At 36.9% G+C, this 72,089-nt stretch overlaps 5 protein-coding genes and 1 non-coding gene across 12 annotated transcripts; all 6 read left to right on the forward strand.

Moving 5' to 3' along the window:
• The first annotated feature begins 8,524 nt into the window (after positions 1 to 8,524).
• On the forward strand, positions 8,525 to 8,908 carry LOC138889226 (uncharacterized mitochondrial protein AtMg00810-like). Its single transcript, XM_070172499.1, has one exon. It carries the CDS (start codon positions 8,525 to 8,527, stop codon positions 8,906 to 8,908), a length of 384 nt encoding a protein of 127 aa, XP_070028600.1.
• A 1,161-nt stretch (positions 8,909 to 10,069) lies between these two features.
• On the forward strand, positions 10,070 to 10,438 carry LOC104223363 (protein PELPK2-like). The gene has a single exon (XM_009774791.1). The coding sequence runs from the start codon at positions 10,070 to 10,072 to the stop codon at positions 10,436 to 10,438; it is 369 nt and encodes a 122-aa protein (XP_009773093.1).
• Positions 10,439 to 16,347: 5,909 nt separating this feature from the next.
• Positions 16,348 to 16,710, forward strand: LOC104223364 (protein PELPK2-like). The gene has a single exon (XM_009774792.1). The coding sequence runs from the start codon at positions 16,348 to 16,350 to the stop codon at positions 16,708 to 16,710; it is 363 nt and encodes a 120-aa protein (XP_009773094.1).
• Positions 16,711 to 38,006: 21,296 nt separating this feature from the next.
• On the forward strand, positions 38,007 to 38,378 carry LOC104223366 (protein PELPK2-like). Its single transcript, XM_009774794.1, has one exon. The coding sequence runs from the start codon at positions 38,007 to 38,009 to the stop codon at positions 38,376 to 38,378; it is 372 nt and encodes a 123-aa protein (XP_009773096.1).
• A 1,075-nt stretch (positions 38,379 to 39,453) lies between these two features.
• Positions 39,454 to 39,535, forward strand: TRNAS-GCU (transfer RNA serine (anticodon GCU)). Its single transcript has one exon. It is a non-coding gene; the product is annotated as a tRNA-Ser (tRNA).
• A 10,463-nt stretch (positions 39,536 to 49,998) lies between these two features.
• On the forward strand, positions 49,999 to 53,667 carry LOC104223358 (uncharacterized). 7 transcript variants are annotated; one of them, XR_011406491.1, is made up of 4 exons: positions 49,999 to 50,415; positions 50,940 to 53,150; positions 53,222 to 53,312; positions 53,387 to 53,667. XR_011406491.1 is itself a non-coding variant. In XM_070171548.1 (4 exons), the coding sequence occupies exons 2-4, from the start codon at positions 52,689 to 52,691 to the stop codon at positions 53,398 to 53,400; spliced, it is 567 nt and encodes a 188-aa protein (XP_070027649.1). In that variant the 5' UTR covers positions 50,001 to 50,415; positions 50,940 to 52,688; the 3' UTR covers positions 53,401 to 53,667. The 7 variants fall into 7 exon arrangements, 2 of the variants coding, with proteins under 2 accessions (XP_070027649.1, XP_070027650.1); XR_011406493.1 differs by having other exon boundaries at positions 53,222 to 53,250; XM_070171548.1 differs by having other exon boundaries at positions 50,001 to 50,415.
• The last annotated feature ends 18,422 nt before the right edge of the window (positions 53,668 to 72,089 follow it).

Raw genomic sequence — 72,089 nt, forward strand, 5'->3', positions numbered from 1 at the left:
GCCTTGTTCGTGGCCTGTAATGCCTCAAAGTTTGTTACTATCCCGCTCTTGATGCATTCTTCGATCCTTTCACCAAGTTTGATGATATCAAAGTATTTATGGTTTTCAATAACCATCAACCTTTCATAGTATTACGGATCCTGTGCTCTGATGAAGAACTTGTTCATCTGTTCTTTGTCCAATGCTGGCTTGACCCTGGCCGCTTCTAACCTCCATTGAGTAGCATACTCACAGAAAGTCTCGGTGGGCTTCTTCTTGAGATTCTGAATGTAGAAAACATCTGGTGCATTTTCTGTATTGAACCTGAATCGGTCCATGAAATCAGATTCCATACTCACCCAGTTGGACCATTTCATAGGATCTTGGTTGATGTACCAGGACAAGGCATCTCCCATAAGACTTCTCATAAAAAGCTTCATCCGGATCTTTTCATCTTTTCTGACCTCGACAAGTTTGTCACAATAGGTCCTTAGATGAACCCTGGGATCGCCTGTACCGTCGAACATCTAGAACTTGGGAGGTTTGTAACCCTCCAACAGTTCTACATCCTGTTGTATGCATAAGTCTTCATAATTCAAACCCTCTACCCCTTTGTCTCCTTCGACACCCTGAACTCGACTTGTCAATTTCTTGAGTTCCTCAGCCATGTTTTTGATGAGCAGGTCCTTCTTAGTGGATTCTGGTGTATAGGAGATTGGTTGGGTAGAGTGAGGTACAGTTTCCATGTATATAGGTTTGTTTTGGTGAGTGCAAGGGACTTGGGTGTAGTGGTGGTTGTTGGTTGAGTTTTGAGGATCGGGAATGGGTTGTGGTGTGCTCTGAGGAGTATGATAGGTAGTGGTTTATGGGTACTGGATTGGTTGATGATGGTGTTGTGGTGGGGTTGGTATCGGTAAGGGATTAACATTTTGAGGTGGAGTTACATATTGATGCGATGCAGGAGGGTTTTGTGGATGCTGGTTTGGTGTGTTTTGGGGAGGCGCTAGGTTTTTGGTGTCTTGCTGGTTGATATCAGGGACGTTCAGGGTGAGGGATAAGTTTGCTAAGCTGCGGACCTGCTCAAGTTCTCCCTGTAGCTCCAATATCTTTTGTTCCAACAGTAAAACCAAATCATTTGGTGCCGGAGTACTCCGACCATTTGAAGTTTCTGCATTATTTGCATTTTCCTTTCGAATACCACTTAAGTTGTCCATTTTAGCCTTCCCTTTGCTTCTCGTATTACTTGGAGGAGGAGGAGGTGGAGGGCCTCTAGATCTGGTGTGATATGCTGATGATGCCAGTATGTGCGAACCAATCTTAGGGGATGGGAATAATAAAGAATAAAGAAAAGCAAAAAGGTAAATCAATCAGTAAGGATTCTGAAATGTTTGCAGTATTTAAACAAACATTGCAGGAATGTAAAATCGCATCCTAATTTGGGAGACTCATTGTGCCCAAGGTAGGCCTAGCAACAAATAGGTTTGGATAAATTCAGTGCCAATAATTGCCTTATTTCATTAATATAAAAATAAATGACCCAAAATGACACTAAATAAGATAGTGTTACTAATGGCACTTGGCCTTATTACATTTTAAGAAGAAAGCAAGTAAACCTAATCTACTTGGTCCCAGAAGGACCCTCTCCAGACTGGATGCTCTTGTCGATCAGTTTCCCCGGCTCGCGCAAGTTCAGCATTAAGAAAGCCCTTACCAAATGTCCTTCTTCATTTCCCTCAGTGTTCTGGCAATCGGTGACCCTTTTTCTCATCTTCCCTTCCAATTCCATCAGACTATACTCCAGATATTCCAGCCTTTCGTTGGATTTAGCAGCTCTCTCTTTCCACCCATTGGTCATTTTCATGTCGGCCTTATGCTGCTCCATATGCTCATCTTCAAACTCACGAACCTTTTTCCGCAACTTGTTATACTTCACCTCTGCTTTGGCAACTTCATCTATGACCCTGTTTCCTAGACCAACCCTTGGCTCAAAGATCTCGGCTATGTCAACGAGGGGTAAAAGCATGAGTGACCCGCATGATATCGGTCTGGTTCGATGGTGTCCTTTTCCATAATAATCTTCAAAGTCCACATATGTTATGCCTCATTCTTATATGGGATGGCATCGTCCTGAAAATCAGCTATGAAGTGACTCATATTAGCGACTCGTAGTATGACCTGTATCCTACCTGCCTATCTCATAACCCTGAGGGGAGCATAAGGGTATATGCCCCTCAATCCAATCAATACCAAGTATGGAACCTCTTTGGATCTGATGATGAATTTATCGGTAGGGAGCCACTCGAACATCCATTGAACCTAGATCTCGGTCAAATTTTTGAAAAGTTGTACCCATCCTACAACATCCTCCGATTGAGCAAACATGTCTGGGATATAGGTCATTCTTTTGGGATGATGGAAGGCTATGTGATCATTCCACGGCCTTCGCGGAAATTCTTGACGGTATTGTCCCTTTTAGAGATGTTCTAACAACCAAACATGTAACAACAAATTGCAACCCTCGAAGAATCTGAACCCCTTCTGACATCGTTCCAAAGCCCGGTACATGTCCGCAATGATCATAGGGACAATGGTGTCTGTCTGTCCCTCGATCCCATCCATTAAAGTTTTGGCCACCATGGCCAGCATGGTATGGATTCTGTCCCTTTAGACTAGGAATACTAGCATGCTCAAGAAACACACAATAAACACAAAGACCCTACGATGAATCCAACCTAGGGAGGTGATTGAGAACTCATCATCAAAAATACAGTAAAAGCGACTGTGACCGTATTATTCATAAAGGAAGTCGAAAGGTATGTAGGAGTCTTTCAAGCATTTCAAGTTGTCATTCTTTTTTAGTCCCATCATTTTCAGAATCCCCTAGCGGTGCAATTTTCAGGTGTTAATAAAATGGGGCTATCCCAATGCAACCCAGCAAATCATACTATTTCTTCTAGAAGAGGAGTCATGTTTATGTCCCCAAAGCGGAACATGGCTCTTTTCTTGTCCCAAAACATAGTGCCAGCCTCAATCAACATTTTGTTTGGATGAAGATCCAACAGAGAAGGCAAGTTTCCTAAGACTCGTTTCATATGATTTTGGTCACATGAAGGAAGATCCCTCCACCAATCTAGCAAAAGTGAGGGTATGCTACCGACCATACCAAATCTGGGGTCTTCGTGCCTCATTTTTCTGCAAAACAAAATATGGTTAGGCCCTTTCCCCCTCCAGGTTCGTCTATTTATACAGCAATAATTAGCATATTGGCACTTATTTCTCCAAATTAATGCATACAATCGTGGTTGCATCCGTTGGGATTATGGAAAACCCGATGGACTTTGGGGTGAGGTTTGTCTTAAAGGGTCATTATGTGGACAACATATTAACACAACTAGGTTTGATTGTAATGCATGTAAAATTAATCAGAGTAAGGATGCTATAGAGGTCCAGACTGGGACCCTCAAGCGGACAACTTGAGGGCACGAAACTGTCGAGCGCACCGTTGATCGGCTAGTTTTACCGCAAATACGCCTTTCCGAATTTAAAAGGGTGATATATAGGAAGAGCGCAAATACTCATCAAGCGTTGCTATATTATTGATTACGCACGAGTGGAATATGATATTGAGCATAATTTATGCAACAGTAAATAGCACGTTGTCAAGTATTTGCACGTAAAAATGATAAATATGGTACTTAAATAATTGAAAGACGGTTACAAAAAGAAAGCGAAGAGACAAATCAGTTTCAGGAAATAAAGAAAATCATAAGTAAGCAATTAAATCCAAATAAAGGGGAGGGTGCACGGGATAAAGAATGCCATTTTTCCTTCGCGGAGTCCGGGTTTCGACATTCATTGGGAACAACTCGTTTTCTTTTGGGAATTCGGTATTTGAAGAGTCGCCACCTAACGGACTAAGGTGAGTTAGGGTACCTAGAGCAATTAACACATGTAACCAGTTTTCATTACTAGAGATTAGGGTAAGGGCTCGAAATAACCTTGAGGGAAAGGTGTTAGGCATCCCCTGCAGTCCACAACGGTGGGTTCCGGCCAAACTTAATTATGTGAATTAGTCATTTAACAAGTAAGAGGTCTAAGCACGCATTTGCAAATAAAGTTAGTTTATGCAGTCTAAACATACATATAGAATCAAGAAAGTTTAGATGGTCTAAGCATACGAGAATTAAGGAAGTTTGAACAGTTCAAGCATACATACATAAACTAAGGAGGTTTAGGCAGTCTAATCACACATATGTGAATTAGGGAAGGGAGGTCCTAAGTTGATTAGCCTATAGGATCACATCTGTACAATACCCGATAAGCCTTCCTTAACTAAAGGGGTTACACATGGCATTAGCGCACAGGTCATCATATCCTTTTACTACCCATTACCCTCCCACTAGTGGTTATATAAACGAGTTTAGTTAACGAACTCTAAGCGTGTTTTACCCGTCCCTTCCTTATGGACCCGGAGGCATTTAGGACCTCTATACTTAGGCAGTTCTAGACACTCCTAAGGTATTTAAAAGGTAAAATCTAAGTGATAACAAAGAACACATATGACTGTCAAATACGGAAGCAATTAGGGGCTCATGTTTGCCTCCACACATAATCAGATACATAGCACGTCTCAAACAATTCATTTTTAAGAAATTTAGAAAGCCTTAGAACATGATATCTAGATGAACATCACAGATATAGAATATGCAGCATTTCGTATAAAAGCGAAGTGGCAGAACCCTAGTCAGCTTGCCTATTGATTTTATAGCCTATTAAACCTGGACAATTTCACACATAAACAGAACCTGATTTCACAGTTATAAGACCATTAATTACCTAAGGCTTGCCTAGGCGTGGGTCTGTATGCAATCATAATTCTGGGAATTGGTTAAGACAGCTTGAGGTCATTCAATCCTATAGGCACACTGAATTAGGTGATTAATATTACATAACTGATTTCATGCATGTTTTCACTAGAACATGATATCTATGTTTTGGACTATTCTTAAACCTTTTTATAGACAATTATTCATTCAAACAACGTAGAAATGGTTTAGAGCCAATGCAAATAGGGTCCTAAATTAGGATTTCTGATACACAGAGAGATGATCATTTTATTAAGCATGATTAAAGCAGTAGTTTAATAACATGATTTCCAGGTGATAATAACTTTATGCAGAGTCAGAGAAAGAAGTGATGAACTTATAACATGTTTCTAACATACAAAAATATAAACGTGAGTGTCCTAAGGCAGGTTTTCTAATGCAAATAATATAACCTTATGACATGTTTTGATGCAAGTAACATAGCAGATGGGCTGAAGCATGATTTCTATCATAATATAAACTCAAAGCAAGATTTCTATTGCAAATATATATATATATATATATATATATATATATATATATATATATATATATATATATATATTATATAAACTAACGACATGATTTCTACTATGCATCAACCTAAAGCATGATATCTACCCAGTTTCCCACAAACATCATATAGGAACCCTCCCTTCTTACTAATCACCCCAACATCTATTTACAAATAATATTATTACAGACCAGGATGAATTGAATTACATAAGTAAATAAAACTATACTATAGGGAGCCTAAATCAGGCCCAAAGCAAACCTGGGAATGCCAGGCCTTCAATAAAGTCTCAAAAGCCAAAGATCTCACAGCCAATAATGTATATCTTGGTGTGTCAGAGTTCCCTAAGGACATCAAGGATCCCGGGCAGTACTCACACCAAGACCCTTCTCAAATGAGGATTGGTTATGTGCAGTGTGGAAGTACCAACCCTGGTGTGACAAAGTTCAGAGGGATCGCAAGGATCCCTAAGCAGTACACACACCAGAGGGGCAGAACCTACTAGTCTAAGAGTAGGGTGAGAGTGCTTGATATAGTGTTGAAAGACTTAGTAAAATAGTTTAGAAGTGAAAAAATTCCGAAACGGTTTTTAAAGATACTGAGAGTGACTAGTTTTGAGAAGAATGCTAGGAGGAGGAGCAACAGTTTTGATCATAGAATACCCAAATTTACTTGACAAACAGACTTACAAACAGGGGATGAAGGGATTGGGAACATATAGGAAAACATTTGATACAACAAATGTATAGAACAGCTAAGAATCTACTGAACAAATCAGTCATGGTAACAAACAATTTAAACATAGGGAAAGAATGCAGCAGGATCATGTTGAAGATAAGAGTTTGTTGAACAAAATTTGGCATACAATTAGGACTAATTGAATACAATGGAAAACTAAGTGACTAATATAGTCACACCAATTAAAAAGAGGGGGTAAGGTAACTAAGTAAACATGCTGGACAAATATCAAAGAACTAAATGAAGTCGGACATGATGATTACACATAATGTAGGATTTAGACATACTTAAAAATAGCAAACAGAGAAACAAATAGAATAACTAGTACAGGAACAAACATATGTGTATAGACATGGAACACATAGAGTTGAGTTTCAAAATCTAACTAGAGATATACCAGTTAAACAAAAAAATGCAGAATGTGAAAAACAGTTGAAATTCCACTATCTAGCCTTGGCTTTTAGACAGCTAGACCCACAGTTAGCACAAGTAGCAAAGAGAGAAGAGAGAGTTTGAATGTATGTGTGTGTATTCTGAACTACTGTTCATGTGTTGACAGAGCAGAATGAGAGTAGTTATATAGTAGTTCAAGAGTAGAGCCAATAAGGTAAAAGAATCAGAAATCAGCAATTAAGGGCCATCAGAATCCAATCACATAAGGGGTTCAGAATAGACTCCTTAAATTAGGGGCAATTAGCCAAACGGTGATAATAGGGAGTCTAATTAAGGAAATAAGTTCAAATCAAACCAAAGAAAGGAGTTCGGAATAAAATAATCAGTGTTCTAATTAAGGGAAGAATCATGTAAATGAATCAGTAAATATACAGGTAATCAAATGAGGCAAGAGTGACTAATTAAGGTAGTAAACATGGAAACATGCAAGACTTAGGCATACAAATTTCTAAAATAGCAAATCAATCAGCCGAATTTCAAAGTAACAATGATTTTTGAAATAATAAATCAACTCCCATAAATAGAAAATAGACTAAGTAAAACTTCATAGAAACATAGAACTTAGTCAGGAAAAATTAGGTTCAAACCCTAACAGAAATTTATTAGGGCAAAACCACCAAAATATTGAATTTGACGAAGAAAAGCAAGCAAGTCAGAGGATACAGAGCAAACTAATACGATTAGTAACACGGAAAGACCCAAGTCGTAGCACGAATTCGAAAGATCAGTATATAACATAGAGTCAACTAGGGTTCGAGTACTCTTGCAAAAGATCAGTCAAAAAGATGAAAAATAAAATCGATTAAACATCCAGAAGTCAGAAAGCCTTTGAAAAACAACTTGTAATGAACCCTAGTTTTACGGAAAGCAAGAACAAGCGATTAAAACCAGAAATATTCGGAGAAACACATGTAATAGTGCTCGAATCGTCTCAGATCTGGAAATAATTGAAGGTAATAGACTAGGGTTTTGAAAACATAATAGAGATGAGAGAATAGGCTTAGAAACCATGGATTCGTAACAACATAAAGAGAAGTTCTCACTCACAGTCGATAAAATAGCCCTGAGACAGGCTAACAAGTAGAGCTTCAAACCAGAACCAACTAGGTTCTTCGAGATCCCCTCAAGGATCTAAGGAGTCGAAGAGCCATGGCGTGTAAGAGGCCAAGACTGGCCGGAGAAGACAAGAAAACATCACAGCGCTGAGATATACGCCGGTGATGGCGCCCAAGAAACTAGGGTTTAAGGGAGAGAGTTGAAAGAGAAAAGGAGATGAGGACGGCGTGTGAGGGAGTGAATGAGAGGTTTGGGGAGGGGGGTTCTAGGTTAATTAGGTAAGTTTTAATGTGGACCGTTGATCTAAAGGATCAACGGCCATGATTTGATGGAGGTTTGGGTCGGGTATGTGCAGATTGGGCTTAGGGTGAATTGGGCTGGTATTATTAAGGGGTTTGGGCTGGTATTAAAAGGGTTAGGTCCGAAAAATTAGAGAAATTAAAAAGGCTATTTATTAAATACCCAAATAATTGATAAAAAATAATTTTAAAAATAATTTTCAATAAGAAAAAAATAATTTTCATGCATAGAAATATTTAAAAATAGTTACTATATATTTAGAAAAACACAATGAGCTATTTTTTGTGAAAATAATGTAATAATGTACACATGGGCTATAATTGCAAAATTATTGCAATTGTAACCAAAAGGTATAAATCTGGTCATTTGTGAAATACCTTGAACCTAATATAACTATAAATAGCAATATTAAGTCATGAAATGCTATAAAGTCATTTGTGATGCAATTTGTAATTATTTATGTAGATAAAATACTAGGATAAAATTAATTTTAAAATATAGAAATTATGAAAAAATATCAATTGATGCATAGTTTTGAAGGTATATATGCACTTAAAAGCATTATAGGGAAAAATTGGGTATCAACATTGAGTTTTCTTGATCTTAGGAAGGAACTGTTATGTGCCAAAGGAAGTATGCTCTAGAACTAGTCTCTGAACTAGGGCTAGCAGGTGCAAAGCTAGCAGCAACACCTCTGAAGATCAATCACAAGCTCACATCCATTGAGTTTGACAAACAAATACCATTAGCTGGACCTACAGTGGATAGAGAACTTAAAGACAAGGGAGGCTATGAGAGACTAGTTGGAAGGTTGTTAACCATGACAAGGCCTGACATTGCCTTTGTGGTTCAAGTGCTAAGTCAGTATATGCATGCACCTAAGGTATCTCATATAAAAGATGCTCAAAGAATAGTGAGGTACATAAAAACTGCCCCAGGACTTGGACTGTTTATGTCTGCAAAAGCAAGCAAATCTTTGTATGCATACTGTGATTCTAATTAATTAACCAATTAATTCAAAATTTAAAATTCAAGAAAAAATTAGTTAGAAAAGCAGTTTATTTTGCCTTAACAATGCCACTTGGATTTTATTGGTTACGACACTTACTTTAATGTAGTGCTTTTGCTTATCCGATTCTATATAGATAGAAGATAGATAGATAGATTTTTATAAGTCAAATATATATATATATATATATATATATATATATATATATATATATATATATATGTTGTGTGTGTGTGTGTGTGTTCCTTGGTTATCTAATTGTATTATCCATTACTTAATATTGTTAAATTGATATGTGAGTTATTAATAAATTACTAATTTAGTAAAATAAATACTCCCATATATATACACACACACTACTACTACTATATTAGGAAGAAATTACTCTCCAATTTGAATTGATAGTTTTTTATTTTTTGTTATTTTTATTTTCTTGTTGTAAAATAATTTTAAAACTTCAATTTGAATGAGTAGAATATTTTTTTGTATTTTCATTTTTTATTTATAATTATAAGATATCTATATTTATTAATTCAAGAAGTATAACCAATTAATTCAAAATAAAAATTAGTTTGAAAAGTAGTTTATTTTGTCTTAATAATGCCACTTGGTTTTTTATGATTAAGACACTTATCTTAATGTAGTGCTTTTGCTTCTCCTATTCTATATAGATAGATTTTCGCTTTGTTGAGTGTGCTACTCAAGAGGACAAAAGTATGATTTCCTTAATTATTAAATATGCATGAAAACCGGTGCAAGAGAACCGTCCTAATCCCATTGTGCCAACAAAAGAGAATATTAATTTAAAAATATTTTTGAAAAAATGATTTCATCAATTAGTATTGTATAAATTGTCAACCAAATATGGTTGATCCAAATTTCATCTATACATAACTACTTTTTCAGAAAACTTCTTGACTTAAAAACTGGTGAATTTTTCTCAAACCAACACTCGAGAAGGTTAACTGACAATAGAATTTTAGAATTTAGAGCATAAGCATATGCTTCCTCACCCAACATCTCACCAAATCCTTGTAATCCTTCAAGAACTCTCCCTATATATACCTTTTGGTACTAATAATCAAACTCAAATCAACTCAAAACACAACTTAACTTCCTTTGAACACAAAACTTCAATCTTAAGCAAAATTAACAATGGCTGCTTCCAGCAATTGCTCAATCCTTTTCTTGATCATAGCATTATTGTCCTTATCAAGCATCAGCACAAGTAATGCTGCTCGAAGTCTAATGCAACTCCCTAACTTGCCTACAATCCCCTCATTACCTCAGCCAACAATGTCACAGTTGCCTAAAATTCCAAACATGCCAACTGCAGCTACATTGCCACCATTGCCAACACTTCCAACAACAACACCATTGCCTTCTTTGCCTACTTTGCCCTCTGTTCCGAAGATGACTCTGCCTCCAATGCCTACCATGAATCCTATTCCCAATATGCCTTCACTTCCTACCATTCCTACAATTCCAACCATTCCTACGCTTGCAACTCCTCCATCCAACTGATCATCTTGCGGTTTCTAATATTTTACCTGTTTAATCCTATATGGTGTCTACCATTTGATGTTCTTTTTTCCTTTTTCCTTTTGTCATTTTAATCTTTTGAGTGATTCTTAACGCTTAACGATATGTATCGTACTATCATTTATACTCTCCGAGTGTTATACATTCATTGCAGAGTAACCTTTGTATTAATCCCATACAGTTATCTATTATTGATTTGTGTTCAGTTCTCGAATCTCCAGTATATGTGAAGATAATTGAACTCCCGCAAAAAGCTATACTTTGACTCTACATTTTTAGTAAAACAGTGGTCATACCAATAATGCACTTTTGAGTTACACTCAGAAAGACATATAAAACAAAATAAAACACTGCTAAATATTCCTGTAACAGAGACAACCGGACAGGCAGTGCACTACTTCAATATCAGCCTGAATAAATTTACTACAACAACAATCCAGTGAAATCCTACAAGCGGGGTTTGGGGAAGGTAGTTTGTACGCAGACCTTACCCTATCCCGGAGGAGTAGAGAGGTTGTTTCCGATAGACCCTCGGCTCAAGAAGATAAAAAGAGACAATAAATGAAAAAACAATAACAAAAACCAGTAATAATGGCGTGGTACTATGAAAACCGAAAAATAGCCTGAATAAATTTAGAAATCATAAATTCTGATGCAATGGACAATTGTTTATGACTATTAATGAGCGACACATGTATAAATAGAACTCTATGTATGTACATGAAAATATACCAATTACCATAGCAACAAATCAATGCAAATTATCTTCATTTCAATCAAATACTTGGAATCTTTTCTTAACACTACATTCATTTATTTTCTTACAGCGTATGTGATTGTTGTTGTAAGGATGCTTTCAAGAAGTAAGCCGTTCTTGTTCAACATTTTGGAATGTACTATGCTAGAAATTCCAAATAAGACCATGACCAGTATAAAAGTAATTAATCAGCTGTAACTCTGTGTCACGACCCGAATTTCACACCCTCTGGAGTCGTGATTGTATGGGTCAAAATTAGATAAGAGAAATTCGGCACGCAGAGATATAAGGTCGAGGTCGGACAGTCCGAGATCGGATAGTCATCAATAAGGCCGAGGTCGGACATTAATCAATAGCCGAGGTCGGACAGTGATGAAATAACTAGTTTGTTTTCGAATCCTCAACCTCTAATTGTACTTTTTTATGATTTTCTATGGATATCTCTTATAAAAAAGAAGAGAGGACTTCCAAAATGGGAGCTCTCTTTCTCCCTCTCCCTCTCTCTGAAAAATATGTAAACACGCCTCTCTGGAGGATCTATGAGCCCATAACTTCCTCAGATCCAAAAAGGGTCCTAAGGTTCTTGTATTTGTCAGTCATTCATCTTTATCAAATGAAAGAGAATCTGTCCCACTCAAGATAGGGTGAACCCTTTCCTTTATCTACATTTTATTGACGTTTAATGTGACTTAATGCATCTTTCTTTATGCTATTAAATATTGTCATAATCACCGCCAACATTTATACTCAGCTATGTTTTCTTCTATTCAGATCATTCATCTCGGATCTAGAGTTAATTATCCTTAACTAGGATTTACCCTCCATCTTCTTTGATTGATTTGTTCAAAAAAGTTTTGATAACTTTTGAGCCAAACAGTGACGGCGCCTACTAGTGAAAGCTAGGCAAGCCAACCATTTGAATTATTTACCTTTTTTCCATTTTTAATCCTTAAACAATTAAGAGTCAAACATTATATAAATAGTGAAAATTAAAAGCGGAAGACTGAAACGTGATATATTAATAAAGATGTCAATACCAATCCATACGTAAACTACCCAAGACTGATGTCACAATTTCAAAGACTGTCTAGGAATACTACGAATAAAGGTCTGAAAGAGTTATTACAACACTGTCTCTAAAATACATAAAAGAAACAGAGTAAAAGGATAGAAGGAGACGTCAAGGCCTGCGGACGCCTGCAGGACTACCTCAGATCTTCGAATGGACTGAAGGCAGCAACCCAAAGCTATGATTCGTATGCTCCAGTACCAGGATATGTACACAGTGCAGAGTGTAGTATCAGCACAACCAATCACATGTGCTGGTAAGTGCCTAGCCTAACCTCGGCGAAGTAGTGACGAGGCTAGGACCAGACTACCAAATAAACCTTTGCAGTTAAATCATATACAGCTGAAAATAAAAGCAGGAATGTACAGTTAAGGATGAGAGGGGGAAACATGCTGTGGGGAAACATCAAATAATAACAGAAGAACAACATGTAAACATAAGGAACACCATAACTCAATTATCAACAAGAATCAGAAATCAAACAAGTGCACGACATCACCCTTCGTGCTTTTACTCTCGTCCTCACCATAAAATTAATGTAATCGACACGGAATTGTACATCGTGCGGCACGTCATCACCCTTTGTACTTTAACACTCTCTCACCAAAACAATGCACGGCATCACCCTTCGTGCTTTAACACTTTTCCTCACCCAAACAACAATCACAAAGCAATAAGGGCGAAACCAACAAATTTACAATTAAATCCCGGCAAGGGTACAATAGTACAACAGTCATATCCCGGCAAGGGAAAACAATATCAAAAATAACATCCCGGCAAGAGAAACAACATTAAGTAACAACATTCTGGCAAGGGAGACAATATCAAAATTCTCTTTTCTTTTTCACATTTACTTCACAACTCAATTCACAATTTGACCAATGCTATATAAGTTCAATTGCCAATTATACTTCCAAAAATCACTTTACAACTTGAGTCAACGCTCTTCAATGTTCAATTATAAATATCATTATTACAAGCCTTTCTCAATAATAGAAATCATCACATAAAGCATGAATAATACAAACGGAGTCACATTAATCATAATATAAGACTCACGGGCATGCTTGACACCAACATATAGATACTCGTCACCATGCCTATACTCGTACTCAACAACTAGCACATAGCAAATAGGACACAACTCCTAATCCCTCAAGCTAAGGTTAGACCAAACACTTACCTCGATACCACGAACACAATTCAAGCCTCAACTATCGCTTTACCTCTTGTTTCCACCACCAATTCGTTTGTATCTAGCCATAAGTTACTTAACTATATCAATAAATTCTAAATGAATCCAATCCAATGCATAAAAATAAGTTTTTAAAAAAAATTCCCAAAAAGTCAAAAATCGACCCCGGGCCCACATGGTCAAAACCCGAGGTTCGAACCAAAACCCGATTATCCATTCCCCCACGAACCCAAATATATAATTTGTTTTGAAATCGGACCTCAAATCGAGGTCCAAATCTCCAAAATTTGAAAAACATAGGTTCTACCCAAAACACCTAATTTTCCCCATGAAAGCCCTTGATTTTGAGTTAAAATCATGTTAAAAGATGTTAAAGATTGAAGAAAACGAGATAGAAATGACTTACAAACGATCTGGAGAAAAAGTTTTCTTTAAAAAATCGCTCAAAAGAGTTTATGTTTTGAAAGAGTTTGAAAAATGAAAGATTTTCGGCTAAGTCATGAATTTGCAAGTCGCAGATGTCGCAATTGCGACCAGGGTTCGCAATTGCGAACCCTTCAGAACCTGCTAATCTCGCATTTGCGAACATGGGTTCACATTTGTGAACCCTGAGGATTCCATCCCTCTTCGCATTTGCGATGCTGCTATTGCATTTGCGACCAAGGCAGCCCAGGCCATAGTTTGCATTTGCGACACATTGTTCAAATTTGGGAGCTCGTATTTGCGAACCAGGCTTCGCAATTGCAAGCCTGCAACACACCAACAAATTTCCTAAGTCCAAATCAACTCCATGCCCTATCCAAAACTCACCCGAGCCTTTAGGGCTCTAAACCAAACATGCACATTAACCTAAAAACATCATATGGACTTGTTCGTGTAATCAAATCATCAAAATAATATCAACAACTATGAATTTAGCATCAAAATCAAAGAAAATCTCAATAACTTTCAAAGTTTCAGATTTTACAACTAAGGCTCCGAATCACGTCATTTCAAGTCCGTTTCTTATCAAATTTTACAGGCTCAACTTAAATAACATATAAGACCTGTACTGGGCTCCGAAACCAAAATACGGGCCCGATACCATTAAATCCAAACATATTTCATTTCCAAAAACTCATATATATTCAAGAAAATAATTTTCTTCAAAAATTTATTTCTCGGACTTGGGACCTCGGAATTCGAAGGCATTCGCCCAAATCCCATATTTTCCTACGACCCTCCGGGACCGTCAAATCACGAGTTCGGGTCTGTTTACCCAAAATATTGACTGAAGTCAACTTAAATTCATTTTAAATGTAAAATTCATCATTTTCATTGATTTTCACATAATAGCTTTTTGGATACGCGCTCGGACTGCGCACGCAAATCAAGGTGGGACATAAGGAGGTTTTTAAAGCCTCGGTACACAGAATTTATTTCTAAAATAAATGATGACATTTTGGGTTATCACACTGTGCCTCTACATATTATATTGAAAAGCAGTTTATTTGCATTAGTTTGCAATTCCTCCAAAATGAAGTTTGAATCTATTGATTTTCTAATCTAATAATCTATCCATGTGAAAAAAGAATATGCATAGCCCTGCGAGCTTGCGTACATTGCATGTCCCAGGTCAGAATAAAGGAAGAGGATTATGATAGACTAAGTGACAGCCAGAGGCGGATTTAGGGAGCGGAAGGGGTTACCTGAACCCTCAAAAAATAAGATAAATCTATTTTTTACCTCTATATATTATATTTTGAATTTCCTTGACATATGCCAAAAGCATAGCTTAGTGATCGGGGGGTCAAAACATTTATGAGGACACTGGTTCAATTTCCACTAGCTATGATCTTTTTAAATTTTTTAACTTTTTTTCTTTTTTGAATCCCCTTAGCGGAAATCCTGCCTCCACCACTACTAACAACGTAAAACTAGTCAATTCGTAGTGACTCCTCCTAATACAGATATAGTTGAGACGTACTCAAATTTGTACTAATTGTTGTCAATAAATAGGAGTAAATCACCCCCTAAACTTGGTTCCCCTTGTTTAAAGAAAGGAATTAAATTGAGGAGATCACAGGAGCAGGATACGAATATCGAGCAGATGTTCAAATGTAATATATCTAAATTCATTAATTTTCATCATAATAATAATTTTTAAGAGATGGCTAGTTCAAGTTATGTTAAATAATAAAGTTTGATTTTGGAAAAACAACATCATTATGGGAATAGGCAATAGAATAAATATGTCGATGCATTAAAATATAATATGCTACAAGTGAATATTTGAGACGAGAAATAAATCCTAATTTTTACTTCTTCATAATAGGTAAAGAACACAGAGAAAATCTTAATCTAGTAGGAAGAATACTAAAGAGTTTAGTATTACTAGTTTTAACTTCCTAACAAGCATATTAATACTTCCAAGTTCAACATTACACGTGGAAAAGTGTTAGACTTCACAATATTGTTGAGCTGATTAGTCATTTGACCATCATTAGGCAAGCAAACATTTCCATAGTGCCAACCAATATATAAGTATTAGTTTAAACTTATAAATAAATGATTTCGTCAATTAGTATTGTATAAATTGTCAACGAAATATGGTTGATCCAAATTTCATCTATACATAACTAATTTTTCAGAAAACTTCTTGACTTGAAAGCTGGTGCATTTTTCTCAAACAAACATTTGAGAAGGTTAACTAACAATAGAATTTTAGAATTTAGAGCATATCCAACATCTCACCAAATCCTCATAGACCCTCAAGAACTTTCCCTATATATACCCTTTAGAGATGATCAAACAAAACACAGCTGAATTTGCTTGGAACACAAAGCAATCTAGCAAATTAAACTAAGTCAAAACACATACTCCTATTGGCAATGGCTTCCTCCAGCAACTACTCAATCCTTTTCTTGATCATAACATTACTGTCCTTATCAAGCAATGCTGCTCGCGGCCTACTTCAACTTCCCAACTTGCCTACAATCCCTTCATTGCCTCAGCCAACAATGCCACAATTGCCTAAAATTCCAAATTTGCCAACAGCAGCCACATTGCCACCATTGCCAAGTATTCCATCTTTGCCAACCCTTCCAACTGCTACACCTAATTTACCGTCTTTGCCTACATTGCCCTCTGTCGTCCCAAAGATGACTCTGCCACCAATGCCTGCCAATATTCCTCTTCCCAAAATGCCCTCACTTCCTACCATTTCTACACTTTCACCCCCTCCATCCAACTGATCATCTTGCGGCTTCTAATATTTTATTACCTGTCTTTTTTTATGGTCTCTGCCGTTTATTTTTATTTTTTTCCTTTTTTTCTGTTGTTGTTTTTATCTTTTGAGTGATTCTTAACGATATGTATTGTATCATTTATACTCTTTGAGTGTTATTCAATGATTTTGCAGTAGCAAGATTTTGTATCAACGTCATGCAGTTGTCTATTATTGATGTGCATGTATTTCTCCAGTATATGTGAAGGTAATTAAACTCCGCAAAAATACTATAATTTGACAAGCTAGGTCATTTTTAGTAGAACAGTAGCGTACAAATAATCCACATTTGAAGATTTAGGCAATAATACACGATTTAACATGACTTAAAAAGTTACACTCAGAAAGAGATACAGCAACAACAACAATCACACAGGATAATTCCACTAGTGGGATCTAAGGAGAATAGTGTGTACATAGTCCTTACCCCTACCTTGGGTAAAAAGGCTGTTTCCGATAGACCCCCGAACTAGCAGTACACTACTTCAACATCAGCTACATAAATCCTGATTAAATTTAGAAATCTTGAATTGTGATGCAATGGATAATGGTTGATGCCTAATAACGAGCAACATTATTATAGTATGCGAACAAAGTCTCACATTAGTAGCTGAAAAGAAAAAGAAGCTACATATAAATATATACGGATACTCTCTAATAATGCGAGGTCTTTTGAGGAAAACCATGCGAGTTTGTAAAGCGGACAAATATTGTAAAGAGTATCATCGGGATGGTCTGGCTTAATAACAGGCACGTATACAAAAAGAATTCTTTGTATCATTGTATATAGATAAAAATCAGCCAATTATCGCAGCAGCAAATCAATATTATCTGCACTTCAATCAAATACTCGGAATCTTTTCCCATACTACATCCTTTTGCTAACTTTCTTACAGGTATAATTTCGTCATTATTTGGTCACAAAGTTTCTGCACGTGATTGTTGTTATTAGGAAGATTTAAAGAAGAAAGTTTCTATGCTACAAAGTCCAAATAATCAGTAATTCTGCCTCTACATATTATATTAAAAAGCAGTATGTTTTCTCGTGCATTAGTTTACAATCCTCAAAAATGAAGTTTGAGGGATCATTATATACTGATTTTATAATTGGTCCATGTGTATTAAGAAAGAACATGCATAACCCTATGAGCTTGCTCATATTGCATGTCCCGATAAAAGAGGACTGTGATAGGTTGATAGTGAATATAAAATCGGTATGAATTGAATAGTGCTTATGAGTTTAATATTACTAGTTTTAACTTCCTAACAAGCATGTAATTTCTTCGAAAATCAACATATACACATGGAAATATTGTTGAGCAGATTATTTATTTAACCATCTTAGGTAGTTGAACAAAATCGGAAGGATCAATAGACAAACTCATGTCCAGTAGGAGAACTAATTAATAGCAACAAAAAAAGACAACAACAATAAACAATTGTTAGCAATTCATTCTGCTGTCTTCTTCATTTTTTAATAATTATTTTCGATTTGTTGAGCGTGCTACTCAAGAGGACAAAACTATGATTTCCTTAATTGTTAAACATGCATGAACACCGGTGCAAGAGAACCGTCCTAATCACATTGTGCCAACAAAAGAGAATATTAACTTAAAAATATTTTTGAAAAAATGATTTCATCAATTAGTATTGTATCAATTGTTCACCAAATATGGTTGATCCAAATTTCTATCTATCCATAACAACTCTCATAAAACTTCTTGATGACTTAAAAATTGGTGAAATTTTCTCAAACCAGCACTCGAGGAGGTTAACTAATTAACAATAGAATTTTAGAATTTAGAGCATAAGCATATGCTTCCTCACCCAACATCTCACCAAATCCTTGTAATCCCTCACGAACTCTCCCTATATATGCCCTTTGCTACTAATGATCAAACTCATCTTAAATCAAAACTCAACTTAACTTCCTTGGAAAACAAAGCATCAATCTAGAGCAAATTAACAATGGCTTCTTCTAGCAACTGCTCAATCCTTTTATTGATCATAGCATTATTGTCCTTATCAAGTATCACTACAAGCCATGCTGCTCGAAACCTACTGCAACTTCCAAACTTGCCAACAATCCCGTCATTACCTCAGCCAACAATTCCAAAATTGCCCACTATTCCCAACTTTCCAACAGCATCCACATTGCCACCATTGCCAGCACTTCCAACAGCAACACCATTGCCTTCTTTGCCTACTTTGCCCTCTGTTCCGAAGATGAATCTGCCACCAATGCCTGCTATGAATCCTCTTCCCAACATGCCCTCACTTCCGACCATTCCCACCATTCCTACATTTTCACCTCCTCCATCCAACTGATCATCTTGCGGATTCTAGTATTTTACCTGTTTTATCTTTTATGGTGTCTACCATTTGATGTTCTTTTTCCTTTTTCCTTTTGTCGTTTCAATCTTTTAGAGTGATTCTTAACAATATGTATCGTATTATTTATACTCTGAGCGTTATACATTCATTGCAGAGTAACCTTTGTATTAATGCCATGCAGTTATCTATTATTGATTTATGTTTAGTTCTCGAATCTCCTGTATATGTGAAGACAATTAAACTCCGCACCAAAATTGAACTTTGACGAGGTCATCTTTAGTAGAACAGTGGCCATACCAATAATGCACTTTTGAAGTTACACTCAGAAACAGAAAGAGACATAATACAAAATAAAACACTTCTAAATCCTGTAACAGAAACACCCGGACAGGCAGTGCACTGCTTCAATATCAGCCTGAATAAATTTACAACAACAACAACTCAGAAAAATCTCACAAATGGAGTTTGGGGAGGGTAGTGTGTACGCAGACCTTATCCCTACCCCGGAGGAGAAGAGAAGCTATTTCCGATAGACCCTCAGCTCAAGAACACGAAAAGGGACAAATAGATCAGTAACAGCAACAAAAGCCACACAGATAATACTAGCATCGTTAGAACCAGAAAATAGATGAAAAAGCAATAATAAAAACCAGTAATAATGGCACGGTACTATCAAAAAGGAAAAATAGTTTGAATAAATTTAGAAATCATAAATTCTGAAGCAATGGAGAATGGTTTATGACTATTAATGAGCGACAAGTATATAAATAGATGTGATGACCCGATAGGTCATCTTATATTTTAGAACCAAATTCTACGCTCCGAAGCCTTAAAAGTCTCATTTTTACCCTCTTCGATTTGCGTGCGTACTCCGCACGTGTTTCCGGGAAACTTTTATGTTAAAACTGTGAAAAATATGAAATTTTGCTTTGAAAATCATTTGAGTTGACTTTGATCAACGTTTTAAGTAAACGGACCCGGATTCGTATTTTGACAGTCCCCGTGGATCGGTATCGTAATTTGGGACTTGAGCGTATTCCCGAAATCGAATTCGGAAGTCCCTAGCCCGAGATATCGGACTTTGTGGAAATTTGAAAGCTAAAAGCTTAATGAATTTGAAAAATTTGACCTATAGTTGACTTTTTGGATATCGGGTCCGTATTTTGGTTCCGAAATCCGATATAGGTCCAATACCATATTTATGACTTGTTTGTCAAATGTGGTGAAAAATGGAGTTGGTTTGACGTGATTCGGACGTCCGTTGTGAAAATAAAAGTTTCAAAGTTTTCTAGAAAATTTCATTTGATTTGGTATTCAATTCGTAGTTCTAGGTGTTATTTTGGCGATTTGATTGCGCGAGCAAATTCGTATGATATTTTTAGACTTGTGTGCATAGTTGTTTTAGAGCCTCAATGGCTCGGGTGAATTTCGGATAGGCTACGGAGTGAATTGGACTTAGAACATTTGCTGGTGTCTATAATTTCTGGGAACTGGCCTTTGATCTCTCATTTGCGAACATTCCCAACTTCTGTTAGTCTCGCATTTGCGAGCCATTTCTTCGCATTTGTGACAAGTGCCTGGGTCAGCCTACGTTCGCATTTGCGATCATGAGGTCGCATTTGCAGAAGATCAGTGTCCGCATTTGCGAGCAAAGCTTCGCTTTTGCGACGGGAGCTGGGGAGGGAGATTCTTCGCAATTGCGATCATTGGGTTGCATTTGCGGTCTAGTTAGTGTTCGCATTTGCGAACTTTTCATCATAAATGCGATGATTGTAGAGATGTGGGAGTCTTTGCAAATGCGATGGATTTCTCGCATTTGCGAAGCGCCCAGATCGCAAATATGACATCTGCAGCTGAACAAAATATGATTTAGACGGGATTTTTTGTTCATTCTTCAAATTTTCAAACTCAAGAACCCTGGAGGTGATTTTCCAAAGAATTTTTCTTCCCCAAATCATTGGTAAATGATTCTAAACTAGTTTCTTTTAATCTTTCACTACTTTTTCTAAGATTTCAACCTAAAATCTAGAGTTTTCATGGTGGAAATTAGGATTTTTTTGGTAAAAATTAGGGATTTGGTAAATTGGGAATTTAGGCCTCAAATTGAGGTCGGATTCCAAAATAAATTACATAACCGGACTCGGGGGTGAATGGGTAATCTAGTCTTGGTCCAAATTTCGAGTTTGGACCAAGCGGGCCCGGGTGTTAACTTTTGTTGACTTTTTCAATAATGACCTAAATTGAATTCTTTACAATTGTGGGTAGTTCCTAAGGCTTATTTTGAATCGTTTAGTTGGTAATTTGCTAGATATTGTTGGTTAGGAGGCTTGTTTGAAAAGCAAAGCTGTGGTTGAGATTTGAGTGGTCTTTGGAGTAAGGTAAGTATTGTGTCTAACTTTGACTTGAGGGAATTAGGAACCCTCGGACTATGTGCTATGTGAATTTCATGTGAGCAGCGTATCTGCGAGGTGACGAGTGCTTATACGCCACCGAATTATCTGTTTTCCCTGAATTTCCACTTTTCCTTAATTATTTTCTTTCATGTCTTAACTGTTATATGCTCTAAATGATTTCTATGCTTAACTACTACTTGTTAGTCAATATCTTCTCCTGTTAAAGATGTTAGTTCTTCCATAGTTTCATGATTCCCTGCTATTGCTAAATTGACTTACTTGCACCTTCTAATTGTCAATTGCCGGATTGGTCTCACTATGTAGTATTACCCGTATAGATTTCTTTATTGTACAAGTTTCTTTTTGTCCAGTTTGGTATTTATTGATTGTAAAGGCTTTGTGGTTTAACTATTGATTTGGTTGTGCTTTGAGTATTTGGTACTGATATGGTGGGATCGGGCTGCATGCCACAACAGGTGTAATAAGGGTGGATTGATATGGTGGAATAAGGGTGAATATGTTCTATGCGGTGGGATCGGATTGCATGCCGCAATAGGTGGAATAAGAGTGGATTGACATAGCGAAATAAGGGTGAACTATGACTCTCATAATGACATATGATGGGATCGGGTTGCGCGGCGCAACATATGCATATATATTATTATCTATGTTGTTGATGCTATTACGATGAAATAAGGGAGGATTCTGTGTTGTCTGGTGTGATCGGGTTGCCCGCCGCAACAACCTATATGTTTCCATTTCCTGAGTTGCGTTGGTTTCCGGTTTTGAACTGTTAAGGATTGGTAAATTCTGGATGACAACGGTTTATTCTAGAGGTTGTGGTTATTATTCTCAGTTGATTGTTTAATTTTGTTCAGTATTTCTATTTCTCTGTCATTATTATATACTGCGTGCAGGTTGTAGTGTAAGTGACTCGCCTTAGCCTCGTCACTACTTCATCGAGGTTAGGCTTGACACTTACCAGTACATGGGGTCGGTTATACTGATACTACACTCTGCACATCTGTGCAGATTTTGGAGTTGGTCCCAGCAGCGGCTACTAGAGAGCTCGGATCGGACAGTTGCGGCTGCTCAGCGCCCGCAACCCCTGGAGTCTCCTTTCCCTTTCTATTTAGCTATGTATTTTCATTCAGACAGCTTTGTATTTATTTCAGACCCTTGTATGTACTATTTTAGTAGCTCGTGCACTCTTGACACCAGGTTCAGGGATTTTGTAGTAGATGTTTGACAGTTTTTGCTTCCGCATTCAGATTTCAGTTATTTCAGTATTTATCATTATTCAATTAAACTGTTACAAATGGACAATATGTTCTAATGTTGGCTTGCCTAACAAGTGGTAGGCGCCATCACGATTTCGACGGCGAAAATTTCGGATCGTGGCAACAGAACTCTCTGTATATACAGTACATGAAATCAGCCAATTACCATAGCAACAAATCAAAGCAAATTATCTTCATTTCAATCAAGTACTTGGAATCTTTTCTTACACTGCATTTATTTACTAACTTTCTTACAGCGTATGTGATTGTTGTTATAAGGATGCTTTCAAGAATTAAGTCGTTCTTGTTCCACATTTTTGGAATGTACTATGCCAGAAATTCCAAATAAGACCATGACCAGTATAAAACTAATTAATCAGCCCTAACTCTGCCTCTTTATATTATTTTGAAAACAGTATATCTGTATTAAGGCCATGTGTGTTCATAAAAAAAAATTCAAAATATTTTTTTAAAAATGTGTTTGTCCATGAAATTTTGTAAGTTTTTGAAAAAAAAAATCGAAAATGAGTTTTTCAATCAAAATTTTCAGGAAAAACTTTTTCCCCACTCACAAAACTGCAACATTTTTTTAGTGAAATGCATGTTCAAACATAATTTTAAATTCTAAATATAATTTTTTTAATTTAACTCCAAATACTTTTTTTTTTTCAAAAATTACATTTTTTTTTATGTCCAAACGCCTACTTAGTTTATATTCCTCAAAAATGAAGTTTGAATGATCAGTACGTATTGATTTTGTAATCTAACGATCGGTCCATGTGAAAAAAGAAGATGCATACCCCTATGAGCTTGCTTATACTGCCTGTTCCGAGTCAAAATAAAGGAAAAGGATATGATAAATTGATTGTCAAGCTAGTCAATTCGTAGTGACTCCTCCTAATACAGATATCGTTGAGACGTACTCAAACTTGTACTAATTGTTGTCAATAAATAGGAGTAAATAACCCCCTAAAATTGGTTCCCTTAGATTGTTTAAGGAATTAAAATGAGGAGATTACAGGAGCAGGATATCTATATTGAGAAAATGTTCAAATGTGATATATCTGCATACATTAATTTTCATAATAACACCTTCTAAGGGACGGCTAGTTCAAGATGTTGAACAACGAAGTTTGATTTTGAAAAAACACCATCATTATGCGATGTATACGCAGTAGAAAAAGTATGTCAATCCATTGAAATATGATATGCTACAAGTAAATATTTGCGACAAGAAATGAACCGTAATTTTTACTTCTTCCTAATAAGCAAAGAACACAGAGATTTGCTTAATCTAGCAGGAAGAGTACCTATCATGAGTTTAATATTACTTAACAAGCACATTAATTCTTCTAAGGTCAACATTACACATGGAAAAGTTTTAAACTTCACAATATTGTTGAGCTGATTAGTCATTTGACCATCATTAGGCAAGCAAACATTTCCATAGTGCCAACCAATATAGAAGTATTAGTTTAAAATTATAAATAAATGATTTCATCAATTAGTATTGTATAAATTGTCAACCAAATATGGATAATCCAAATTTCATCTATACATAACTACTTTTTCAGAAAATTAACTTCTTGACTTGAAAGGTGGTGAATTTTTCTCGAACCAACATTAGAGAAGGTTAACTAACAATAAAATTTTAGAATTTAGAGCATATGCAACATCTCACCAAATCCTCATAGACCCTCAAGAACTTTCCCTATATATACCCTTTAGAGATGATCAAACAAAACACAACTGAATTTGCTTGGAACACAAAGCAATCTAGCAAATTAAACTAAGTCAAAACACATACTCCTATTGACAATGGCTTCCTCCAGCAACTACTCAATCCTTTTCTTGATCATAGCATTACTGTCCTTATCAAGCATCACTACAACACATGCTGCTCGCAGCCTACTTCAACTTCCAAACTTGCCTACAATTCCTTCATTGCCTCAGCCAACAATGCCACAATTGCCTAAAATTCCAAATTTGCCAACAGCAGCCACATTTCCACCATTGCCAACTCTTCCAACAGCTATACCTAATTTACCATCTTTGCCTTCTGTCGTCCCGAAGATGACTCTGCCACCAATGCCTGCCAATATTCCTCTTCCCAAAATGCCGTCACTTCCTACCATTCCTACACTTGCAACTCCCCCATCCAACTGATCTTGCGGCTTCCACCATTTTCCTGTCTTGCCCTATGTTCTCTGCCGTTTACTTTTATTTTATTTTTCCTTTTTCTCTATTGCTGTTTTTATCTTTTGAGTGATTCTTAACGATATGTATCGTATCATTTATACTCTCTTGAGTGTTATACATTGATTATGCAGTAGCCTTTGTGTTAATTAATGCCATCCAGTTGTCTATTACTATTGATTTATTGATTTCTTGAATTTCTTGCAACTTTTCTTAGACATCTTATTAGACTAATCTTTGCTATAATTGATCATATTCACTCACAAAGTGTCAACTTGTGATTGCTGTTAGTAGGACGCTTTAGAAGTAAGCCGATCTTGTTCAACATTTTTGGGATGTATCTATATATATGCTAGAAAGTTCAAATAAGGCCATGGTGACAAATAAGAAACAAACCAGCTCAATTCCGCCTCTACCAATCATATGAAAAGCAGTATATTTCCACGTGCAGTAGTTTACATTCTTAACTCAAAAAATGAAGATTGAATGATCATTATTGATTTTGTAATTAATATAACGATAGCTTAGGTTCATGTGAAAAAGGACTATTTATAGATGTTTATCCGTAAAATGGTACAGTTGAATTTATATGTGGTTTATAGATAAGTGAATTAATTTGATCATGAAATAATAGATGAACTAGATAAAAATGTAATACTTAGCTTTGAGATGGAATAATAACAGAAATAGTAATTCCGAGAGCAGGGCTTCCGGACAGAATAGCAATGATATCAGTAAACAAGAAGATAAAATTATATTAAACTTTAAATACATTGTAGTGTATGTTTGCCAGAAAATTCGTATCCTTTACAATAATAATAGAGCTTACTATTTATAGTTGTACCTAGGGAGCAAGGTCCTAGGATCAAGCCTCTCTTTAATGTCAATTATGAGAGTCATTGAATAATGCGTAATGACAGGCAGTGAATGTCATATTCCTTGTAACAGGTTGTATACTTAATGTTGTAGAATATTCCTCGGTAAATACTACCGGGTGGCAAGCATTTACTTCATCTTTATGAGTATATATTGTTCTCTCTAGTAACAGACGGGATCGTTGCCTTCGGATTAAACTATCTTCTGTCCTCAGCTCCACGTGTCACTTCCTCATTCGATCATTTAATATAAACATATTGTACCCTATACAGATAGTCCCCCGGTTTTCCAGTGGCATAACTTTGTATCACCGAAAAGTTGGTAGAAACATCCTCTTTGGCGGAAAATTCACTGACCCCCTCTGAAAAGTTTCTGACAATTGATTAGGCGCACGTTTCTCCGCATTTAATACCCTGAAAATACGTCATCTCACGATTTAGCATCACTTTTGCCGGTTATCGAGGTAATTATGGTAACAAGTTTAGCCACTTATACCTTTACTTATATGCATCAACCTCCTTCATTTACACTTCATAATACTCTATATTTTCTCAAACTTTCTTTACTTAACTCATACTTCGTCCTTAACCTTTTTTTAACTTTCTTCTTTTGAGAGAAAACCTTCATTCTGATAAAAAATGGCATCTTCTTCCAGAAACCCTAGTTCTTCAAAGAACAAAGGTAAAGTTGATGATGCTCCTCCCCCTATGGTGAGTCCCATCATCCTAAAGAATCTAGTTACTACCAAAGATTTTAAAGAGAAGTATCCTTCTGCTCACCCTCATACGTTAGTTGTTAGCATATACTCCTCTTCCATTCATCCTTCCAGTATCCCTGTTGTGAAGGAAGACTGCCACTATCAAGATTTGGACATTATCGTTCCCAACCTGGCGGAGCAGATAACCTTACCCAAGAAGGGTTTTATGTACTTTTTCACGTATCTTTACTTTGGGAGCATTTTCTTTAAGTGGAGAGCTTGACTCCGTCATCATGGAGTTCTGCCTCCGCTACCAAGTATTCTTGGCACAAATAAGTCCTTCCGTCTGGAGGAAAATCGTTTGTCTTCGGCGCCTGTGCCAGGAGACGGGAGAAGAGTTATCCCTAGCTCAAGCTCTGAACCTCTATTCCCCCAAGATCTTCTGCGGGGGAATGATAAATTTCAGTAAGCATGGTCACCATTCTCTGCTATCCAGCATTGATGATGACAACGACCGTAGGTGGATGGAATGGTTCATTTCAGTCATCACCAGTGACATCATCCCGGCCATGGCTCCAGCCTTTCCAGAATTATGGAACCGTACTCGTAAGTCTACCATTAATTCTTTTCTTCCATTAACGATCATTTTACATTGTTATTGACCCTTCTTCTTTTTCTTATTTCAGCGACTCGGTGGGTTCCACCTAGGTTTGAAGGCTTGGACCAATGGGTCCAGAAAATTTTGGACGTCACTACGCCCGAAACCCGTACGTAGAAAAAATTGTCCCTTAAATACAGGTGGAAGGCCAAAAATCATGGTAAGTAAAATTCATCTTGTTTTTACCTTTTCATATAAAGAGGTTGTTTGACCCTTCACTTCTGTTGAATTCAGGTCTATCCTAAGGCTCAGTCGTCATCCCCGAGGAGGATGTTTTGGCTAATCTTGTAGATGCGGCGAGGCTACTGCAGGAGGATTTTACACAGACAAGTGTCTCTGGGCCTTCTTCTGGTGCGAGTGCTTCTTCTCGAAGTCCCCGGCCGGAGAACAAACAACCAAAGAGAAGACGCTCCTCCACGGCCAGGTGAAAGAATAAGAGGGCGAAGAATACCACTCTTGAGTCGTGTCCGGAAGTTATGGTGACGAGCCCCCCGCTCGGGCCGGCCATAGACACCATGATGATTGACGATGATGGGGAAGCCAGCAAGGAGGGGGCTTCTCTACATAGAAGACGACGACCTTCCTCAGCTCAACAGACTGCTCAATCTGTTGAGTTATTTACACCAATCGAAGACGATGCCTCGGCGCTCTGGGGAGTTTGATATGGTGGAAATGCCAACTCTCGTTTCCAAATCCTAGTCACTGCGCACGGTACAATGAGGCTGAGTATGGGGTCCTTGTCATCTTCGGTTGACGAGCAACCAACAACCAGCACTATGTTTGTCACAACCATTTCTCGTCCTTCAACGCCATCAGTTTCACCTCCTTCTTCACCAACTCTTTCTTTACCACCAGCAACTACTACATCATCTCCATCGGTCGCATATGTCCGAGAAGAGGATGTTCCTCTCCCCCAGTCCACAGTTTATGGGAACTTTGGGCAAAATTACGTTGCCCCCTCAAAAGATCCGCAAAGGAGGAGGAGCATTACTCTTTCGGTCTCTACCGGATACAATATGCTGTCCCGGCCGGTGGAACTTGCTAACTATCTAAAGACTTTGGCTTCAGAAAAAAGATCGAGAAAAGATACAAGCTCTCTCGGGAGAGTATTTTTTGAACAATGCTATGCACAACGCCACAACGGTATATTCTTTATTTCCTTCATTATCTCTTCTATCTTTGATATAGTAGTATTTTGAGTCTGCCTTTTTTGTTTCGCATGCCAATTTTCTTGCTTCTGAGGGCCTCCAAAGGTTGATTCAAGATAAGGAGGAACTTACCTCCGAGCAAGATCAACTTTTGGCCAGTAGGACCAAACTACTGCTCGCCTCTCCGAACTGGAAGCTAAAGCTGTTGAGGCTGTTGCGAGCAAGAAGTAGAGATCATTAGCCAAGAGATTGCCCCGCTCAGGGTTCAATTTGAAGAGACTAAGGCCAAATGGGCTGATGTCCATAGTATCATTCTTGATGCATCTGATCGCGAGGCTGCCTCCGCTAAAAGATTAAATAATTTGGAGAAGTCCTTGAACTCCAAAACTGAAGGGCTTGCTACTATTGGGGTGAAATATGCCCAATTGGAGGAGAAATATAAGAAGACTATTGAGCATAATATACTTTTTAGCTCTACTGTCCGTGATCTCGATGTTAGCCTCCGGTCTATTAGATCCGTGCGGGAAAATCCTTCTGTCGAGATCGACCAAGTTAAAGAAGAACTCAAGCACCGAACGGCTTCCCTCGTTGTTGAAAAAACATATGTTATATACAGCATGAGGAAAAACCTTGGAAGAGGCTAAAGCGGGTGTTATTGACTTTGATGCCGAAATCACTAAAGCCCGTGAGTTGGAGTCAACTGCTAAAAGGAGTCTTCCAGCTAGGCCTGATACTACCGATTCTTCTGGTTCTGGTTTCGAATTCTCGGAAACTGAAGAGGAATCGGAAGGTGATGATGCTGAAGGTCAAAATGACGAAGGACAAGACATCGAGCCAACGGCGGATCTACCCACTTCTCTTGGGGTCGCGGATGTTTCTCTTCCTCCGGGTTCTGGAGATGCAGTAGCTTAGCTTTTGATTTCTTTTTCCAACTTTTTTACTTGTGTCGTTTGGCACATTCGTTGTAAATAAAAACACTTTTTGCTCAAGTATTGCATGATTTTTCCTTTCTACTTACTTGAGTTTAAACATTTATGCAAGTTTAATCTTTGCGTCCTTTTCCTTTTATGTGTTTTACGCAAGTTTTACTATTTGCGTCTGATTATGCAAGACTATGGGTGTATTTTTCCCCAAAAGCGTTTGGATTTCGGGCACAAGTTCTTCTAAAATCAACCCTTTATCGTGAGGGTTTTCATAAGAGATGGCCCTCTTATATTTATGGTGCTCTTGAAGAGGACGTCTCTTGTTCATTACAGCACTAGCATTTGAAGTACTTGTTTAACTTTCAAATGACAAAATCAATTCATCATTTAGACAAGAAACAGGATAGAAATAAATGGATTTTACTTTATTCATCCCATTTTTAAAAGTATATAAGCATTTGTTGTGCTAAAAGAAATTGACATTTCTTGTGGCTAACTTGTACAACTTGTTTCTACTGTACTGGTCGCGCAGTCCCCGGTACCAATAATATAACTATGTTTTCGGGTTTTGTATTTCAGTTGAAGTCCCAATCGTTACTGTCGTATCCTCGTATCATCCCCCCTCCAGGGTTCGAATGCGAGGAATGTGAATTTGAATATTGGAAGTTTAACACCTTCGAGGATTCCACTAATGAATTGCTAGATAATTTTCAGTTTGGTAACAAACTTCACTTCCCCTTAGGAATTTATGCTATCAAGCCAAAGAATATCTAACAATCCCCTATTGTCTTGCACTTGTGAGCAGTCGGGTAATCTTTGTTCGATAGCAAACTTGACTTTTCGGTGGGAACTTTGCTACCGAGCAAAAGATTATCTAACTGCTCCGGAGTGGTTCTTCACTTGTATGCCTTGTTATTAAAAGGTTTTATTGTTGCTGTTGAGAATTCATTCGTAGCATGCTTTACGTTACTGTCTCATTAAAAACCTTTCCAGAAAAAACCCAATTGGGACAAAAACTGGATGAAGGAAAAAAGAGTTAAAACTCGGTAGCGGCCTTCCTATGTTGGACCTAGCTTTCCTGCATCGAATTCCTAAGTGTTTTGAGTTGCTTTCCTTAAAATCAAGTCTCCCACTTTGAAATAACGGAGGTCTTCGATTGTAATATCTTTCTATTCTCTGTTTTTAAGTTGTCATCCTTATATGCGCCAAGTCCCTGCGTTCATCAAGCAGCTCCAAATTGACCAACATTACTTTATTGTTTGCTTCTGCATTTGCCTGGAAGTATCTCAAGGTAAGGTCCCCTACTTTCACGAGATCAAGGCTTCTGCTCCGTACACAAGTCAGAAAGGACTTTCTCTCGTGCTTGATTTGGCTATTGTTCGGTACACCCATAATACACCGTACAGCTTCTCATGCCGTTTGCCTTTAGCTGCTTCCAATCTTTTTTTGAGATTTTGTATAATCACTTTGTTTGTTGATTCCACTTGACCATTTGTACTCAGATGATCGGTCAAATATGTGATTCTTTTGATTTTCAAGTCTTCAAGGAACTTTATGACCTTTTCGCCTATTAATTATGGCCCGTTGTCACAGGTTATTTCTTTTGATATCCAAATCTGCAAATTATATTCTCTTACAAGAAATCCACCACTTCACGTTCACCAATCTTTTGATAAGGACCTGTTTCAACTCACTTAGAAAAATAGTCAGTTAAAATCAAAAGAAACCTTACCTTACCAGTAGTCGGGGAAAGTGGTCCGACGATATCCATTTCCCACTTCATGAATGGCCATGGAGACAAAACTGAATGCGATGGTTCTGCTGGTTGATGTACCAATAGTGCGTAGCATTGACACTTATCTCATTTTTTGAACAAAAGCTATGGCGTCTTCTTCCATTCAGGGTCAATAGTATCCTGCCCTTACCAATTTTAGTACAAATTCCACAGATCCCTTCGTGGACTTCTTGCATAACATAATGAGTTTCGGAGGCTCCCAAACATCGGGCCAGTGAGCCTTGGAAATATTTCCTGTACAATAGGGTCCAAACTCCTGATGTCGATTCTGATATCATCACTACTTCTTTGGTAGCCAAAGGTAAGAGTGTCGGACTGAAATCGGCCACAAAGTCGGTCAAAACTTGTGACTTAATCGCAATCATAAGTTTATATTCTATGTCAAATTCACTCATTTCGCTGGCCCATTTGGCCAGCCTAACCGAAAGCTCGAGTTTATGAAGGATGTTCCGCAGGGGAAAGGTGGTCTCCACAACTATCGGGTGACATTAGAAATAAGGCCTTAGCTTCCGAGCGGCAACTACGAGGGCTAAGGCTAACTTCTCCAAATGTGGGTAGCGAGTTTCTACTCTCGTTAAAATTCTACTAATGTAATAAAAGGGAGATTGTGTACCTTCTTCCTCACGAACTAAAACGGCACTTACCGCTACCTCCGAGACTGCTAGGTAAACTAACAGTTTTTTACCTTCCTCCGGCTTTGATAACAACGGAGGACTTGATAAGTACCTTTCCAAATCTCTCAAAGCCTGCTGACATTCCGAGGTCTATTCAAAGTTGTTCTTCTTTTTAAGTGACGAGAAGAAGTGATGGCATTTCTCTGAAGACCGGGAAATGAACCTGCTCAAAGTGGCCAATCTCCCTTTGAGCCTTTGAACCTCTTTTACGCTTGATAGCTGGTCCGGGATTTCTTCGATGGCTTTGATTTTATTGGGGTTAACCTCAATCCCCCTTTGTGATACTAGAAATCCCAGAAACTTACTGGAGCTGACCCCAAACACACACTTCTTGGGGTTAAGCTTCAAATTATGCTTCCTTAGGATGTCAAAAGTTTCTTACAAGTGTTTAAGATGACACCTGCATTCAAAGACTTTACAAGCATATCGTCTATATAAACTTCTATGGTTTTCCCTATCTAGTTTCAAATATCTTGTTTACGAGCCACTAATAAGTGGCTCCGGTGTTCTTTAGCCCGAATGGTATCACTTTATAGCAATATGTTCCAAAATTCCTTATGAATGAAGTTTTTTCCTGATCTTCTAGGTTCATCTTAATTTGGTTGTACCCGGAGTAAGCATTGAGGAAACTCATTAACCCATGTTCGGCCGTTGCATCAATCATTTGATTAATGTTCGGCAATGGGAATGAGTCATTTGGGCACGCTTTATTTAAGCCCTTATAGTCTACGCACATACGAAATTTATTATTCTTTTTTGGAACTACTACTACGTTAGTTAGTCAGTCTGGATACTTTACCTCTTAGATTGAACCGATATCATGTAGTTGAGTTACCTCTTCTTTGACATATTTGTTTCTGGCCTCAGCAATAGGACGTTTATTCTGTCTTACCGGAAGGATGTGGGATCCAAGATTAGCTTGTGTACGTCACTTCTGGCGGGATACATGTCATATCCGCATGCGACCATGCAAAATAATCGGCGTTAAATTTAAGAAATTCAATAAATCCATACCTTAGTTCGGGGTGCAGTCCTATCCCCAAGTGGAATTTTCTCTCCAAGAATTTTTCGAATAATGGGACATGCTCAAGCTCTTACGCTGTGGATTTTATTATATCCGTCTCTTTTGGTACTTGGAAATACCTTGGTACTTGATAAGATACCGACACCTCTTCCCTCTAGTTGACCTCGTTTGACTGGGGAGCAGGCGTCGGTTCCTGAAATTGCTATGCTACATGCTCCTTCCCTTTGCTACTGGAGACCAAAATTGCATTCATCTCCCTTGTCATCGGTTGGTCACCTCTTATTTGTTTAATCCCCTCGGGAGTTGGGAATTTCAGTAACTGGTGATATGTCGATGGCACAACCTTCATCTCGTGCAACCATGGTCTTCCTAAGATAATATTGTAGCTTATATCACCATCAACCACCTCGAAAAGGGTTGTCTCCATCACCCCTTCGGCATTCGTGGGCAGCAGGATCTCTCCTCGGGTTTTCACGCTTGCTAGGTTAAACCCGGCAAGGAGTTTTGTGGCCGAAATGATGCTTTTGGTGAACTTGTCTTGCTCCAATACCCTCCATTGTATAATATTAGCCGAACTCCCTGGATCCACCAGAACACGTTTGATTTTAAAATCAAATACATTTAAAGAGATTACTAATGCATCATTGTGCGGTAGCAACAATCCATATGCGTCCTCCTCCGTAAATGTGATGTCGTCTTCAGCGACTTTGCGGAGTCTTTTGTTGGCGACTTTGCGAAGTCTCTTGTTGTGGGTTATTAAGACCTTCGTCTTTTTTGCCACTGAGAATGCAACCCCGTTAATCTCGTTCACCCCGAAAATCATGTGATCGTCAGGCGAGGGAATTTTCTCCTTCTTTCGAGGGCTCCGTGTTGTCACAATTGCGACCGTAATTGTTTTTAGCCCGGTCACTTAGGAATTCCTTAAGATGGCCATTTTTCAGCAGTGTCGCTACCTCTTCACGCAAATGGCGGAAGTCCCCAGTCCGGTGACCATTCGTCTCGTGGTATTCGCACCACAAATTAGGATCCCTCTGGCTAGGATCGGATCTCATTGGCTTCAGGAATCGTGTTTCTTTAATGTTCCTCATAGCCGATACCAACTCTACTACAGTGACGTTGAAGTTATATTCCAAAAGTATCTCGAGAACCTAACGTTTCCTTATCCTACAATGACTTGTTGTTCCGGCCGCGATCAATTCTTCTATCAGTAATGAACCTATCCACCGATCGGAAACCTTTGTCGCATCCTTCCGCCCGTTCATAGGGCAAAAAATGTATCCTTAAAGACCATTGATCTGTGTCGAAATCATCTTTTGATTTCTCTTTATTCTTCTCCCGACCATTAAGCGGCGCCGAGAAATCGAGCTAATCATCCTCAATCCTTATCTTTGACTCGTACCGCTTATGAACATCCGCCCAAGTTGTCGCTTGGAACTCGAGCAAGATTTCTTTCGACTTCCGAGAAGCATCGAAACTCCTCAGATTTAAATCTTTGGTGAATGCTTTAGCTGCCCATTCATATGGAACGACCGGTAGCAACATCCTTTACTTCTAGAATTGGGTTACAAATTCCCGCAACAACTCAGACTCTCTTTGTGCAATCCTGAAAATATCGGCCTTTCGGGCTTGCACCTTTCTGGCCCCAACATATGTTTGAATGAAAGAATCCACGAGCATCTCGAAGGAGTCTATGGAATGCTCGGGAAAAAAGCGAATACCACATCAAAGCTCTTTTTGTGAGAGTCTCTCCAAATTTCTTCAACAAATTTGATTCAATCTCGTGGGGAGCTAAATCGTTCCCCTTCACCGCCCTTGTATAAGTGGTGATATGCTCCTGAGGATCTGAAGTCCCATCATATTTTGGGACGTCATGCATTTTAAAATGCTTCAGGATTAATTCTGGTGCCGCGCTTGGCTTGTACAGAAATTGAGTGTACTTCTTTGAGTCCGGCCCTTTCAGCTGGTGGTACGCCCGGAACTTGGTCCATGCGGGCATTCACTTCCCCCATAAACCGTATGAGTTTTTTTTAAGGGATCGCTCTCGTTGTTGTGACTAGATCCGCTTCCTCCGGACCCATCTAAGCCGACTTCACCCCTCGGTGCATTATTGTCGACCCTTTGCATTGCTTGATTTGCGGGAGCACCGGGAGGAACTGGACCTCATCCATTTTCGTTATTGGAAGCACCCAATAATGCCTACTTCAGTTTTATCATAACCTTATCCTGTCGTGTTGCTCCTACAACGGCCTCTTGTTGCGCCTACAACACCCTCGTCGCTTCGACGACGTGCTCTTCTTCAACATCATCAGGAGTCTCCTCTCGAACATGTTGCAGGTACCGCCTTTCGTGGACCGGTGTGGCCTCGTTCCCCTCACTGCGAGTATCGCTGATTGAATCCTCGTGCTGAGGCTGATTTCCTTGGGCCTCAAGGTTGTGTGTGTTGTTAACACCATTATCTATATTTTTATGATTTTTTGCTAAGAAAAGATAATCAAACACTTTAGTAAAGGAGGCAAGGACTAACTTAATTACACAACTGTCTTAGCCCCACAGTGGGCGTCAAACTGTTTACCCGTAAAACTGTACAGTTGAATTTATATATAGTTTATAGATACGTGAATTAATTTGATCCTTAAAAAATAGATGAATTAGATAAAAATGTAATACTTAGCCTTGAGATGGAGATAACAGCAGAAATAGTAATTCCAAAAGCAGGGGTTCCGGGCAGAAAAGTAATGATACCAGTAAACAAGACGATAAAATTATATTAAGCTTTGAATAGAGTGTAGTTTATGTTTGCCAGAAAATTTGTGTTCTTTACAATGATAATAGAACTCACTATTTATAGTTGTACCTTGGGAGCAAGGTCCTAGAATCAAGCTCCTCTTTAATGTCAATGAGGGTCATTGAAGAATGTGTAACGGCAGGCAGTGAATGCCATATTGCTTGTAACGGGCCGTGTACTTAATGCTATAGAATATTCCTCATTAAATGCTATCGGGTGGCAGACATTTACTTCATCTTTATGAGTATCATTCTCTCAGGTAACAGATGGGATCCTTGCCTTCGGATTCAACTATCTTCTGTCTTCGGCTCCACGTGTCACTTCCTCATGCGATCATTTAATATAAACATATTTTACCCTATACAATGGATAGCAGTAAAATTTGTCTATGAGCTTGCTCGCATTACCATGTCCCAACTTCCGAGCCTCGATAAATAACGAGGATTGTAATAAGTTGATGATCAGGGACGGAGCTAGCCCTTCCGATACGAGTTTGGCTAAACCCAATAATTTTTGTCTTGTATTTATTTTAAAATATCATTGAATTATCTACAAATTGTCAATTTAGAACTTAGTAACTTAAAAGAAATTGAATACTGAACCTGTAAGTTTCAAATCTTGGCTCTGCTTCTGCTAATGATAAACTCTCGCAATAGAGGTTTCACTGGAACGTGCTCAGCCTTGTAGTAGTTGCTTTAAGCAAACGGGAGTTGACCACCCACCCCCACCCCCCGAACTTGGTTCCCTTTTAATTGCTTAAGAAAGAAATCAAACTGAGGAGATTAGAGGAGCAGGATAACAATATCATTCTTTTCAAGGCAGAAGGGTACCAAACAATTAATTTAGCATGAGTAAATTTTCAAATCCTTCGAATTAATGCAGATTTAGATAAAGGTATGGCTTAATAGGAGAAAAAAATTTATATAAATAAAATATGTTAGTCGGAAATAGGTTTTAGACTTGATAGAGAACTTCTAAGATAATATTGTTGTTGTTGTTATTATTATTATTATTATTATTATTATTATTATTATTATTATTATTATTATTACTACTACTACTACTACGACTACTACTATTATTACTATTATTATTACTTATATTTATTTATTTATTTTGTTTTTTACTTCCACTTTTGTTTTAGTTTGATAATGATAATGAGCGAATTGAGCTTAAAAAAAGAACCGAGAATTCATTATATAGACCCTAATTTGTTTGAGATTGAGCTATTGTTATTGTTGTTATTGTTTTATGTTTAGATGGTCAAATCTGATAAATTCGAATTCATTTTCAGTTTTTACTACTTCCTAAAAGGTAAAGAACCCAAACATTTGATTAATAATCTAATAGGAATAATTCTTATAATGAGATTAATATTACTATTATTCTTTAGCTCCCTAACAAGCATGTCATTTCTTCGGAGGACAACATTAAACATGGAAATGTGTTAGGCTTCACAGTATTGTTGAGCTGACTAATTATTTATTCGAGCATTATTAGGCAAGCATGTCCAAGGTAGTTAGTTGAACAAAATTGGAAAGATCAATTATCAATTAACTGTCCTGTAGGAGAAAACTATAGGAAAACGTGAAACAGTTAACCATTTAATTAACATTTCATTCTGCTGTCTTTTTCTTTTCTTTATTAGTCATGCTACTCAAGAGGAAAAAAAATATGAATTCCTTAAAATGTTGTGTGTATGAACACAGTTGCAAGGTTACCATCCTATCAACCAATAAAGTATATTAGTTTAAAACTATAGAAAAGATTTTACGAACTAGTGTTGTATTAAATGTGTGAAGGGAGCCTTGGCATAACTGGTAAAGTTGTTGTCATGTGAGTTGCGATTAGGAGGTTATGGGCTGTGGCGGAGCCAGAATTTTTAGCAAGGAGTGTCAAAATATAAGAAATTAGATACACCAAAAAGTTAAGGGGAGTCAAAATATAGTAAATATACATAAAACAGAAAATTTTATCTAGCAATACAACTTTTCAGCGAAGGGGTGTCAATCAACACCCCTTGGTTGAATGTGGCTCCGCTACTTACGGGTTCGAGCCAAATAAATAGCATCTTGCAGAAATTCAACGTAAGGCTGTGTACTATAGATCCTTGTGATCCGCCCTTCCTTGAACCGCGCGCATAGCGGGAGCTTAGTGTACAGGGCTGTCCAATGTTGTATCAATTGTCTACCAAATATCGTTGATCTAAATTTCATATACGCATAACTACTTTCAGAAAACTTCTTGACTTAAAAGAAGTGCATGTTCCTCAAACCAACATGCGGGAAGATTAACTAATAACAATAGAGTACTTTTTAGAAGTTAAGAGTATATTTCACAACTAACATCTCACCAAATCGTCATAGTCCCCCAATAACTTCCCCTATATATACCCTTAGTTAGTACTAATAATCAAACTCAACTCAAAACACAACTTAACTTCCTTAGAAAATAAAGCTACAATATTGAGCAAAATTAACAATGGCTGCTTCCAGTTGCAACTGCTCAATCCTTTTCTTGATCATAGCATTATTGTCCTTATCAAGCATCACTACAAGTCGTGCTGCTCGTAGCCTAATGCAACTTCCAAACTTGCCTACAATCCCGTCATTGCCTCAGCCAACAATGCCGCAGTTGCCTAAAATTCCCAACTTTCCAACAGCAGCCACATTGCCACCATTGCCAACACTTCCAACAGCAACACCATTGCCTTCTTTGCCTACTTTGCCCTCTGTGCCAAAAATGACTCTACCACCAATGCCTGCCAATATTCCTATTCCCAACATGCCCTCACTTCCAAACATTCCCACAATTCCAACCATTCCTACACTTTCACCTCCTCCATCCAACTAATCTTGCAGCTCCACTAAATTTACTAATACTACTTGTTTTACCCTTATTTGTCTTTTTTCTTCTTTTTGAGCCGAGGGTTTCTCGGAAACAGCCTTTCTATCAATCCGAGGGGTACTGGGTTGTTGTTGTTGTGTAATTTCCAATGTTATTTGAGCTGATTGCGAGGTTTGTCTGAGTGTCATGTTTTGCCTGTGAAACAGCATTTGATGTAGTTCACTGTTGCTATTAATTATTTCCGTCTATTTCATTATACTATTCTAGAGCAAAGTTTCTTTCTTTATTTTTCTGAAAAATGATGTCAATCTGAAGCCAGATAGTACGGATAAAAGCAGACCATGAATCTACACAGGCATAAAAACTACTCCATTAGATAGCTTTACGCTCTTCTTTAAGTAAAAGCGATGGAGGTAACGGAGCTTAAATTAGAGAAACTGTAATGGCGCAAATTAAAAAGATACCGAAATAAAAGTTAAAGACAACAAAAAAAGTAGACTTTAGAAAATGTATATATGTACAAAGCCCTTTAACTTTAGAAAATGTATTTGGCCTTTAAATGGAGTAAGAGATCTATTACTCCCTCCGTTTCAATTTAGATGAGGTAGTTTGACTCGATATGGAGTTTAAGAAAAAAAATAGACTTTTGAAACTTGTGAGACCATGACAATTGTGTGGTTATAAAAGTTTCTCATTAAAATTAAAATTAAAAGTTTAAAGTTAAATTATTTTCAATTGTAGAAATTTATCATTCTTTTTATAGCAGACTAATAAGGAAAATACGTCATCTAAATTAAAACCGAGAGAGTAGTTGATAATAGTATGCTTTATTCATGTTAACTACCACTTTGATTTTACGTTGTATGCTTTTTCATGAAAGTGTTTAGCTTTTAAGAGATTTAATCGTCACTAGAACTTCTAATACTTTCTATTTTTAATAATTTAAATGGAGTAACATGGTGAGCGAGAATTTTATATGGCCGGCGCCAATTTGTCTGGGACTAAGGTAGTTGTTGTTGTCTGGACTATAACAATATATTAAGAATATCTTATTATTATAGTGTCACAACATAATCAACAAGTCGCTTTGGCCGAGTGGTTAAGGCGTGTGCCTGCTAAGTACATGGGGTTTCCCCGCGAGAGTTCGAATCTCTCAGGCGACGAACTTTTTTCTTGATTCATATTTGATCATTTTTAGCTACAGAAGAGTATTAACTCAGCCATAAATCTTTTCCGACTGCCACGTATGAATTCCGTTCCCTAATCTCTGAATTTAAAAGATCTGGATATATTTTTTTAGTCACAATCTACACGAAATTTAAAAACCAAAAGAGGAAAATTTGGATAGTTTTGCCCGAGCAACAAGCAGCTAAGCATGGTCAAATATGAATCTCTGGTTTTAAAGCTGATCTCTTTTGTCGATTCCTATGTATACAAGGACAGAATGCTAAAGAACATATTGTTAATTATGAGAATTTTTATTTTACTAGGTCTTTGACATCCTTTGGCAATTTCACAGTAACTTTTAATATTGAAATTTTGTTCAACGAAAGCAATGATGATTACCTACATTAGTACATTGTCAGTTAACAAGGTGTTTGACCAGTCTTAATCTGCATGCACTAACACCCAAATAATCTGCATGGCACTAGAACTTCAATGAATATTCACAGACCAATCTAAACTTGAGATAATCTTAGGGTGTAACAAATGTGAGACCCATTTAAATAAAAAAGAAATAAAAGAAAAAGAAAAAGAAGACAGCAGTTGGCTTAAACGTGCAATTTGCAAATCAAATTTTGCAAAAAACAAATCTGATTTGGAAAGATGCAAATATGATTTTAGAAAGCCAAATGTGGAAACTTTTCCTATAAATAGAAGCTTTCGTTCTTCATTTCAAACACACCAAAAACGAGAGAGAAGCAAAAAGTTGAGAATAATCCACAGATTGTAGTATGTGAGATAAATAGTGAGTGTGAGTAATAGAGTGTTATTTCTTTCAAAGTTGTAGTAGTCTCTTGGCACTACTAAGTTGTAATATTATAGTTGCAATATTGCTCCACTCGGGTATTGTATTTTACCCCGTTAAAGAATTTGGTGTCGTTGTTACTCTCTTGTGTTATTGTGATTTATAATGGATATTATTCCTGGGCGGGATATTATTTTTTATCCCAACAACGTGGCATCAGAGCCATGGCGAGAATGGTCCCCTGTCTTTTTAGTATCCATGTCTCACAAAAGATAATTATGAGAAATGGTGTCTACGTATGAAAGCCATTCTTGGCTCCCAAGATGTGTGGAAAATCGTAGACATAGGGTATGCAAAACCCGATAATGAGGAAGCTCTGCATCAAAATGAAAAAGAGGTCTTGGCAAAGACAAGGAAGAAGGATCAACATGCCCTCACGCTCATCCACCAATGTTTGGATGATGTCATGTTTGAGCAGGTGGCAGATGCTACCACCTCAAAAGAAGCTTGGGAGATTTTACAAAATTCTCTCCAAGGACTTGACAGGGTGAGGAAGGTAAAACTTCAAACTTTAAGGGCTGATTTTGAAGTTTTAAAAATGAAAGAATCTGAATGCATTTTGGATTATTGTTCAAAAGTGAAGGCTGTTGTGAATCAACTAAGAAGATACAAGGAGGACATAGAAGATGTCCGTGTGGTAGAAAAGATCCTTCGTACTTTAACACCTAAATTTAATTTTGTGGTGGGGGCTATTGAGGAGTCTAAAGATTTAGACTCTATGACGGTGGAGTAATTGGAGGTTTACATGCCCACGAAGAAAAGATCAAAAGGAGACAAGAAGTGCCAATGGAGCAACTTCTAAAAACTCAGGCAAACTTCAAGGATTATGGAGGTGAAAAAAGCTATCGAGGGAATGGACGAGGACGAGGTCGTGGTGGTCATGGAAGAGGAATAAGTAATGGTAACAACTTCAACAATGAAGTTAAAATCCACCAAACATTCAGAGGTCGTGCTCGTGGACAAAGAAGAGGAAGAGGACGTGACTATTACTAAGAAAATAATGGACAAAGGTATGACAAATCAAAAATTGAGTGTTATAATTGTCATAAATTTGGCCACTACTCTTGGGAATGTCATAGCAATTGTTGAAGAAAAGGCTAACCTCATTGATGACAAGAAAGAAGAAGATTAGTCAACATTATTGCTGGCACTCAAGGAAGAAGACAAGGATGATTGTAGCTCGTGGTATTTGGACAATGGAGTAAGCAATCATATGTATGGATGCAAAGAGAAGTTTGTGGAGATCAATAAAATGGTGAGAGGTAATGTATCCTTTGGAGATACCTCAAAGATTCAAATCAAAGGGATAGGTACGATTCTGATCTCATGTAAAGATGGTAGTCACAAGCTAATTCAAGATGTTTATTATGTGCCAAAATTAAAAAGTAATATTTTGAGTTTGGCCAACTTTTTGAAAAGGAGTATGGCATCCACCTGAAAAATATGCATATTTGGCTTAGAGATTCAAGTGGAATTCTAATTGCTAAAGCGCATATGGCAAAGAATAGATTATTTTCTCTGAATCTTAAAACAATTGATGCAAAGTGTTTGAAGGCTAATATGCAAGATGAATCATGGTGTTGGCACATGTGATTTGGGAACTTAAATTTTGAAGTGCTCAAAACAATGGGAGAAAAGAACATGGTACATGGGATACCATCAATCAGTCATCTCAATCAATTGTGTGAAGCTTGTCTTCTTGGAAAACATGCAAGGAGGAGTTTACCAAAGGATGCCATGTCAAGATCAACCAAACCGCTCCAGCTTGTTCACATTGATGTGTGTGGACCAATCAATCCACCTTCCTTTGATAAAAGTAAATACTTTCTACTCTTCATTAATGACTTTAGTAGAAAGACTTGGGTTTATTTTTTGAACCAAAAATCGGAAGCTTTTGCTGCTTTTAAAATTTTCAAAGTACTTGTGGAGAAATAAAGTGGCTATGAAATTAAAACTTTAAGGTCCGATAGAGGAGGCGAATTCACTTCAAAAGAATTTAATGACTTCTGTTAATCTCATGGAATTCGTCGCCCTCTAACGGTACCTTATTCACCCCAACAAAATAGAGTTGCAGAGAGAAAAAATCGAACAATTCTTAATATAGCTATATGTATGTTGAAAGCTAAAAGTATGCCCAAGGAATTTTGGGCCGAAGATGTTTCTTGTGCAGTTTATTTAAACAACAGGTCTCCAACAAGGAATGTTAGAGATCAAACCCCTCAAGAAGCATGGAGTGGAAGAAAGCCAAGTGTCAAGCACTTGAGAATCTTTGGGAGCATAGCCTATGGTCATGTGCCACATCAAGGGAGAGCAAAGCTTGACAATCGAAGTGTCAAGCATGTATTTGTTGGCTATGATACGAGTTCAAAAGGCTACAAGTTCTACAACCCAAACAGCGGTAAGGTGGTGGTGAGTCGTGATGTTGAATTTGATGAAGAATTAACATGGGATTGGGAAGCTCAGGAAGAAACTTCATATGATTTTCTTCCATGCTTTGGTGATAAAGAAGAACCATAGACCGTGGAACCTGTGCAAGATACAACTCCACCTTCTTAATGAATAGCCGCAAAGGACAAGGAGTATTCAAGAGCTGTATGAGGACACAAAAGAAGTTACTAATTTTGATTTTTTTATGTTATCTCTTTGCTGACAGTGAACCAATGAACTTTGATGAAGCTGTTACAAACAAAAGGTGGAGACAAGCCATGGAGGAGGAGATTAAGTCAATAGAGAAGAACAACACTTGGGATTTAACAACTCTTCCTAAGGGTCATCGAGCAATTAGAGTAAAATGGGCATACAAAATAAAGAAGAATGCTGATGGAGATGTGGAGAAATACAAAGCACAACTTGTGGCTAAAGGCTACAAGCAAAGGCAAGGCATTGACTATGAAGAAGTCTATGCACCTGTTGCCATCATGGAGACAATTCGTTTGTTGATCTCTTTGGCGGCGCAAATGAAGTAGAAGATCCATCAACTAGATGTCAAGTCAGTCTTCTTGAATGGCTATCTTGAAGAAGAAGTCTATGTTGAACAACCATTGGGTTTCGTGGTCAAAACCATAAAGATAAAGTGTTGCGGTTGAAGAAAGCTTTATATGGATTAAAGCAAGCCCCACGAGCATGGAATAGTTGCATCGACAAATATTTTCAAGACAATGGGTTTACTCGTTGTCTCCATGAATATGCTCTTTACCTTAAAGCTCATACTAATGGGGATATCTTGCTTGTTTGTCTTTATGTTGATGATCTTATTTTCACGGGTAATAACCCAAGTTTATTTGAAGCTTTTAAGAAAGATATGTCTCATGAGTTCGAGATGATGGACATATGGCTCATGTCATACTACTTGGGCCTAGAAATGAAGCAAATGGAGGATGAATTTTTTATCTCTCAAGAAAGCTATAAAAAAGAGATATTGAAGAAGTTCAACATGCTCGATTGCAACCCTGTGAATACGCCGATGGAGAGTGGGACAAAATTGTCCAAGTTTGATGAAGGAGGAAAAGTGGATCCCACATTTTTTAAAATTCTTGTGGGAAGTTTGAGGTACTTAACTTATACCAGGCTAGATATACTCTTTGCAGTTGGTGTAGTACGCCGCTTCATGGAAGCTCCTACCTCCATTCATTTGAAAGATGCTAGACGAATTCTTCGTTACCTAAAAGGTACATTGACTTTGGGCTATTTTATTATTCTTCTAGTGATTTCAACCTTATGGGATTTTGTGATAGTGATTATGCGGGAGATATTAATGATAGAAAAAGTACAACTGGTTTTGTATTTCTTGGGTGATTCTGTTATTTTCTGCAGTTCAAAGAAACAATCAATTGTTACTCTCTCGACTTGTGAAGCTCAATATATAGCAACAACATCTTGTACCTGTCATGCTATTTGGAAGAGAAGATTATTGAAGAAGCTGAATTTGCCACAAATTGAAGTTACAGAGATTTGTATTGACAATAAATTCGCACAGGCACTTGCCAAGAATCTGTTGTATCATGATCGAAGCAAGCATATAGATACAAGATATCACTTCATCAGAGAATGTATTGCCAAGAAGAAAGTCGAGCTCAAATATGTGAAGTCACATGATCAAGTTGCGGATATTTTTACCAAACCTCTCAAGTTTGATGACTTCCAGAGATTGAGATTAAAACTTAGAATGAAGAAGAAAAATCAAAATTAAGGGAGAGATTTGTGGGACCCATTTAAATAAAAAAATAAAAGAAAAAGAAAAAGAAGACAACAGTTGGCTTAAACGTGCAATTTGGAAATTAGATTTTGTAGAAGACAAATCTGATTTGGAAAGATGCAAATCTGATTTTAGAAAACCGAATCTGGAAACTTTTCCTATAAATAGAAGCTTTCGTTCTTCATTTCAAACACACCAAAAACGAGAGAGAAACAGAAAGCTGAGAGTAATCCACATATTGTAGTCTGTGAGATAAATAGTGATTGTGAGTAATATTGTAGTGAGGTGTTTAAAATAAGAATGTTATTTCTTTTAAAGTTGTAGTAGTCTCTTGGCACTACTAAGTTGTAATATTATAGTGGTAATATTGCTCCACTCGGGTATTGTATTTTACCCCGTTAAAAGATCCGATATCGTTGTTACTCTCTTATATTATTGTGATTTATCGTAGATATTATTCCTGGGCGGGATATTATTTTTTATCCCAACAACAAATACTTGGCAAAAGATAATAAACTCATCCCTAGTTTATACCAGATAAACTCACATGATATTTCTTCAATATCCAAAGAATATAACAATCACATTCTCACTATATTTTTGAATGGACATCATATAAATTTGAATTTTCGCATGTCATATATTATTAAAACAGTCCCATGGAAGTTCTGACTTACAGATGAATGAATATATGTCCAACTGAATGACGATAACTTATGATATACCTTAATTAGTCCAGGAGTAAGTCCAAATGTAATACATAAGGGCTAGGTTAAGATTGAATTTCTTTAACCATGAGAGAAGCTTTACAAAATGTGAAGAACAAGTGAAATGCTACTCCTGATCTCTGACAAAGCTTCTTTTATCAATATGTCCTTCTCAATTAGCATCAAATTTGTATGCCTAGCAAAAAATAGGGAAATCTTATTTTTCGTGTTATTTCTTAAATAAATAGAATCGGCAAAGCCATAAAGCTTCTCAACGTGGCTCCTTACTTCTCTATATATATTACACTATTACACTGCAATAGATCCCGGAGTATAAATTGTCTCTTGGTTAAAGAAAATCCGGCTGGCCTGTGGATGTCAAGCAACGATGCCACATGCACAAGTATATTGGACCGGTACATTATACTGGAACTCCAGTATATTATGTTAGAGTTCCAGTATACTTTTGCTGGAACTCCATTATAATATGCTGGAGTTCCAGTATACTTATGCTGGAGTATTTTCCGGATTTTGAACAATGTTTTCGTTCAGATTTATCTTTATATAAAAAATGCCTAAATTTCGGTTACTTTTGAAATTGTGGCTATTTTTGAATAACCACTTGTAAATCTAGCTATTTTTGAATTTCTGTTGGATCTAAATGCAACAGCCCAAGCCCATGGCATGTATTATCCGCTTTGGCCCAATAAACCTCACGAATTTGTGCCTTGGCATGCAACATTGTGTATATCTAGTAATATTTAATTATTAGAGGTTGAATATAATTTTAAAGAACCCCTTTTTTCTATTAATTCATTGAAGAACTTTTTTAACATCTAAGTCTCAACTATCTAGTTTCTGTAAGATATGGGAAAGGAAATTTTAAATTTAGAAGATGGCAAGGAAATGAATAGTGGCAATTCGAGTGTTGAACTGTTTGCATGTGGAAAAGTCAACATTGATAGAGGACTTCGATTTGTGACAACTGAGAGCAAGAGCTCATAGATGGAGAAAGAAAATTTAGTAATCCATAATCATTTTGTCAATCTATAGACATGGCATTGCACTATGGAAGACTTATGTCTCAATAAAAGGGGTGAGACTATGAAAGTGATTTAAACTGATATCAATAAGTAGTTAAGTTTGTATCATTTCCTCACAAGTATATAATTGTATCATACTCTTTAATGTAGAAAATTCTAAAGAAGTTTACCATTGCTCTACCCATGAACAATTGGGATCAATGCACTCAGCACCAACAAATGTTGGGGAGGAATAATTAATTACCTGAAATGTTAATTGTCTACTTGGAGTCAAAGACTTAAATAATATGAGTGCACTTGAAGAAAATAGAACCAAAATAAAACATTTACTTTTTCATCAGCAGACAACAAAACCAAACAGCTTACTTTGTCAACTACTTTTTTCCATTCCAAAGATAGTCCTATTACACTTCCCGGGAGACAAACCAACTTTTGACTAAGATATTCAAATAAATATTTTTTAGGCCATTTTGAAATGGGAGGTTGAAGTTTAATTTTTTTATCAACTAATACCTAAATGATCAAAATGGACAAATTAATCTAAACTAATCCTCAATATATATATATATATATATATATATATATATATATATATATATATATATATATAATATATATATATATTGGAGAAGTGAGATAGTACCATCTTCGGCAAGGAATAATACTTCGAGATCTTAATTAACGGAAGAAAAAATAATACTTGTGACATAAAACTGGATTTTTTAGCTTTCTGAACTGCCTACCTACTTTTCATCAAAATGATCCATAGTAGACATGTAGGTGTATTTTGCCAAGTCAAGTAGAAAATCAGTATGGAAGACTTGATATAGAAGAGGATCAAATAAGTAAACACAACCAACCTATAGCAGCTACAAAAGATAGATATTAGTGCCTGACTATTTAATCTTGTTGGAATAAATTGATCTGAGCTTTTACAGAAGAGAAATGATGATGAAGAAGAAGAACTAAGGCTGAAGTTCAAAGATAAGCAAATAGCGGACAAAACAAAGTTAGGACTTGGTCTTAATTTTGATTCTAATAAGCCACATGGGATACAACGTGGCTCATCTCAGCTGTTGAATATTGTAATGATAGATCAAATCTGGACCATTCAAAGGACACTCAGATTCTAGATGATTCTCACATGCACACAAGATGTCACCTGCCGAAGGAATAATTATGTGGTTATATTGTTAGACTTAGACTAGTAAAAATAGGACAAGTGTACAAAACTAATAGGTTATTCTTTTATTTCTTGTTTTCTTTTCTAGTAGTACATGTGTATAAATACATTGTCCTTTATACAGATTATTCATTCAGAAATACAGAAAATTTCTCAAATTCCTCTCTCAATTTTCTACATGGTATCAGAGCATTGGCTCTTCTTCTTCGTCTTCTTCATCTTCTTTTTCTTTCAGATTCTCTGATTCAATCATGTCTCCTATCTCGACGTTACTGAAACTCCACCCACACATACCTCTTCTTCAACAACATCAGGCAATGGAAACACCATTGATTCCACTCACCCTTACTTCCTTCATACTTCTGATGCACCAGGTATGATACTGGTGAACACACCATTTGATGGTTGTGGCTATGCTGGATGGAGCAGATCCATCTTGATCTCCCTTTCAGCCAAGAACAAATTGGGTTTCATTGATGGTTCATGCCCTATGCCATCTCCTGCAGACCCTACTTATCCAACCTGGAGCAGATGCAACCACATGGTGACCTCTTGGTTGTTGAATTTCCTCACCAAAGTCATTGCTGACAGTGTTCTATACTCAAAGACTGCTAAGGATCTTTGGTTAGATTTGGAGCACAGGTTTAGGCAACCTAATAGAGCCAAGTTATACCACCTGCAAAAAGAACTTGCTGATTTAGTACAAGGGTCAGTTGATATTGCTACTTATTTCACTAGAATGAAGCGACTATGGGATGAATTAGACACTCTCAACACTGATATGCAGTGCTCATGTAACTGTGATTGTGGTGGAAAGAAGAAAATGCAACAGTTTATGGAAGATGAAAGGCTCATTGAGTTCCTCGTGGGATTAAATGAGACCTATGGACTGACTAGAAGCAACATACTCATGGTTAAACCACTATCCTCAGTCAATCAAGCATACCCACTTCTCATGCAAGATGAGAATCAGAGGGAAATCCACGTCAGTTCTCAATTTCCAACAGATGGTGCTTCTTTCATGGTGAAAAACCAAGGAACTCAGAATTATCAGAATCCTGTAGGATCTCACTTCATTCCTCAGCAGAAGAATGGAAGCACTTCCTATAAAGGAAATCTTGGACACAGAGAAAAGAAAAACACATAGATGTGTTCCTACTGTAAGATGACTAATCACACAATTGATAACTGTTACAGACTTGTGGGATTCCCTGCTGATTTCAAATTTACTAAAAACAAAAGGATTCAAATTCTCCAAAGGGGAATTCAGCTGCTGTAGTGGAAGATACAGGGGAAATTCATAGCAACATGACAGAAGGACCTCAATTTTCTCAGAAGCTATCATCAGATCAATTCAGTCAATAGGTTAATCTCCTGAATCAAATACAAACAGGACAGGGTGCTCCTCATGAAGTTAATGCAAATTCTGTTGCTGGTATATTATTTACTAATTCTCCATTCTGCTATTCAGTTTCTAATTCTAACCTTTCCAACTCATGGATTATAGATTCAGGGGCAACTGAGCATATGTGTTTTAATGCCAACACATTCTTATTCTTAGTACCATTACCTGTTCTTCTAATGGTAAAATTACCTAACTCTTTTAGAGTAAAGGTTACTCATGCTGGGAGTGTTTCTATTTTTCCAGGTTTAGTTTTGGAAAATGTTCTTCACATTGCTAGTTTCAAGTATAACTTACTCTCAAAACAAGAACGATACTTGGCACAAAACTGTTGGATCTAAATGCAACAGCCCAAGCTCGTGGCACGTATTATCCGCTTTGGCCCAATAAATCTCACGGATTTGTGCCTTGGCATGCAATATTGTATATATCTAGTAATATTTAGTTATTAGAGGTTGAATATAAATTTAAAGAACCCTTTTTTTCTATTAATTCATTGAATAACTTCTTTTACATCTCAAGTCTCAACTATCTAGTTTTATTTCTGTAAGCTATGAGAAAGGAAATTTCAAATTTAGAAGATGGCAAGGAAATTGATAGTGGCAATTCGGGTGTTGAACTGTTTGCATAGTGGAAAAGTTAACATTGATAGAGGATTTCAATTTGTGACAACTGGGAGAAGGAGCTCGTAGATGGAGAAAGAAAATTTAGTAATCCATAATCATTTTGTCAATCTATAGACATGACATTGCACTATGGAAGACTTATGCCTCAATAAAAGGGGTGAGACTGTGAGAGTGATTAAACTGATATCAATAAGCAGTTAAGTTTGTATCATTTCCTCACAAGTATATAATTGTATCATGTAATTCTTTAATGTAGAAAATTCTAAAGAAGGTTAACATTGCTCTACCCATGAACAATTGGGATCAATGCACTCAACACCAGCAGATGTTGGGGAGGAATAATTAATTACAATTGTTTTGTTGGAATCAAAGATTTAAATAATATGAGTGCACTTGGAGGAAATAGAACAAAAAAAAAGCATTTACTTTTTTATCAGCAGACAAGAAAAACGGGAGTAACTCCCCTCCATTTCCTAGTCTCTCCGTTTATCCAAGTTCCTACTTGGATTAGAGACACTTGTCATGATTAAAAATAAATGGATGAAATTAATAAAATAAAGCCCCAACTATGATTAAAGTATTTAATTACTTCCTTTATCCGTTCCTAAATAATATATTTTGTCTCGCTTAGCGCTAGAGCTTCCCATAATTTCTCCTTCTACGCGTCAAATACATCTGCTCCGAAGGAAACACCGAAAATCATGGTAGCGGAGAAAATCTTTCAGATTTTTACCATGAAAATCCAGTCCTTGAAGTTAAAAATCAATAGAGAAAAACACAAGTGGAAAAACATAGAACAAGACAGCAAGTCGTGGAACTTCATTTTTCTGGAAATAACTGCTCTGAAATTCTCGTCAGGTTCTTCTTTATACATTAATTCTGTTCCTTAGAAGTTATATACTTTTTGTGCATTTCTTGTTGTGGCAATTATCGAGTAAAAAATTGTATACCATGTGTTTGTGAAAATTACTAAGATTGTATACCATGTGTTTGTGAAAATTACTAAGTCATGAACTTTTTGGTATGGAAAGAATGGAATGAACCTTTTAGTGTGGAATTTCAAGACTAAACTATTCTGTTCTTTGGTATACTGGATTTTGACTTGAAATTAAGTAAATTTAGAAGTTTATCATTTTAACTTACAAATAAAATTAGATTTGAATATCTGATGAATCAAGATTAATCGATCGTCAAACTAGTATATTGTTATGCACTATTCTCTTTCATTATTGCGCTTGGGTTGTATCAATCAAATAAAAAATTTGGGGGTTAGCAGGGACTATGCCTCATAATTACCTTATAAGTCACGTGTCATGTAAAAACTACTACAAAGCAAGTGTTCACTTATAATATGTGTCTTACTTTCTCCCGTTTAATGGTAGATTTATGGAGATCCCATCTCAAAATGAACATATGGATGTTTCTCATTTATTTGAGCCAACAAAACTTGGTATGGAATTTGATTCAGAAGAACATGCATACGAATACTACAACAAATATGCTGCTACAATTGGGTTTAGTGTTAGAAAGGAATATGCAAACAAAAGTAAAGTCCACGGATATGTGACTTCGAGAAAATTTACAATTATAAAGAAGGTTATAGAGAAAGAGACAAGCGAGAAGCGATGGTCAAGAAACCTAGAAAGGAAACTAGGACGGGTTGTTTAGCTCACATGGTCGTAAGTCATAAATCAAATGGGAAGTTTTCTGTCATTTCATTTGAAGAGAAGCACAATCATCCTCTCGTTCCTCCATCTCTAGCTCACATGCTGCCATCGCAAAGAAATATTAAACTTTCTCAAGCATATGAAATTGACTTATTGGATGATTCAGGAATATGTCCTAAATCATCTTTTGACTATGCTTCTCGTCTAGCTGGGGGAAAAGCTTCTTTAGGTTATACAAAGAGGGATCACATAAACTATCTTCGTGACAAAAGAAAAGAGAGTTTAAAGCAAGGAGTGGCTCGTAGTTTGGTCGATTATTTTGAAAAAAGAGTAATAAAAGATCCATCTTTTCGATTTTCTTTACAATTGGATGATGATGGTTTGATAACAAATGTTTTCTGGGCTGATGCTAAAATGATAAGGGATTTTCAGATTTATGGTGATGTTGTATCATTTGACACAACATATAGAACAAATAAGGAGTATCGACCATTGGCTTTGTTTGTTGGATTAAATAATCACGGGGAAATGGTTGTATTTGGTGCTGCCCTTTTATATGAAGAAACAGCTGAAGCATTTGAATGGCTTTTTACTGTATTTTTTAGAGCTATGTCTGCAAATAAGCCACAAACATTCATCACAGATCAAGATCCTGTAATATGTTTAGCAGTCTCATTGGTGATGCCACAAACATATCATCGTCTATGTATATGGCAATTGGAACAAAATGCATTTAAACATCTTAACCATATCTTTAGAGCTCATAAATCATTTCCGAGTGATTTTAGCAAATTGCTTTATTATTACGAGTATGAAGATGATTTTCTAAATGCATGGGAGGAAATGCTTGAAAAATACGACCTTAAGGATAATAGTTGGTCGAAAAACACCTTTGCTATAAGGGAAAAGTGGTCCATGACATATGGTAGAAATATATTTTCAGCTGGTATGCGAAGTACACAGTTGAGTGAAAGTTTCAATGGATCACTAAGGGGCTACCTGAAATCAGATTTAGATATTGTACAGTTCTTTAAGCATTTTCAAAGAGTTGTTGATGATAAGCGTGCTAATGAAAATAAGTCAAATTTTGACATGACCCAACGAATATTTGTTTTAAAGGTTAAGCTTCCTTTATTGATCCATGTGAGAGAAATATATACTGCAACCATATTTGATTTGTTCGAAAAGGAGTGGGAAAAGTCATTACTTGTCTCTATAAATGGCTTTCATGATGAAGGAGAATTATGTAAATACAATGTTAGCACGCATGGAAATCGCAGAGAGCATGTAGTAGCAGTGAAGTGCTCTACAAAAGTAGTCTCTTGCAGTTGCAAATTGTTCGAATTTTCGGGTGTACTATGTGGACATGCTCTAAAGATTCTGGACACATTAAATGTCTAGGATAAGATTCCTGACCATTATATATTAAAAAGGTGGACAAAAGATGTTACCAACTTGGTTGCAATGGAGATTAAAGTGTTTACTGAGGGAAGTGATCCAAAAGTTGAAGTTAGTACAAGGTATAGACATTTATGCCAAACTCTTGTCCAAATTGCAAGTGAAGCTTCAGAATCCAGAGAAGGATATGAGCTGGTTGCAGAGTATTCCAACGAGATAATTGCAAAGTTAAAGGAAGTAAAAACAAAAAATGAATCTCATGAAAGTCCACCAGTTCTAAGCAAAGTTCTCCATGATGAGACAATATCTGTTGACAGTGCAAATGTCACAAAGGTGACAGGGTTAAAGAAGAAGCAACCAACTCGTCGCTCCAATACTCTACCAAAGAGTTTTGTGGAAAAGACCAGGAAGAAGAAGAATAAGATTCAATCGCCAATATCCCCTCCATTGCAAATTGTCCAACATGTAAGTCACCTTGCAGGCCTCCAAGCACCATGTCCGCCATTGTCTAATGCCACAACGAATACGGTATGTCATAACAACTATATTTTATTCCTTGTGTGGTATTGTGTAAGCTTATTTTTCTCTTTACATGCTAGGGATTGGGAGGAGGAAATTCTTACCCATGGTATTCTTCAGAATCATCTCAGCTAACATCTCATGGAAGTCTATCTCAACTCCTAAGAGATAGTATAATTTATTTTTGTGATTTTATGTCCTTATTTTTTTAAATAATACTCTCATATGAATTATTTCACTTGCAGGATATTTCACTTGATAATTTAAACAAGTTCTCTCAAGGTTGATCGCCAATATCATGAAAGAACAAAGGTTGCATAGCAATATAACTTGCATTGTCACCACAAAGATGATTTCAGAACTTCTATTTGTTCCAAAACAATCAGTGACTGTTTCCAGCTTTGGAGTGTAGTTTATAAATGCTTCCATATTGAAAAATAAGATTCTCTGTTATGACAAAGATCAATATTGAAAAATATGATTCTCTGTTGGTGAATTTATCTTGCCGCGCTCTTTCATTACTGAAGCAACTGAGCAGTTGATCTATATTCCCTTTGAAACTATCTCATGTTTATAATTGATGGTTGGTGTTTACCTAGAAACCAAAGGAGATGCATAGCTTGTCAGCTCTATTATTGTGGGAAAGAACTGCTCAAGTCTTTCCTCATATAAATCTCAAAGAAAAAAAATTCAGTATACTTTCGATTTACTTCTTTGGGAATGTTGATGCAGATGCTTTTACACGTCTAAGTTGAAAAAAGTTGCTTTGAAATTGGTCCAAGATTGGAAATGTTGGAACTTACTTCTAATATTTTTTATTTTTAAATGATAATGTAAGGAGATTTTGTAAAAGCAAAAAAAAATTAACTTGCAGAAAGAATATTACTATTTTTGTAGAAGTGAAAGAAAATTACTACCAAAAAGAGTGAAGAAATCTTAGATAATCTGTAGCTATAATTGTGGGATTGCAAAATATATTATTTAGGAATGGATAAAGGAAGTAATTAAATATTTTAACCATAGTTAGGGCTTTATTTTATTAATTAAATTTCATCCAATTATTTTTAACCATGACAAGTGTCTCTAATCCAAGTAGGAACTTGGAGAAATGGAGAGACTAGGAAATGGAGGGGAGTTAAATCCAAGAAAAACAAATAGCTTACTTTGTCAACTACTTTGTCCATTTCAAAGATAGTTCTATTATACTTCCTGGGAGTCAAACCAACTTTTGACTAAGATATTCAAATAAATATATTTTAGGCCATTTTGGCGGCCATCATCTCTTTTGCATTTGTCAAATTCGGCAGGCGTGCAGAAGGAATGTCAAATGTAGTAGGCGAGACTCTGCCTATAAAAGGAGAGCTTCGCTCTCATTTTTGACACACCAATCTCAGAGGAAAAATATATCTGAGAGTTAGAAAGAAAGAGTAAGGTTTCACAGACAGGGTATAAGAAAATAGTCTGTGAGAAAAATAGAGAGTGAGTGATATTGCAGTGAGGTGGAAATATCAAAAGAAGGTTATTTCTTTTGAGTGTTGTAGTGGTCTTTTGAGTATTTTACTCGGACCTACAAAGTGTAAAATTTCTTGCTATAGTGATATCAGTTGCTCTTCTTAGGGCTGTGGTTTTTTCCCTTATTCAAAGGGTTTTCCACGTAAAAATCTTGGTGTCGTTGTTACTCTTTTATTCTTGTTAATTACTGTATCTCGGTGCTACGTTATTATTCCGCTTGTATTACCGTGAATATTATGTTTGTAGGGGGTTTTATTCCCAACAACTGGTATTAGAGTACAGGTTCTGCTCGTTCACTGAAATACTATTCACTGTCGGTAGTACTATACTCGGTGAAAAATAAATATGTTCGGAGTAAAGTACGAGGTAGCAAAATTCAATGGAGATAACGGTTTCTCAACATGGCAAAGAAGGATGAGGGGTCTGCTCATCCAACAAGGATTACACAAGGTACTAGATGCTGATGCCAAAAGGTTTGATACCATGAAAGCTGAGGATTGGGCTGACTTGGATGAAAGAGCTGCTAGTGTAATCAGGTTGCACTTATCAGATGATGTGGTAAATAACATAATTGATGAAGACACTGCACATGGAATTTGGACAAGGTTGGAAAACCTATACATGTCCAAAACGCTGACAAATAAGTTGTACCTGAAGAAGCAGTTATACGCCCTACACATGGGTGAATGTATGAATTTTTTGTCACATTTAAATGTGTTTAATAGACTAATCACACAGTTTGTCAACCTCGGAGTGAAAATCGAGGAAGAAGATAAAGTCATCTTGCTATTGAAGTCGTTGTCATCTTCGTACGATAATTTGGCAACAACCATCCTGCACGGTAAGACTACTATTGAGTTGAAAGATGTTGCATCGGCTCTTCTATTCAATCAAAAGATGAGAAAGAAGCCTGAAAATCAAGGACAGACTCTCATCACAGAAGGTAGAGGCAGGAGTTATCAAAGGAGTTCGAGCAACTATGGTAGATCCAGAGCTCGTGGAAAGTCAAAGAACCGATCCAAATCAAGAGGCAGAAATTACTACAATTGTGATCAACCAGGTCACTTCAAAAGAGATTGCCCAAATCCAAGGAATGGCAAAGGTGAAACCAGTAGCCAAAAGAATGACGACAACACAGCCGCCATGGTGCAAAAAAATGATAATATTGTCCTTTTTATAAATGAGAAAGAAGAATGCATGCACCTGTCAGGTCCAGAGTCGGAATGGGTGGTTGACACAGTGGCATCTTATCATGCCATACTGGTAAGAGATCTTTTTTGCAGATATGTAGCAGGTGATTTCGACACAGTGAGAATGGGTAACACAAGTTACTCAAAGATTGCGGGGATTGGTGACATTTGTAACAAGACAAATGTTGGATGCACATTGGTTCTAAAGGATGTGCGACATGTACCTGATTTGCGGATGAACTTGATCTCGGGAATTGCTTTAAACCGAGATGGATACGAGAACTATTTTGCAAATCAAAAGTGGAGACTCACTAAGAGATCATTGGTGATTGCAAAGGGAGTTGCTCGTGGCACGTTGTACAGGGCAAATGCAGAAATACGCCAAGGTGAATTGAACGCGACGCAAGATGAGATTTCTGCAGATTTGTGGCACAAAAGAATGGGTCATATGAGCGAAAAGGGATTGCAGATTCTTGCCAAGAAATCACTCATTTCTTATGCCAAAGGTACAACGGTAAAACCTTGTGACTATTGTTTATTTGGTAAGTAGCATAGAGTCTTATTCCAGACATTAACTGAAAGAAAATTGAATATACTTGATTTAGTATATTCTGATGTTTGTGGCCCAATGGAAATTGAATCAATGGGCGGTAACAAATATTTTGTTACTTTTATTGATGATGTTTCACGAAAATTATGGGTTTATATTTTGAAAATCAAAGATCAGGTGTTTCAAGTTTTTCAGAAGTTTCATGCTCGAGTAGAAAGGGAGACGAGTCGAAAGCTAAAACATCTCCGAAGTGGCAATGGAGGTGAGTACACTTCAAGGGAATTTGAAGAGTACTGTTCAGGTCATGGGATCAGACATGAAAAGACAGTTTCTGGAACCCCGCAACACAATGACGTAGCCGAGAGAATGAACCGCACCATTGTGGATAAAGTGAGAAGCATGCTTAGAATGGCTAAACTGCCTAAACAATAGAGTGTTGTGGGTTCTAAGGGGGGTAATATTGCTCAGGGGATTCATAGATAACTTTAGGAGGCTGCTCATACCTTCGAGATGTTCTCCTAGGACCTCTTCTTGACCCTGATGTCATCATGATTTCTTCAATCTTCTCATTTGTGTCGCAAAAATTATCAGACTCAACCCGGACAGCGTGAGTTGCAGCTTTAAAAACTGCTTGACTCATAATTTTTCCTGTCTTAAGACCATTCTCTATTATTTCTCCCATTTTGATTGCTTCCGAGAAGGATTTGCCAACTGCGGACATCATGTTCTGAAAGTAATCTGGCTCTTGCGCTTGAAGGAAGACAGTTATTAGCTCGTGGTCATCCATGGGTGGCTTAACTCGAGCTGCTTGCTCTCTCCATTTAATGGCATATTCCCTGAAACTTTCACTTGGTTTCTTCTTCAGGTTTGAAAGGGAAATGCGGTCTGGGGCAATGTCGATGCTGTATTGGAACTGTTTGACAAATGCTTGTGCCATGTCGTCCCAGACATACCAGCGAGACGTGTCTTGATCCATAAACCATTCGGAAGCTACTCCCGTAAGGCTTTCCACAAAATAAGCCATCAACAATTCTTCATTTCTTCCCGCACCTCTCAGTTGATTGCAATACCTTTTCAGGTGGGCAATGGGATCTCCATGTCCATCGTACTTTTCAAATTTGGGAGTTTTGAAACCAGGCGGCAAGTGGACATCGGGGAACATACATAGATCTTTGAAGGCAACACTCTTTTGGCCAGACAACCCTTGCCTGTTTTTCAACCATTGTTCTAAGTTTTTCACCCTTTGGGTCATTTCTTCTTGTACCATTTTTCGGGCAGGTTCTTCAATCTTTGAAGGAAGATCTAACGAGTACGGGTGGTACTTAGGAGAGTGGTACTGCTCTTGTTGTGTCGCAAATTGTGACTCATGACGAGGCTGTCCTTGCACACTGGCCCATGCTTGACACACTCCGGTCATTTGCTGTTTTAGTATTCTATTTTTTCCCGGCACAATAGACTCTTGTTGAAGCCTCTGAACAAACCGACCAACTCAACTTTCTTCACAATTCAAAATAAAACATGTTAGAATGGACTCAGTCGGTTCTTATTACTAGCAACATCTTTTTCCCCTTTTTTCGATTTTTTTTTTTCATTTTTTTCATTATTTGTTGTGGTCGAATCTTATGGAGATTGCCTACGTATCATGACCCCGCATGAATCAGACCTTGCGTAGTTCGGACCAATAAAAGATGAACAATACTAATCATTTTTTTCAATTAAAATTTTCATATTAAAACAAACTGGATTTAAAAGGTTTAAAAATGACCTAAAAACTTGAAAATCAAACAACCAGCATATTCTAATCAAAAGATTCAAAAACAAACGGCCAGCTTCCTTTCCCCGTTTGTCAAATGCAACCAAACGACTATTTTTGCAAATGTGGCCCCTTCCAATTCTCACATGAATTTTGAGGTCGGGGAGGATTATTTTATGACACTTTACCAACTTGTCCATTCTTTTACGAAAATAACCTTTCGACAACTGAAAGATACTCTGAGGCTATTTCGGCAAGAACGGTTTAAGACGCGGCCGAAACTGGCTCGGCTTATTTTGACCAAAAATCTAAAAGGTATTCACCTGACCGTTGACTCTTTGTTTTTTTTTTTTTCAAATTACAATAAAAACCAGGTGTTGCAACACGGCCCTTCAGCGCCTCGGGGACGAAGACTTTTTAAGGGTGTGTGGGTCAATTGGACCAAATTTTTAAAAAATGACCCAAAGGTGGCTGTTTATGCAAAGTCAGCCTTCCGGCGTCCCTTTCGGAAACATTCGGCTATGTCTTGATAAAATAGCGTCACCCGACTTCTTTATGACAAAATTAAAATTTGACATATTTTTTTTTTGGCTATTTATTTTTTTTAGCAAAAAGTGGAGGCTGGACACTGCCCGACTTATTTACGACAAAATTAAAATTTTGACACGTTTTTATTTATTTATTGGTTTTGGCTTATTTTAGCAAAAGTGGGGTTGGACCCGATGAGGGTTGCCTACGTATCTCACATCCGGTGAGAATCAAACCCGCGTAGTTCGGGCCTCGTGAATAAGTAAATGAACTAATATTTTTTTTATTGGAACTGTGAAAGAACTGCTCAAAGGAAGTATATATATTTTTTTTTTGATTGATTTCTTTTTGAAAGAAAAACTCGTAAAAATTCCTTTTCTTTTGATTTGAACTTTGAGAATTTCAAAAGTAAAAGGAAGTTTTTTTTTTTCGAATTTCCATTTGTCTTTTTTTTATTCTAAAGAAAAAAAATATTTTTGGAATTTTACTTTTGATAAAAGAAATGCTTCTAAAAAATATTTTTTGAATTTTGAATTTTCTTTTCAATTTTGAAAGAAGAATCAAAATATTTTCGGATTTTTTTTTTCTTAAAAGAAAACATTTTTATTATTTTTGTTTTATCAACAATGGAAAATAAAGATATTTATATTATTTTTTGCAAGACATATTTTTTTGGAATTGTATTTTGAATTTTCTTGGCAAGACAAATACTCTTTGCAACAAATAAAGATATATATATCTTTTGGAAATAAAAAAAACTTTTCGGATTTATATATATATATATATATATATATATATATATATATATATATATATTTGCGACAAATAATGAAAGACCTTTTTTTTTTTTTTTTTTATTTTTTGAAGCAAATAAAATTTAAAAAAACCATTTTAAAAATAAGACTCTTTTTTTTATTTTCATTTTCTATTTTTCCTTTGCTTTTAATAAAACAAACCAATAAAATATTTTTTTTTCATTTTCTCAAAATTTCGGCAGAGTTTTGACAGTTATTTGGGCATTGGTTTTTTTTTCAAAAATAAACAGTCAATTCCCTAACCGCTATTTTTTTTTCAATTTTAAAATATTATTCAGGATATTCAAAAGTCAGTCAACACACAAATCCGGATCAAATAAATGCGCAAGTAGCAGCAAGTAAGATGCATCAGGATGGTCATTTTTTTGGTACACCTGTCCTAGACAGACCCAACCCCTGTGTTGAGTCTCCAAAGTCAAATGCACGTGATGCAAACAATCGCTCCTACTAGGGATCCGGCATGAAGCTGAGTTATTCTAAGTGAAAAAACCTGAGGCATATTGATCTAGCCCTGGCTTACCCAAACGGACAGTTTGAGCCGAAGCGGGGGCAACGTACCGGGAGCACGAAAGTCTACCCGGCCTAGTTACTTGTCCCAACTTCGTCTTATTTGGTATGACTTTAACAGAAAGGTGGGCCACGCGCACGTGTGCACCATAAATTTAGAAGACTCAGAAAGAAGGGGGTTTCGTAGCAGTTGTATATATTCATAATTCAAATAATATTAAAGCGGTAAAAGTGTCATTTAGCACATTGGGCATATATCATGTAAAAAAATCAGATAATAAATAAAGCCAACTATAACAATTATTTTAAGCTCGAATTCTTGAACCCTGAACCAGTGGTTATGGGTTCGGTCCCCAGCAGAGTCGCCAGAGCTGTCGCACCTCTCTTTTTGCCGCGCCTGCGGGGCGCGTGGGGAGTTTTCTCCAATTAAAGGACAGTCGAAACGGGATTTGTTTGTTTGTTTCAGAGTCGCCACCTGGGAATTTTAAGGCGTCCCAAGTCACCAATTTTAATCCCTGAATCGAGGAGAATATGACTCTGTTTATTATTCTGCGAACCAGAAATCCGGATAAGGAATTCTGTTAACCCGGGAGAAGGTGTTAGGCGTTCCCGAGTTCCGTGGTTCTAGCACGGTCGCTCAACTGTTATATTTGGCTTGATTATTTTGATTTATTAAATACATTTTTATTGCATGATTTTATTGTTACCGCTTCTATTTAAATTGTTTATAATTAAAAACCCTTCTTCGAATCGAATCACGCGTACGTGTATTCGTTTTATATATTAATATTTTTAACGTGAAAATCGTGTCACGCGTACGTATACACAATATAATAATAATTATTTATTTATTTATTTTCGAAATTATTTATTATATATAAAAAAAGGACTTAAGTTCGAAATTGTGCTAAAATAAAATTATGAACGTTCGTCGCTCTTGTATAATTAAATATTGAACCGCACATCTCGAGTTATATGAAATTAATATTGATATTCTCCGAAGAGCCCCCTTTTTATTAAATGTTCGTTCGAAGTTGCGCGAACGCATAATCCGAATTGCTTTTAGAAATATAATCAGGTTACGCGAACGCATCCCTAATCACGCAAAAGATTCTTAATAGTAGTATAGATTTTCCATAAATGTTTATTGCATCTATCTATTTTTAAATGTAAGAATCGTGGAGAATTACCGATTGGGATGCCACCAAATTTCTTGACAAAGAATTCAAAATTTATTAGGCGTTGCTACAAGTCTTATTTTACGCGTATGAATTATATACCTCAAAACTATTCAAATTTTAAAGAATTAATGATATGAAAAAGAAACAAACAACATGTAACTAAAAATACTACCATTTTTATCGTGGATACAACATTAACATATCCAAAAATTGAATCGCATATAAAACTGGAAAAAGAATTAATTTGATAAACAAATTAATAGTTTCTGAAGAATTTTTATTGTTACATTTAATGCGAATTCTATTTCTACATATCCTTGACATAAAATGTTGCAATTCGTGCTTGTAAATCCCATATCCTTCTCATATACTTGTTTTTAGTCCAAAGTTATAATTGTTTGGTTAATTTGTTTACAAAGATTGAGTTTGAGATAAATAAACCAATTCTTATTCTCTGCCTATGCGACTATTTGCAAACACTTAACTCTATATTTTGTAAAAAAAATCATTGACATTATTTCATATATTAAAAGAAATGAGTTGATCGCGTTCCTAAAATAACTATGCCATTAGTTATTAAGAAAGAGAACTAATCTACTAATTGATTTAATACTATATTAACCAACTAAAACAAAACTGAAATTTAAACTAATAAAATTTAAATGAGTAGAGGACATCCTTATAATTCCAAACTTCATTTACTTGCCATGTTGAAGCTCTTCACAACATGAGTTTAAAAGATATGTACCTGATATTGGAAGCAAAAGAAAATGAAGATGAAAATCAGCAACAATAATAACAGTGCAATAGCAACAACTGCCCAGCAACAGTAACAACCCAGTAACAGACCGGTAGAGTAGTAATCCCAAAAATAAAAGCTTTAAGCTTTAAATGTAACAACAACCATTAATACTAATTTCAAACAAAGAAAGAAAGTAGTAGATTTTTTTTTAGCTTTTATTTTTATTTTGAAAGCTTAAATATTTTTCGGAATTTTTCTCTCTTCTATTCTCTGTCCGTTTTTTTTCTCTCTATCTGTATTCTTCTTCTTGTGTTCAAGACTTCACATATATATAATCCCATCCCATAAATATTTTAATCAATTAAATCAATACTTTTTCTCTACCCAACCCATTATCTTTCCACTCATCCCCATTACATTTTGTCCCCCATGCTTTATTTAAAATAATGCAAGATTCCCCTTTAATTTAAATCTTGTCCCCCCTTTATATTAAATAATCATATCACAACCCACCCCATTTCATTTTGTCCCCCATGCTTCAAATAAACAATTTCAAAATGTACAATTCCTAAACTACCCCTTCCGACCTTACTGAAATTACCAAACTACCCCTGAACGTACTACAAATTTACCAAACTACCCATCAGCTATAACACATCAATTAATCAAACTTAACCAAAATATAGACAATATGATCAATTTCTAACAATGTTCAAACAACAATATGAACATGGATGAACATCATAACAACAATATCACATGAACACGATTTTAACAACATTTCAACAACAAATCACATGAACACGAATTGAACAACAAAGAACAACTAAAACTTGATTGAACAATATTTTAGCAACAAACAATCCTATTTTCGGATTCAACAACAACAACAAACAAAGTATGAAGATTTCTAAATTCAATCATATTGAACTTAAAATCAACTCTAACAACATTACAACAAACAATTCTTATATTAAACTTTAAACAAGATTATGAGAACAATTCAAGCAATAATCATAAATGGTAAACAAGAAATCAAACTATACAAAATTCGGATTCAAGATCATCCAAACAAAGTATGAACATGAATGAATCTATTTTAAGACAACAAACATGACGGATTAAACGATTAAAACAATATATTCCTTTAATACAACTAAATTCTTTAAACAAATAACAAGATCGACGAAGAAACAATTATGAACTTAAACTTGAACTTAACAATATTAACAATTTCTAACTATACATAAACACATGAAACAAATTGAAGAAATAGTTGATTAAATTTCAATTTGAATCTAACAAACATCAAACTAACAAATATTCACTTAAACAATAATACAAAACATGACATGAATATGAAAACAACTAATTAAACTTCCATTTTAAAATCTGAAAATTAATTTAACAAATAACACATGAACATGAACTAAAAATTAATTCAAACGATAAACAAAACAAACAAGAATCAAATACTTATCGGCTTTTACTTCGAAAAATATAAAAACGAAATAGACTCAAAACCAAACTAACCGGTTTAAAACAACTATGAAGCACGAAGAAGATGAAGGAACAACAGAAATGGCAACGTGCGCAGCAATCTAGCTGTGTCCATGGCAATGAAAGAACCGAAACATGGCCATGGAAGTCGTTGAAATAGCAGACAAGGCAGTAACGGACGGGCTGGCAGCGTTGCGGCAATGGAGGAGCTTTGTCAACGTATTTTGGTGAAGCAGTAGCAGTTGATCGATGCCGAACAGCAGCAGCAGCGGAGGCCATGGCAGCAGCAGTCGCGAGGCAGCTGAAGCAACGGCGGAGGAAGGAGGAGAAGCAACGGCGATAGGCGTGTTTGGATGACGGCGTGTTTGCTGAAACGCAGCTGCGCGAGCAGCAGCAGTTCGGTCATGTTTGGTTGAAACAGAAGCAGCAGCGACATGGATGACGACGAAAACACGAAGAAGAAGAAGCAGTTGAACGCAGCAAGAAGGAGAAGCAGCTGAACGCAGCAGGGGAAGCCATGGATGAGCTCAAACTTGACGATGACGAAGCTTGACAGAGGAGGGCAACTATGGAGTTGTTGGTACGTGTGTGCGTGAGTGACGGGGTGAGATGAAGCTGCTGGAGCTTAGCCATGGCAGCCATGGATGTGTGTTTTAGAGTATGGAGAAGAAAGAAGAAAAGAAGAAGAAGAATGATAGGGGGGCGGATGACTTAGGTCATTTTTAGGGTTTTTGGTTTTTTTTTTTTGTTTTGTTTTGTGTCTTTGAAATGCAAGATAGGGGTATTGGGTCTTTTGAGTTATGGACTGGGTCGACCCAGTTCGAAATGGACTGGGTCGTAGGGAAGATTGGGCCATTTTTTGGGCTTGTGGCTTGAAATTGAAGAAGAGGCCTAATTCCGACTTTCTTTATATTTTCGCTCTCTTTTCTTCTTTTATTTTTTCTAAAACTAAATTATAAAAATACTTAAACTATTATTAAGAACTAAATTAAGTTATAAAAGCGCAAATTAACTCCCAATAACAATTAACGCACAATTAAGTATTAATTAAGCATAAAATTGTATATTTGGACATTAAATGCTAAAAATGCAAACGATGCCTATTTTTGTAATTTTTAATTTTTGTAAAACAAATTTAATTACTAACAATTGTAGAATTAAATCCTATATGCAAAATGCGACATATTTTTGTATTTTTTATTAATTTAGCAAATAAACATGCACAGATAAATACAAATAATTATTCAAAATATCACAAAATATCACAAAATTGCACACCAAGAAAAAATCATTTGATTTTGAATTTTTTGGGAGTAATTCTCATATAGGGCAAAAATCACGTGCTTACAGCTGCCCCTCTTTGCCCGAAGACACGAAGGGTTTTCGTGCAAAGATAAAGCGAGCGATTTTTGCCCATCCGAGTACTCCGTGTGAAGCATTTTTTGAAAAAGATTTGACCGAACCTTTGCTTCAAAGGTTTCCTACATATCCTGGGCTAAACAGGAATCAGGTCAATGTAGTTCGGGAAATTTTGGGTAGCTGGGACTACCGTTGGACTGCAATGTTACTGTTGTTGCATGCTATTACTACTGCTTACCGATCTCCTTGTTACACCGTGCTTAAAAGAAAACAAGAAGCTACGCTATACTGCAATTTTTCTGTTGCCTTGCTTTCTTGTCTGCTTGCATTTCTTACGGTGCTTTTCTTCTTTTGACACATGTACTTGAGTTTGTACTGTGACCTCTTGTTGCAACCTTCTGTTTCCCGGTGCCGGGGAATTTTATTGTTTCCTGCTGGGGATTCCTATTGTAACCCTCTGTTTTATTGTCCTCTGACTTGATCTTGAAATGTATGCCTCTGTTATCTGGGCGGGCTCCCAACTTCGACGCTTGAAATATAAAGACTGAAATGTATGCCTCTGTTATCTGGGCGGGCTCCCAACTTCAATGCTTGAAATGTAAAGACTGAATGTATGCCTCTGTTCTATGGGCGGGCTCCCAACTTCAACAACCAAAATGTAAAATGAAATGTATGCCTCTGTTATATGGGCGGGCTCCCAACATCAACAACAATTTTAAAAATAAGCGTCATTCCTCTCTTCAGGCGGGCTCCTGACTTCAAGTACACAACTTTTAAAATAAACGCCTTTCCTCTCTTCAGGCGGGCTCCTGACTTCAACAACAACTTTGAAAATAATCGCCATTCCTCTCTTCAGGCGGGCTCCTGACTTTAACCGATACATCGCCAATCCTTTCTCTTAGGAGAAAGATTCATCCGACTAAGATTTTATCTTGGGAGAACAATTTCATCAGACCAAGATTTTGACTCTAGGAGATAAATCGTCAGACTAGGTCCATTTTGTTGTGATCTTAGGAGAAAGATTCATCCGACTAAGATTTTATCTTGGGAGAACAATTTCATCAGACCAAGATTTTGACTCTAGGAGATAAATCGTCAGACTAGGTCCATTTGTTGTGATCTTAGGAGAAAGATTCATCCGACTAAGATTTTATCTTGGGAGAAAAATTTCATCAGACCAAGATTTTGACTCTAGGAGATAAATCGTCAGACTAGGTCCATTTTGTTGTGATCTTAGGAGAAAGATTCATCCGACTAAGATTTTATCTTGGGAGAAAAATTTCATCAGACCAAGATTTTGACTCTAGGAGATAAATCGTCAGACTAGGTCCATTTGTTGTGATCTTAGGAGAAAGATTCATCCGACTAAGATTTGATCTTGGGAGAAAAATTTCATCAGACCAAGAGTTTGACTCTAGGAGATAAATCGTCAGACTAGGTCCATTTGTTGTGATCTTAGGAGAAAGATTCATCCGACTAAGATTTTATCTTGGGAGAACAATTTCATCAGACCAAGATTTTGACTCTAGGAGATAAATCGTCAGACTAGGTCCATTTGTTGTGATCTTAGGAGAAAGATTCATCCGACTAAGATTTTATCTTGGGAGAACAATTTCATCAGACCAAGATTTTGACTCTAGGAGATAAATCGTCAGACTAGGTCCATTTTGTTGTGATCTTAGGAGAAAGATTCATCCGACTAAGATTTTATCTTGGGAGAACAATTTCATCAGACCAAGATTTTGACTCTAGGAGATAAATCGTCAGACTAGGTCCATTTTGTTGTGATCTTAGGAGAAAGATTCATCCGACTAAGATTTGATATCTTATCTTGGGAGAAAAATTTCATCGGACCAAGATTGTATCGGGAGGTAAATTCATCAGACTAGGTCTATTTTGTTGTGATCTTAGGAGAAAGATTCATCCGACTAAGATTTGATATCTTATCTTGGGAGAAAAATTTCATCGGACCAAGATTGTATCGGGAGGTAAATTCATCAGACTAGGACTTTTTATCCTAGGAGAAAAATGTAAAGATCAATGATTTGAGAAACTTACCTTCGTAATTTCTTCTTTTCTTTTCTCCTTCCTTTGCGCTGCTTTGTTCTTGCTTGCTGGGGATAATACCACTGTGGGAGTCTCCTTTCTTCCCTTCCTCCATTCTTTATATATATATATATATATTTGTTTTTTTTTTCCAGAATTTATTTTCTCTCAACACTGTTGGGGATAAAAGTGTTATCTTCTTGGGATAACGTTGTTGAGGATAACGCTGCTGGGGAATTTTATCCCTTCAAATCGATGCTTCATTCTTTTGGAAGCTGCTGGGGATGATAATGGCTTTTTGCTTTTCTGAGCACAAGTGTCATCCCTTTATTCTGTCTGCTGGGGATAACTTCCTCCATTGAAACTTATTATGTTGGGGCAACACTGGTTCAAAGACCACTTCCTTGGTGTTATCTTTATTCTTCCCCAGATGGGTACCTGATTTTCAGAAAATTTTCTAATTGAAAAGAAAATTTACTGCCCCAGTTTGATAATCTTTTTTTTTATGGCATGCCTTTCCGTCATCAATGCCATTTCCTTTACCTGTTTCAAATCAAAAATTTGTTAGCTTAAAGCGTGGTAGTTGGCTGTGATACTCCACTGGGATGGCTTTTCCCTTTATCCTTCCTTGCTCTGCATTCCACAACTTGCTGGGGGATGATATTATTTGCTGGGGATAATCCTTTTCTGCTGGGGATATCCCTCTTACACTCGTTGATCTTTTTGTCAATTCCCTTTTGCTGGGGATATCTTTTTTGACACTGGCCTCGCGCTTGTTCCTTGCTGACTATACCATTTGTATGTACTAGTCAGATCTTATCTTGGAAAGCTGATGGCCTATTTTGAAGTCATTCCCACTGGTTCTGACCAAACAAACTCTACTGGGGAATTTTCTATGAAAGGAGAAAGATAAAAGGGAACAGAATAAAAGACAAAAGAAAAAAGATGACTCTTTAACGAAAGAAACTATAAATAAAAACCTATCAAATGAAAACACTGAACTCTAATGGTCATGACATGCATATGTGGCCTATCCTTCGTCATCAATCGTCTTTCAAGGTCTTCCCTTGACTATCCCCCATCTGATTCCCAATCTTATTCGACTTGTAGTGCCCGAAGGGTTTTCACTATCAAGCCTCTCTCATTTTGGGTTTTTCTCTCAGCTTTCATCGCCTTATGGTGTCCGTGAAGATTTTCACCGATAAGACTCTCTCATTTATATCACTTTCTAGCTGGGGATTTGGAGTGTTGCCGGTATGACTCTCTCTGCTGGAGATTAGAGTCCTTTCTGTTGTGGAACAGAATGTTATGTTCGCTGGTAAGATTCTCATTTGTCTGACTTGGCATCTTTTGCAGACTGATCAGAAGGTCTTTCTTTGGACCGTAATGTGGGTTTTTTGGATAGGCTTAGAAAGAAAGGGTATTAAAGGCTCAAAAACAAATCAATTTGGGGTTCAAAATTACAACCTTCGGAACCAATTTTGCTTACAACGAGCACAATTCTTGCCCCAGTTTCTTGCTTGGGGATTATTTATTTATAATTAATTAATTTTTTTTCTTTTTATTACACCATGCACACTATGCACACTGTGCACCCTATGACCGAGTCGTGAGGCGCCTACGTATCCTCTTTGAGGAATCAGGTCAAACGTAGTTCCCAATTCCTCTGTTTTCTTCTGACTTTCTTTTTTTTTTTGTTATCATTTTTCTCTCATTTTTTGTTGTTTTTTTTTCTTTTTTTCTTTTTTTTTTTTACCTTCTAGGCTTGTATTTCCTAGTCGTTGCTATTGATTCCGAACGAGGGGTATGAAAGAAAATAAAATAAGGCTCAAAAGGGGTAACGAAGGATAAAGTGTTTAGGTAGCAGAACAAAATGCCTTCGTCATTCCAGTCTTCAAAACATGCCAAGTGCAAACAACATAATTGAACATAGATTTATAGTCTCTTCCGACGGTGCTGGTCTTGACAATTATGTTAAACACTTGCTTTTTCATTTTGTCATTTCTAAAGCACTGCTGGGCGACACTCTCACTCTCATGCACGACCTTCATGCCAATTTGGCGAATCTTGCATTTAACGGTTTTCTTTATGTTTTACTTGCCCCAGTTCCACATGACTAGGGCTTCAAATAATCTCAAACCGTTCTTATTTCCTTTAAATGCTTTGATCACCTTCCCAGGGTTTTATGATTAACTTTATAGACTAGGCCCAAACTGTGTGCGCATGTCATGTCACTAGAATCAGCGCTTGAATAAAAATGATAAAAGGACTAATCAAAAGAAAACTGGAAATAATAAAAGACCGGCTTTTGTATTAGACTACTGGCGAAATGGTTTGAATAATAAAACAAACAAAACAAGCAGAATAAAATCCTAACACAGCCTTGACAAAACTTAAACAAACTGATATGACAAAATGGAAAGATAAGAAGGTTTGACTCAAGACAATATTCGGATTACAACCCTAAGAATAATCCGGACAACAGAAATGACAACAAAATAAGCCACCACAAGCTTCTCTCTTGCTAACCAAGGAACGGAGACCTCCCATTTTATCAAAGTTGGCATCTTTAGCCACTGGGCTTTGCAGTATTGTCCAGACCATTTCCAACTTCGATATCATTATCATCAGTTAGCGGCTTTCCGGGATGACTCTAAAATCCCATGTTACCAGGCATCCTCCCCATAAAGTGTGCATCATGATGTGCAGGTAAAGGATTATGCGCGATATTCTGGGTGTCATTACCTTGGATCACAATCAGATTTTCCTGGATCATCCTTTCTATTTCTTTTTTCAAATCCCGACAACTTTCAACATTGTGCCCCTGGGCATTGGAATGGTATTCACACCTTTTAGAAGGGTCAAAGCTTCTTGCACGTGTGTCCAGATGATTTGGAGGAATAGATGCAATCATGTCGTGATGCTTTAACCTCTCAAATAAGCTTTCATAGGACTCTCCTATTGGTGTAAAATTATCTTTCAACCTTCGTTCCCCTTTATACTTCTGGCTTGGATGTGGGTTATAGGGCACCTGAAAGTTATGTGGAGGCTTCTGGAGATTTTGTGACGCTCGTGCTCGCCTTCTGGGGCGTTTTGGTGGCCGGGCAACATACTGAGGTGGAACAATAGAGTGTTGTGGGTTCTGAGGGGGATAATATTGCTCAGGGGATTCATAGATAACTTTAGGAGGCTGCTCATACCTTCGAGATGTTCTCCTAGGACCTCTTCTTGACCCTGATGTCATCATGATTTCTTCAATCTTCTCATTTGTGTCGCAAAAATTATCAGACTCAACCCGGACAGCGTGAGTTGCAGCTTTAAAAACTGCTTGACTCATAATTTTTCCTGTCTTAAGACCATTCTCTATTATTTCTCCCATTTTGATTGCTTCCGAGAAGGATTTGCCAACTGCGGACATCATGTTCTGAAAGTAATCTGGCTCTTGCGCTTGAAGGAAGACAGTTATTAGCTCGTGGTCATCCATGGGTGGCTTAACTCGAGCTGCTTGCTCTCTCCATTTAATGGCATATTCCCTGAAACTTTCACTTGGTTTCTTCTTCAGGTTTGAAAGGGAAATGCGGTCTAGGGCAATGTCGATGTTGTATTAGAACTGTTTGACAAATGCTTGTGCCATGTCGTCCCAGACATACCAGCGAGACGTGTCTTGATCCATAAACCATTCGGAAGCTACTCCCGTAAGGCTTTCCATAAAATAAACCATCAATAATTCTTCATTTCTTCCCGCACCTCTCAGTTGATTGCAATACCTTTTCAGGTGGGCAATGGGATCTCCATGTCCATCGTACTTTTCAAATTTGGGAGTTTTGAAACCAGGCGGCAAGTGGACATCGGGGAACATACATAGATCTTTGAAGACAACACTCTTTTGGCCAGACAACCCTTGCCTGTTTTTCAACCATTGTTCTAAGTTTTTCACCCTTTGGGTCATTTCTTCTTGTACCATTTTTCGGGCAGGTTCTTCAATCTTTGAAGGAAGATCTAACGAGTACGGGTGGTACTTAGGAGAGTGGTACTGCTCTTGTTGTGTCGCAAATTGTGACTCATGACGAGGCTGTCCTTGCCCACTGGCCCATGCTTGACACACTCCGGTCATTTGCTGTTTTAGTATTCTATTTTTTCCCGGCACAATAGACTCTTGTTGAAGCCTCTGAACAAACCGACCAACTCAACTTTCTTCACAATTCAAAATAAAACATGTTAGAATGGACTCAGTCGGTTCTTATTACTAGCAACATCTTTTTCCCCTTTTTCGATTTTTTTTTTCATTTTTTTCATTATTTGTTGTGGTCGAATCTTATGGAGATTGCCTACGTATCATGACCCCGCATGAATCAGACCTTGCGTAGTTCGGACCAATAAAAGATGAACAATACTAATCATTTTTTTCAATTAAAATTTTCATATTAAAACAAACTGGGTTTAAAAGGTTTAAAGATGACCTAAAAACTTGAAAATCAAACAACCAGCATATTCTAATCAAAAGATTCAAAAACAAACGGCCAGCTTCCTTTCCCCGTTTGTCAAATGCAACCAAACGGCTATTTTTGCAAATGTGGCCCCTTCCAATTCTCACATGAATTTTGAGGTCGGGGAAGATTATTTTATGACACTTTACCAACTTGTCCATTCTTTTACGAAAATAACCTTTCGACAACTGAAAGATACTCTGAGGCTATTTCGGCAAGAACGGTTTAAGACGCGGCCGAAGCTGGCTCGGCTTATTTTGACCAAAAATCTAAAAGGTATTCACCTGACCGTTGACTCTTTGTTTTTTTTTTTTCAAATTACAATAAAAACCAGGTGTTGCAACACGGCCCTTCAGCGCCTCGGGGACGAAGACTTTTTAAGGCTGTGTGGGTCAATTGGACCAAATTTTTAAAAAATGACCCAAAGGTGGCTGTTTATGCAAAGTCAGCCTTCCGGCGTCCCTTTCGGAAACATTCGGCTATGTCTTGATAAAATAGCGTCACCCGACTTCTTTATGACAAAATTAAAATTTGACATATTTTTTTTTTGGCTATTTACTTTTTTTAGCAAAAAGTGGAGGCTGGACACCGCCCGACTTATTTACGACAAAATTAAAATTTTGACACGTTTTTATTTATTTATTGGTTTTGGCTTATTTTAGCAAAAGTGGGGTTGGACCCGATGAGGGTTGCCTACGTATCTCACATCCGGTGAGAATCAAACCCGCGTAGTTCGGGCCTCGTGAATAAGTAAATGAACTAATATTTTTTTTTATTG

The sequence above is a fragment of the Nicotiana sylvestris genome, chromosome 4 (genome assembly GCF_000393655.2).
Source record: "Nicotiana sylvestris chromosome 4, ASM39365v2, whole genome shotgun sequence".
NCBI classification, from domain to species: domain Eukaryota; kingdom Viridiplantae; phylum Streptophyta; class Magnoliopsida; order Solanales; family Solanaceae; genus Nicotiana; species Nicotiana sylvestris.

Excerpts from the sequence above, each read along its gene's own strand:
- LOC138889226 (XM_070172499.1), top strand. The coding sequence starts at position 8,525 with ATGTGCCAAAGGAAGTATGCTCTAGAACTAGTCTCTGAACTAGGGCTA.
- LOC104223366 (XM_009774794.1), top strand. The coding sequence starts at position 38,007 with ATGGCTGCTTCCAGTTGCAACTGCTCAATCCTTTTCTTGATCATAGCA.
- LOC104223363 (XM_009774791.1), top strand. The coding sequence starts at position 10,070 with ATGGCTGCTTCCAGCAATTGCTCAATCCTTTTCTTGATCATAGCATTA.
- LOC104223364 (XM_009774792.1), top strand. The coding sequence starts at position 16,348 with ATGGCTTCCTCCAGCAACTACTCAATCCTTTTCTTGATCATAACATTA.
- LOC104223358 (XM_070171548.1), top strand. The coding sequence starts at position 52,689 with ATGGAGATTAAAGTGTTTACTGAGGGAAGTGATCCAAAAGTTGAAGTT. Across the intron at positions 53,151-53,221 it reads CTAATGCCACAACGAATACG|GGATTGGGAGGAGGAAATTC; the intron begins GTATGTCATAAC and ends TTTACATGCTAG.